The following is a 72,089-nucleotide window of genomic DNA, read 5'->3' on the forward strand; positions in this document are numbered from 1 at the left end:
GCTGGGAAGAGGTCTCCCCATGTTCTTTCTTTACTGCCCTCCTGCGGTTTAATCCTCCCTGTCTTCCTGATGCAGAGTTCTATGGTTTGCAAAGGAAAAGCTGCCAGGTTTGGAAGGGAAATAATCCTTTCCCTTTGCAAAGAAAGGGGACAGTGAGTTCAAAAACAAGACTAGCCGGATGCCAAACCCCATGTTCCTGGGGCAACTGGTACCCAGGAGATGCCTGTGTGTGGCACCGGCAGAACTGGGCCAACCTCAGCATCCCAAGGATGTCCCGTCTTAAAGGGAAAGGGACAGCAGGGCACAGATCCTTTAGCTCAGAGGAGACCAAGGCAATCTGTGAACTGTTTACAACCCATTTTCAAAATCCATCCAGGAGCCAGGGAGGCTGGAGAGGAAGGGTGGAGGGCAGGGGAATGGGCGGTAGGGAGGTGTCATGAGAAGTAGCAGTAAAAATAACTGATGAATTACCGGTGCCTTTTTCCTCCCAGATAAAGTCAGACTGAAGACTGCCTAAGTCCCAGCAGTGCTGAGTCATTCAAGAAGGGGAAGCCCTGATGGGAAGTCCACGTTTCTCACTAGTGGGTCATCGGTCATTTAACCCAACATGAAAGAGACATGGTGGTAGCTGGACCCCGAGATTGTGATCTCAGCCCTGCCTGTTACTTTTAGAAATGGACTTTTTGATGCTGGGAGGGACTGGGGGCAGGAGGAAAAGGGATGACAGAGGATGAGATGGCTGGATGGCGTCACCGACTCGACGGACATGAGTTTGGGTAAACTCCGGGAGTTGGTGATGGACAGGGAGGCCTGGTGTGCTGCGATTCATGGGGTCGCAAAGAGTCGGACACAACTGAGTGACTGAACTGAACTGAAGGATGCAAATTTCTGTCAGTTGAATTGGGAATAGTGATGAGTGATAAAAAGGCCTAATTATGTTTGCCTTTATTTCCTTAAATTTTGTTCAGTAAATATACAATCTCCAGGGTAGGGGTAGGGGATGTAGCAGTTGTCTTCCTTAAGTTTAACAGTTTAGATCAGTTCAGTTCAGTCACTCAGCCGTGTCCAACTCTTTGTGACCCTATGAACTGCAGCACTCCAGGCCTCCCTGTCCATCACCAACTCCTGGAGTCCACCCAAACCCATGTCCATTGTGTTGGTGATGCCATCCAACCATCTCATCCTCTGTCGTCCCCTTCTCCTCCTGCCCTCAATCTTTCCCAGCATCAGGGTCTTTTCAAATGAGTCAGCTCTCCACATTAGGTGGGCAAAGTACTGGAGTTTCAGCTTCAACACCAGTCCCTCCAATGAACACCCAGGAATGATCTTTAGGATGGACTGGTTGGATCTCCTTGCAGTGCAAGGGACTCTCAAGAGTCTCTTCAATACCACAGTTTAGATAAATAGACCTTATTTGGATCTGGTTAATGACTTGATGAAAAAGAATAGTCTGTTTGGGATTGCAATTAAAATTAGCCTCTTGCCATTCACCTGACAGCAGCTGACTCTAATTCCAATGATAATCGATCTCCAAAGACGTTAAAGATCCAACAGCAGACACAGATTCCCAGACAGTGAAACACTCAAATTTTTAATGACACCTCACCATTCCCACACAATCTTTGATGATATGATTTCCAGAAATTTTATTATTTTTTCTGGTCTTTTCCTGCACAATTAACCCCAGAGATGAGCCACTTACATTCCATCGAGGCTACATCAACCCTCAACAAATTTCCATTTTTGTCCTCAATGTATTAAATTTGTGAAACTTATCATAGCACTAATCTGCAAGGTTTTTTGCTTTTTTACTAATTAATTTATTTTTAATTGAAGGATAATCGCTTTACAGAATTTTGTTGCTTTCTGTCAAACCTCAACATGAATCAGCCATAGGTATACATATGTACCCTCCTTCTTGAACCACCCTGCCATTTTTTGTTTCATTTTTTTTTTACTCATTTTTGTAAAATATTAAGGAGTAAGCATGAGATTAAATACTCAGAAAAGTGCACAAACTCTGCAGGGAGGAAAAACCTAACAACCCTTGAAATTGAGCTGTGGCCTGGCAGGTAGTCCCCTGTGAGAGTGGCTCACAGTTTTCATTGGTTTGCTGAGATATGCAACTCCAATGTGCAATTCCTAAATCAGACTAAGATTATCAATGCATAATTTTTGGAAGAATATGTCCTACAATGCCCAAATATGGAAAAGACAAGCAAAATATGCAAAGATGAAAGAAATGACTTCTGGATGGTTAAAATGACAAATAGAAACCTTCAGGTTTCCAGGCATGTGCTAAGCAGGCGGGGTGGGGCGCATATGGCTGAGCAGGTGCAGAATCTCTTCTTTTCTCCTGTCTGTTCTGTGAGTCAGGGAACAGCTCAAGCTCCAGCCAAAGACGGGAGTTGGCGCTTCCCCTCCTGACTCTCCGATTCTCTTGCACTTCAAAGCCAAACCAGGGGCTGAAAACCAAAGACAGGACAGGATCCAAGGAATAACTGTGGTAAATCCAACCTGAGTCCATTCTTAAAGTTCTTCAGCTCTTAGAAAAACCTGAAAACCAGGAACATTTTCTCTGGCTTCACAGCAGAAAAAAATGAAATTGGTAATGAAGCAGAAACGCCATGTCAATTGCTTAACGTTCACTCACATTTAACATTTCACACCCCATTTACAGTCCCGTTCTCTCTCCACCAAGTGAAAAAGGCAGTGGTGTCCTCTGAGGCTTAGCAGGCAGGCTGGCTCTCCTTGAAGTGCTCCTCTGTCTGTGTGCGTCCCTCTTTCCACTTCTTCCTCTCCAGAGTGGAGAGGTCTTCATGCCCAAGGAAACCATCTGTGGCTCAGTGACACTCCCACCCCCACCTGACCACCAAGAAATCACAGGAGTCCTTCCATCATGAATGAAAGAGCAGCCATCCTCCTGCAGAGCACTGCTTGGCTTTCAGCTATCTTTGCACACTCTGCAGAGTCTACTTTTGAGCTGGGAGCTACAATTTCCTTTCTGATCAATGAAACTGAACCCTGCGGCACTGCTTTCACACTTCCGGGGTTCTGAACAGATTCGACAAATAACACCAACATTTATTCAGTGACTTCTGCGCTCCAGGCTGTTTTAGGTTGAATTATGTCCCCCAGATTCATAGGGTGACGTTTCAACCCCCAGAACCTCAGGGGCTTCCCTGATGGCTCAGTGGGTAAAGAATCTGCCTGCAATTCAGGAGACACAGGTTAGATCCCTGGGTGAGGAAGATCCCCTGGAGTAGGAAATGGCAACCTACTCCAATATTCTTGCCTGGAAAATCCCAGATACAGATGAACCTGGCAGGCTACAGTCCTTGGGATTGCAAAGAGTCGGACATGACTGAGCAACTAAGCACGCATACATGCACGCACCTCAGAATGTGACAGCACTTGGAGATGAGGTCTTGCAAGTGGTGAGTTAAAGTGGGGCTAGTAGGGTGGCCCCCAGTCCAATCTGATTGGTGTTCTTATAAGAAGAGGAAATTTAGACAAACAGAGACACTAGGAGTGCATGTACACAGAGGAAAGACTGCTTGAAGAGGCATCAGGAAGGTGGCCGTCTGCAAGCCAAGGAGAGAGACCTTTTCTCAGGGGAAACCAACTCTGCCAGCACCTTGATCTTGGTCTTCCAGCCTCCACAACTGAAAAAATAAACTTCTGTTGTTTGACCACCTAGTCTAATTCACAGGCAGTATTCTGACTAAGTTACATAAATGAATTCAATTCATTCTTACAACAAGCTCTGTGTGTACAGAGCAGGAGGAGTGCTATTGATGTCCTTTTGCAGATGAGGAAACTAGAGCCCAGACCAGTTGAAAAAATAAATGTTAAAAAAGATTAGGTGACAAGTGATTGAGCTAGAATTTAAATGTCATATATAATTTAAATGACTACATTCTACCATCCCTTTACCCTCAGAGGAGCCCTTCTTTATGCATTGATATGTTTCTCTTATGGTCTTAAAAGAACAAAGAATTTCTTTTTACTCAACTGGAAGTATGGATTATGGTGTCTGAAAATAAATAAATGAACTTCTCTATTTCCTCACTTGATTTTTAAATTCCTTGAAGGTGAGTTTATCAGTTAAGATTTCTCATACTGTAAGAAAACCCAACTCAAAGTGGCCCAAGTTAAGGGAAAAATTGGGGTACTCCCTGACTGCTTCAAATTCTCCCTCAAGGAGATAAAATGGCTGCTCAATTCCAGACCTCACATCTTCACACTAAGCCACTTAGGGATGTGACCATAACTTTTGGCTTTATTTCCTAAAATCCTCAGTAAAGATCCCTTTCTGATGTTTCCACTTTCAGTTTTCATTCATGGCTGAAACACTGAAGCCAAAGACATGAAATAGAGTAATTGGTTTAAGGTAATTAGGTTTCCACCCAAATAACAGAGCTGAGGTTCTTAGGAGAGAGATAGCGGAGATTTCCCAAAGTCTTGTTAAATTTTCTAGGGGGTGGGAAAAGGAAGGTTTGGGGAGTTTTTATTTTGTGGGTACGGGTTTCTGTTTGGGATGATGAAAAATTCTGGAAATAGAAAGGGTGATGGTTGTACAACATTGTGGATGTATTTATGCCACTGTATTCTACACTTGTGCGTTTGTCATGCTCAGTCATGTCCGACTCTTTGTGACCCTATGGACTGTAACCAGCCAAGCACCTCTGTCCATGGGCTTCTCCAGTCAAGAATACTGGAGTGGGTTGCCATTTCCTTCTCCAGGGATCAAACCTACGTTTTCTACATCTCCTTACATTGGCAGAGGGCTTCTTTACTGTCGAGCCACTCGGGAAGCCCATTGTACACTTCAAAATGGTTAAATGGCAAATTTTATGTTATATATATATATTTCCACAAAAAGTAGTTTTAAAAAAAAAGTAACTTTTTTAATGCATTTCACTTCCACGCCAGCTGAGGCCAGTTTGCATTTCATCCCCAAAGTGCCCTTTTGCCAATTGAAAACAGCCCTTGGGAGCCCTCTCTAACCACTGAGCCAGTGTCAAGGCCAACGGGCATGAAAAGGTACCTGCCAAGGGTCAAGAGCAGAATTATGTTCAGATTATACTGAATGCTGACTTGTGATCGGGCTCAGGAAACACAGTACTGTTCATGGGAGCTAAGAACCCTTACCTTCAACTGCCAGAGATTTCATGCAGGGACATAACTAAGGTCAGATCACTTACTGGTGGTTTGAATGGGGGAAAAATACTGTAGTGGGCTTTTTAAGTAGCATATTTTTGTGTGAGGGGAACACGTTTTACCAGGGGGAAGATGACAGATAAAACAGGAAATGAGCTGTAGAGTCTGTCTTTTCTCCTTTGACTCTGTGTAGTTAGGTCCATACCCAGAAGTCTCAGCAAAACTTCCAGAGTGCACAGCGCTTACCCTCTGAGATCTCCAACACAAATGAGCACATGTGATAAAAGCCACTAGGCAGCATCCTTTCTCCAGCAAGCAAAAAAGCAGGTGTGTGCATGCTAAGTCGCTCCAGTCACGTCCGACTCTTTTCGGCCCCATAGATTGTAGCCCACCAGGCTCCTCTGTCCATGCGCTTCTCCAGACAAGAACACTGGAGTCAACTGCCATGCCCTCCTCCAGGGACTCTTAGGCATTGCCTCTTACGTCTGTCTGCATTGGTCCTTTACCACTAGCTGCAACCTGGAAAGCCCTGAAAAACAGGTTGTTTCCTGCCATCTAGCTGCAAGGCAGGTTCACAGTAATTTGATGTTCTGAGTAGCTGTTGTTTCAAAAACAATGAATTTCTATCCATTGCGGCCAGCATCAACCTCAGAATGATTTTATCCCTGCCTGCCTTTGTGCAGCTAAGTTGAGAAATGTGGGCTGTGACAAACTGGAGCAGAGAAGGGACAAGTTTGCATGTCACTGGGTTGGAAGAGCTCTTTGATTGTCAGGGAGGCTCGACAATGCTGTCAGGAACCGGCAGACAACAGCACCGGGATGCACCAGATGTCTGCTCTGGGTCGCTGACAGCGAACAATTTCAAGTCAGCCCAGGATCAAAGAGTTGGGACTATCTCAAGAAAGAGTGTTAAAAACACAAAGGAGCCTGCGTTCTGATCAGAGGAAGTGGCTGAGGAGAGAAAGGCACAGAAAGGGAGGAAACCTTGAGTTTATAAAATGTTAATGAGCCTCAGAATCGTAAAATTCTGCCTGAAAGGAAAAGAAAGTGTGAAGCTCAAATCAAAGTTTCAGAGCTGAGAAGGCTGAAAGCGATGTGTTGGCCACAACTGAAGAACAAAAAGCGGTACAGAGAGAACTGCATGGTCTGCGATTCAGATTACATTTCTGTTTCCAAGGCTGATCATTGGTTTGAATAAGCAGATCTGAGACAAAGCATCAACACCTGCGGTTTAACTGAGCATTTCTCCTTGCTGTAAACTGCAAGATTTTTTTTTTTCCGTTCGATAAAGATTTACCATTTCCAAATCACAGTGAAAGGAACTTGAATAATTCACCAATTTTGTTTTCTACTATGTGCCTTAAAGATACCTCACTAGTAAAACTGGTATCTGGCACAACAGAATGACATAGGCAGACTGTAATATTGTAGTGACAGTAATGAGGTTGACTGTTACACTTATTTAAACTCTGAGTATTAAATGTTGCATCCTAATTATTTATATAGAACATTGGTCCAATAACAAAAATAGAGAACAGCAGCTGAAAGTGTAGCTCATTCGATGTTTAGAGATAAAAGGGTTAACCATTCTTTCCATTATTTTCTGCAGATAAGTCTTTTTTTGTCATATTTAAATGCGATGGCAACTGAATTCTGGCCTTTTTCCAAGCTACTGTATGAAAAGGATGCTGGAGGCCATTGCAATACGGCACACTGCAACATAAGGACTCTTCCGTTCACCAGTTCTGGCACACTTCCAAAATATACCCAACAACCCAGTTTTATTTCTGTCCAGGAGGCTGGATGCCAAGGATTGGATATAAACACAGGTACATATAAGCAGCAAGATTACAGTCAACAGACTGAAAATTGAAAATGGCAGACATTGTGAGGCGGGCCAAGCCCCAGCCATATCACCCTTCTGGGCCCAGCACTGAACTGCAAGATTTTTGAAAGACAAATATTCTTTTAAGAAGGACTAAGCACAAGCTGGAATCAAGATTGCCGGGAGAAGTATCAGTAACCTCAGACATGCAGATGACACCACCCTTATAGCAGAAAGTGAAGAACTAAAGAGCCTCTTGATGAAAGTGAAAGAGGACAGTGAACAAGTTGGCTTAAAATTCAACATTCAGAAAACTAAGATCATGGCATCTGATCCCATCACTTCATGGCAAATAGATGGGGAAACAGTGGAAACAGTGGCTGACTTTATTTTTGGGGGCTCCAAAATCACTGCAGATGGTGACTGCAGCCATGAAATTAAAAGACGCTTACTCCTTGAAAGAAAAGCTATGACCAAACTAGTCAGAGTGTTAAAAAGCAGAGACATTACTTTGCCAACAAAGGTCCCGTCTAGTCAAAGTTATGGTTTTTCCAGTAGTCATGTATGGATGTGAGAGTTGGACTATAAGGAAATCTGAGCACCGAAGAATTGATGCTTTTGAACTGTGGTGTTGGAGAAGACTCTTGAGAGTCCCTTCGACTGCAAGGAGATCAAACCAGTCCATCCTAAAGGAAATCAGTCCTGAACATTCATTGGAAGGACTGATGCTGAACTGAAACTCCAATACTTTGGCCACCTGATACAAAGAACTGATTCGTTAGAAAAGACCCTGATGCTGGGAAAGATTGAAGGCAGGAGGAAAAGGGGATGACAGAGGATGAGATGGTTGGATGGCATCACTGACTCAATGAAAGTGAGTTTGAGTAGGCTCCAGGAGTTGGTGATGGACAGGGAGGCCTGGCGTGCTGCAGTCTATGGGGTTGCAAAGAGTCAGACACGACTGAGCAACTGAACTGAACTGAAGCTAATTAGTAGCAACAGTCAAGACAAAGAAGCAAATAAAAATATTGGAAATGAGACTTTAAGTAGAAATGTTAATAATAAATTTGCTGCATTGGAAATCAAGTTTTAGGAAAAGTGTGCCACATGAAATATATTTAATAGTAGGGAGTAAATGAATGATTTTCCTCTGGGGAAGACTGTGGCAATCTAAGTGTCTTGAATCTGATCTCCCCATTTCTGCTTTGAGGTGTGTTTTTTTTTTTTTTTCCTTTTCCCTATTGTCTCTAAAAACAGCCCCTGTGAATGGGTCTGAAACTCCATTCAGAGAGAACTACCAAAGAAGGGGAATACGTAATAGATAGAGCCAGCTGGAAAATTTGAATTTTTTAACTTAAACAAACCTTCTCAGAATAAGGGGACTTCCATGGCAGTCCAGTGATTAAGACTCCATGCCTCCTCTGCAAGGTGCAAAGGTTCGATCCCTGGTCAGGGAACTAAGATCCTACATGCTGCACACCATGGCCAAAAAATTAAAATAAAATGGACCTTCTCAGAATAAGTAAACAAATACCCTGCCCGTTTTCCCCGCTCTAATCTTGCCCTAGGTACACACTCTAGAAGAAAAAGCTTCACACAAACTTGATAGAGACCATGTTTTATTTTCTATTTGAGTATCTTTTCAGTTACCTAGTATAAGAGCGGACTTCCCAGATGGCCCAGTGGTAAAGAACTGCCTGCCAGTGCAGGAGACCTAAGGGATGCAGGTTTGATCCCTGAGTCGGGACAGTCCCCTGGAGGAGGGCATGGCAACCCACTCCAGTATTCTTGCCTGGAAAATCCCATGGACAAAGGAGCCTGGCAGACTATAGTCCATGGGGTCGCAGGGAGTCAGATATTACTGAAGGGACTTAGCATGCACACACGCAATGTAAGAGAAGTCACCACAGGCACCCAGGTAAACATTTCCTTTTGGCTCCATCATACCAATAATCCAGTCTTAAAAAGTGAATTTTCCACAGTAAAGGACATTTTCCGACACTGCTCATACCCAAACCCAAATTTAGATATTTATATCTGGTTACAATTCACTGGTCCAATATTTTGTCTAAAAAGAAAAAAGCTTTTCTGGAATTTATCAGCTTCTCAATAAGTTATTTTAAAAAATTGAAGTATAATTACAATGTTGTGTTAGTTTCTGCATATATATATATATACATACACACACATATATGCCCTCTCTCTTGAACCTCTCTCCTATCCCCTCATCAATAAGTTTTTAACTGAAAAAGAAATCTCCCCAATCTCCAACTGCAGTATGATAATATAAATCTGTTTAAATTATATCCTCTGTGTATTTGACAAGCATATAAAAGAGTTTTGCCCAGTGGCCTGAAATAGTTCCCTAGATTTTTATGACTTCCTGGGGAACATTTAACATTGCAAAGCATATTAGAAAGGAGTCTAAGACTTTTAATTATATGATCACCTTGCCTGCACAGGAAGTCATTTTCTTCTAAATATCGTACTTTAACTGTTCTGATATCTGAATTCATGGCAAATCTTCCAGCATTTGTTTTTCTCTGACCCCAGGCAATTAACCACAGTAGAGGAAAACTTTACCAAAATTGTGCAATTTTCTATGAAAACACAAGAGGGCAGGTTTTGCTTTATTGTGAGCCTAATTCCACTCTGTTATTAATCAGGCTGGTTGCTGTGCTCATTACAAATTCAGGAACATTCAATAACATACAAAGTGAATGAGCAATCAGAATGTCTACCATGGCAGTGAAATCTCTAGTATTTTAATAAAGAAGGACAAGCTTAATCCTCTCTATGTGGCATTATTTAAAACACAGAGAACACAGTTATGTTTGGGAGACACTGTAATAATTTAAGCTTTGTTATGAATCACCAAAGGAGCAGAGAATGGCTTGAAGAAGAAATGATCAAATTTAGTCATATTACATCCAAGAACTATGGCTTGAATTAATGTGGCTAATAACACAAGTAGGTTAATATGTGTGTGTGTGAGTGTGTGCACGCACGCACTCACACACACCAACACATGCACGCACTAACCCAGCCTTGTCTGACTCTTTGCAACCCCATGGGCTGTAACCCATCAGGCTCCTCTATCCTTGGAATTTTCCAAGCAAGAATATTGGAGTGTGGTGCCATTTCCTACTCCAGAGGATCTTCTCGACCTAGGGGTCGAACCCGTGTCTTCTGTGTCTCCTGCACTGACAGATGGATTCTTTACCACTAGCGCCACCTGGGAAGTTGCCAAATAGTTAATGGTGTCTGCCTAATAAAAATAGTGTTAGTGATAAGATACCAAGTATTCAATCCTTGAATGGGAAGCTTGTGTTTTTGTTTGTTTTGTTTAGTTTTCAAAGATTTTATTCTACTGCTCACAATTCTCTTGTTTTTTTTTTTTTTTTCTCAAGATTTCATTAAACTACCTGCCAAAGCATAATTAAATTCACAGGAGTTATTTTCATCTTGAACTGCCATTATGAGTAAAGTATTATGTCATCTTTGAGAGGGTCTTTAACTTCACCAATGGGTCCACCCATGTAAGAAAGCCACTGATTTTGCCTGACTAAGTATTTTGCCCACTAACTCCTTCTGCAGAAACAAGGCTTTTAAGAAATCAGATGATGGAATAATGATATGATGAGGTCTACACTTCTCACCCTTGTCTGTATAAATGGTAGAATTAAGGCCTACCAGTTTGGAGAAGGAAATGGCAACCCACTCCAGTGTTCTTGCCTGGAGAATCCCAGGGATGGGGGAGCCTGGTGGGCTGCCATCTATGGGATCGCACAGGATCAGACACGACTGAAGCGACTTAGCAGCAGCAGCAGCAGCTGTAGTGGGGAGGGCTTCCCTGGAGGCTCAGATGGTAAAGAATCTTCCAGCAATGCAGGAGACCCAAGTTTGATCCCTGGGTCAGGAAGATCCCTTGGGAAGGAAATGGCTACCCACTCCAGTATTCTTGCCTAGAGAATTCCGTGGACAGAGGAGCCTGGTGGGCTAAAGTCCATGGGGTCGAAAAAGATTTGGACACAACTATGCAACTAAACAACAACAACAAATGGTGGAGAAAAAGCACACCCAAGAAGAAAATGTAGCTGAAGAGTGTCCCCCTGTACTAGGCTGTATGGAGTGAAATTCTATCTGGCAGATGTACAACTCACAATCTGAAAGATAGGCTGCTATTCATTTCACGACAGGGATACATGACCCTATTATCTTATGTTTTATCCAGTACCTGTTCAAACACAGGCCAGGGGCCCTAAATGAAAAGTTTTACTTTGAGACTAGTTTATTCATTCAAAAAATATTTACAGAGTACTCAGGATGAGCATGGGTTTCCCTGGTGGCTCAGTAAAGAATTTGCCTGCAATTCAGGAGACCTGGGTTTGATCCCTGGGTTGGGAAGATCCCCCTGGAGGAGGGCATGGCTACCTACTCCAGAATACTTGCCTGGAGAAGTCCATGGACAGAGGAGCCTAGCAGGTCACAGTCAGTGGGGTCGCAAAGAGTAGGACATGACTGAATCGACTTAGCACAGATGCACACACACATTTCCTAAGTACTTAAAGTGCTTTGATACAATAGCATTGGAGCTGTATGGAGAGCTATACGAGCAGACCTCTAGAAGCTTCGGGTCTTCTAATAGAAGTGAACACCATGTCACTGTGACCTCATTGGCTCTACTTTCCTTCTTTTGGGCATCTCCAACAAGTTGACTGAGCTAATAGCCTCTCGAGAAGGAGCCTGCCTCCCTGGGCCAATGACTGCAAGTGGCCTTCCTACTCACCTCCCTCTCCAATATCACTCTTCAGACTATAGGGACATCAGAGGTAACTCTTTACCTGGGGAAAAGGGTAGTAGCTCATTTTCCTGCTTGTAAAATAGAGAGCTAGGAAGTAGGAGCTCAATAGAAACTCAATAGAAAGTAGAAACATCAGTTTATTTAAAGACTTCTTTTCTTTGTTTCTAAACTGAAGTATAATTGATGTATAATATCATATAAGTTACAAGTGTACAATATAGTGACTCAGAATTATACTGGATGATTATACTCATTTATAGATATTATAAAATACTGGCTATATTCCTTGTGCTGTACAATACAGCTTGGTAGCTTATTTTATACCTGATAGTTTGTACCTCTTAATCCCCACCCCCAGACTACCCCTCCCTCCTTCCCTCTCCCACTGGTAACTAGTTTGTTCTTGATATGTGTGAGTCTGTTTCTTTTTGTTACTTTCACTATAAATGAATATGTATATTTCCACATGTAAGTGAAATCATACAGTATTTGTCTTTCTCTGCCTGATTTATTTCACTTAGCATAATACCCTCCAAGTTTAAGGACTTATTTTCCAAAGTGAAGTAGTTACTCATGTATTTTATGCATATACATAAAATCTTATGTATATATTGAGTGCCAAAAAGATGTGAGTTGATGTTCACAAATTAAAAAACAATAGCCACCAAGAGACAACAATCATCTGCAAAACATTTATTTTTATTTTCCTTTATAATAGCTTTCTACTTCTTCTTAATGTGAGACTGGAATTTTTCACTAGGATTATTATAATTAATAATGTTAAATCCTAAGCAAATCACAAATTTATGTCAATGAATTTTAGAATTAGAAGAGAATTTAACTCACAAACGAAAGATGTTATTGGATTTCACTTTTGAATGTTAGCTTCAAAAAAGCATTTCTTTTAAAATCATAATTCATATACATACAAGTTTTCTTATACTGCAGAGAGAAGCATATAAACCAATCTATTCATTTTCTTCAAGGTTGAATTTTTCCCCCCATCATTGAGATGTATTGCCATAAAATGCTTAATGATATTTTCTAAGTTCATTTGCATAGTATTCACTGCAAGTAAATAGCAACTTTTTACTCTACAGGTTTATTCTACCTTTAGATTTGCTGAAAGGCAGTCATCATTGATTTATTGTAATGTTAGAAAATGCTAGAAAATTTTACTCTTGTAATATGAACTACAAAATTAGGAAATTATTTCTCTTAGGAAGGCATCATAAAACATAATATTTATGAGAAGTTGCACACACAGTACTTAAAAGGAGCTAAGTATAAGTGGTTAGTCTTTATTTCTACTGCAGACAGATCTTGCTTTTAAACAAATCTTTTGAGAATACGATATATGAAAATTCTGATATACTGGAAAGATAAGCTAGAGGTGGTTATGTGCTTTATAGAATTATTCATAATAGTTCATCCATAAAAAGTAATTTCCCCTGGTGCTTTTAATGTATAATTGATTTATACACAACTTTTCAGGAACGTACCAACCATGCACATTTATATCTTCATCTTAACATATTTCTCTTTTGGTTTACAAATTGGATGTAAAAATTAGTCCTCCAACAACTCTGAGGTCAGAGCATAAACTTTCCAGAGTGGGCCATGTTAATAACTCATTGATGAGTTTTCCATGAACTCTGTTAAAGGGAGGCATTGAGATCTATGCATGCGGCACTGGTTAGAGGTCCAGGCAAGGTTTCACCCCGTTCAGGAGCCTGGGCTGTTTTAATTCTCACCTGCTGAGCCTACTCTCAGATGTACTTTATGAGACCCATTCAAATTCACTTAGTTCAGATTGAGCTTTGTCCTTTTCTCTCGCTTCTGAAGTCTTATTCCAGGGGATAACACAGGGTCTTGGTGAACCTTGCACCTTCTAGCGCTCCCATGTAGAGAAGGCTACAGAGACCTCTTAATCCCATTCACACACATCCATTCCAGCAGAGAGGAGCTGAAATGAGTGGACAGAAGGGCCACTCCTATGGCTTCACTCCTACTGCATGGGTACCAGATATAAACAGATGAAATTGCCTTAAAAATCTCAAAAGCCATTAACATCTCAGAGGTGGGAATCATCTTGGTGAGTCTAAACATCTTTGTAAAGATTGCCTCATTCTTATCTCTCATAATCTGATGATTACTTAGTAAATCATAACCATTTAATTCTAAATTATTACATTTTGTATGGATGGTTCACTTTTAAATGCTAAGACTTAACCAATAGGCATTTGTAAGTAACCATTAGTACAGTGCAGCATTAATGAATTTAAATTCAACTCTTTAAAATAAGTCAAATGCTTGAAAAATTTTTCATCAGAGGTTACCCAGCAAAGGAACTGGTTCAGGGTTGTGGCTTAGCTGGTAAAGAATCTGCCTGCAATGCGGGAGACCTGGGTTTGATCCCTGGGTTGGGAAGATCCCCTGGAGAAGGGAAAGGCTACCCACTCTATTCTGGCCTGGAGGATTCCATGGACTATATAGTCCATGCTGCTGCTGCTGCTGCTGCTAAGTCGCTGCAGTCATGTCCAACTCTGTGCGACCCCATAGACGGCAGCTTCACCAGGCTCCCCCATCCCTGGGATTCTCCAGGCAAGAACACTGGACTGGGTTGCCATTTCCTTCTCCAATGCATGAAAGTAAAAGGTGAAATCGAAGTCACTCAGTCGTGTCCGACTCTCAGACCCCATGGACTGCAGTCTATCAGGCTCCTCCATCCATTGATTTTCCAGGCAAGAGTACTGGAGTGGGGTGCCATTGCCTTCTCCGTAGGGTCGCATAAAGTCAGACAGGACTGAGGGACTTTCACTTTCAGCCAAATGATCAGGGCAATGGAATGCTAATCAAATTGTCTCCTGTTCAGGCTTAGAAGCTCACCAACCTTCTCCAGTCAGACTTTCCCAGAAAGAGTGATGCTGTACTCGTTAATAAGTTCAAAAGAGTATATTAATCAACTAGATTAATTTAAACTAATTTAATCCTCGTCTGTTCACTTACCACTATAGGATCAATGTTTATTCAGCTATTGATTCTTGTGAGAGCTCTGCTGTTAAGAACTGCAGACCCTTTATAAACTCTGTAACATCTAATTTATAAAAGAGAACCAAACTGATCATTCATTCATCCATTCTTATTCCCATATGGAAAATAAGGCCCATTTTCATCTTCAAGGCCATTTTAAAGACTGGAAAGAAAAAGAAAAAAGAAGCCTCGGGAAGATGATCAAGAATCCACCTAAAAGCATAGATGGTTACGCCTAAAAGAGACCTTGGAGACTCAAGCAGCACCTGCCACCTTCCTGCCCTCCTTTACAAAGGAAGAAACATGAGTTAAGAAAGATGTAACCATGACCTGGTCCAGTTCTCAAATTACACTGACCTGCATATTTCAGTGAGTCCACTGTATTGATTTTGGGGGGGATCAGAACACGAGGAGGCTTAATCAATCAGTATGGGGATTATTATCAGATACCACCAGCTGTCATCAGCTGTACCTTTGTTTGATGGTAGAGATACCCTCAAGCACTTTAGCTTGTTTGTTAAACAAACAAGCAAACCAGAAACTAGAGTTTCTACACATCTTCCATACTTGGGATCATCACCATAGCAGGAGGGGCTATGCCAAAGCTCTTCAACGAAAGGAAGAACAGTGAGGGTTCATTTGCAGGTTGTCAGTCAGAACTATGCCTTGGTCAGCCTCTTCTCTAGAGCAAGGTGTGAGCATCTAGGCTTCTTCGGTGTATCTTTTGTTGCTTAGCTGTGTCTCCACTAAGGGTGTATACCCTTTTCGAAGTCGTCTATATTGAAGGAAAAGAAGCAATGCAAAAAGGACAACCAAAACCACGAGCATCCCCGTAACCACTGAGAGCACTGTGGTCCAATCTGGAGTTTCTTCAACTGAAATTAAAGCAGAAGAAAAGAGTCTTACAATTGGGGTTTTCATCAGCTGAACACTCTTAGAAAAGGGAAGAATAAACCAATTTGTCTTTTACATGTGCTTTTGTTGATATGGCAAAACTACACTGACTGGAATAAAATTTTTCTCCTTCCTTATGAACTATTTATCATATCCATAACTTTTTTTGTGTGTGGAAGTGGAAAATGACATTCCATTGTTTGAATATAGCTTATTGTATTTTAAAAATTCCTTACGATAAATACTTATACAGAATAAACCCTCCAAGGAAGTATATAACTACTTTTGTGAGTTAGAAACTCATTTGTAAAAGCGCATGCTAAAATGGTATCTGGAGAACTGCAAAATATACAACAGCCAGGTCTAGAAATTCTGCTGTTGTCTCTACCTTTTTTCATGGAGTAATCAGTGAGTAAGACGGATGAGACTGGAGATTATAACAGGGTCATTCAAGAGCAAGAGTAGAAGAAATTTGGACCCATTTAAATAGTTGTGAATAAAATCAGGATCATTACATGATAAATGCAATCCTCTATTTAAATATATTTTATAAGCACTTTTCCAAAAAATTAATGGATTTCACTTCTAATGTATTTATGCCTATTTGTCGTTTCCTTAAAAATTATCCTTGGGCAGTTGTTCTTAAAATCAGTTTTTCTGAAGTGGGTTCTTGTTCTGTACTCTACACTTCTCTCAATGTAAGACTGTCCTTCTAGTCCTTTCTCTCCAGTCTCACAGAGGACCCTGACTCATCCTGATGGGGTTTCTCCAAAAGGATTTTAATTTGTCTTTTCCTGCAACAATTGCCATCCTCATCTTCTTAAAATACAGGTTTTTATTCCGTCATTTCTTTGTTCAGGAGCCAAAAATGATTGTCTTTTGTTATTGTCCAAACTCTTCTGCCTAGCTTTTTTAAAAAATTACTTTTTTTTTTAATTGTGGGAAAACATATATGACACATATTTTATCACCTTAACCCTTTTTAAGTTCTGTGACATTAAATACATTCACATTGTAGACATTCCTCACCACTATTCATCCATAGAACTTTTTTCCCTGCAAAACTGAAATAATAATTCTCTAGTCCTCCATCCCTTCCCACTCTCTAGCAACAAGCAACCACTCTTTCTGTGTCTATGAATCTGACTACTATAGGCGCCCCATACAGTGGAATCATATAGGTTTTATCCTTTTGTGATTGGTTTATTTAACTTAGCATGTCTTCAAGATTCACCCATGTTACAGCATGTGTCAGGACTTCCTTCCTTTTTAAGGCTGAATAATATTCCATTGTGTGTATGGACCATATTTTATCTGTTGTTATTTTGCTTATCTATCAGTGGGTACTTGGGTTGCTCCCATCTTTTAAAAAATTATTTATTTTTAATTGGAGGATAACTGCTTTACAATAGTGTGTTGATTTCTGCCACACATCAATATGAATAAGCCATAGCACACATATGTCCCCTCCCTCTTGTATCTCCCTCTTATTGCTTCCACCTTTTGCCTTTTGTGAATAATGCTGCTATGAATAGAGGTGTACAAATATCTGCTGGAATACTTGCTTACAATTCTCTGGGGTCTATGCCCAGAAGCGGAATTGTTAGATCGCATGGTAAATCTGTGTTTAATTTTTTGAGGAGCTACCGTATTGTTTTTCACAGAGCCTATGCTAACATTCCCACCAGCAATGCATGAGGATTCCATTTTCTCCACATTCCCATCAACACTTGTTATTTTCTGCTTTCTTGGTAGCAGCCATCCTAATGGGTATAAAGTGGGATCTTATTGTGGTTTCTGCCCAACTTTTACAGTCCCTGATAACCAGGCATTCTCTCAGATCCAGCCTTAATTCACAGTTAATTACTCAAGCCTTTCACTGCAGCCAGGTTTTCTTCTCATGGTCCTCTATATGGACTACATGTGTCTGTCATAGTCCTGTTCCCTGCCTGTCTTCAATCTAAAATGCCCCTTTCTTTCCCCCAACCTACCTAAAACCACCATCTCTTTTTTAAAAAACCTTTTTTCTTTTTTTGACCACACGGCACAGCATGTGGGATCTTAGTTCCCCGTCCAGAGATTGAACCTGAGTCCCCTGCATTAGAAGACGTGGACTCAACCACTGGACTCCCAGGGAAGTCCCTCCATCTCTTTAATCCAGTTCAGGACCCAGCTCCTTTCCCAAATCCCTCTCTCCCTTCTTCAATCTTGGGTAATAGTTATGTCGCCTCAGAGAGGACGTAAATTTTTGTCAAACCAATAAAAGAATGTGATTTGTATCTTCTAATGAGTTAATGCATTCTGGGCATATTTAGACTCTCAGGTTATATCTGTTAATTGACTGATGTCAGAGGCCATGGAAGCACGGTCAGAAGCACATGCCAAACTTTCTGATTATTATTATGTTCAATCCCAGAGAAATGAGAAAAGTTTCAAAGAGACATTCTCACCTCAGCAGCCCAAAGAAGAGAAACTTCAAATCAGTAAAGAGAACAAGGTGCAGTAGATGCAGAACTGGAAGGGAAAACAGAGGACAGAGTCCAGGGTCTGAAAGGTTTTGAAAGTTGAGAGAGAAGGGGGCAGGGAGGGAGTAAGACACCAGGGGAGAGAGATGTGACCTCAGAAATGGTCGATTACTTTGCAGGCTGAGATTTAGAGAAGACAAAATAGACATTAATGGGAAAAGGCCATCAGCACATAGGCTGTGTGTTTTTCAGCTTCTTGACAAATTAAGAGATTTTTTTTTTTTTTTTTTTTTACTGTTTTACCTTTCCTTTATCAACCTGTCCGAAGGTTGAATGGCACATGGAGCTCTATTGGGGCCTGGGCAAATTAAAAAAAAAAAAAAAAGGATGCCCCTACATTTATCAAAATATCTTTCTGTATTTTGAACCAAGTGGAAAAGCTAATAAAAAATCTACAACTTAAAAACATGACTTCAGGACTTCCCTGGTGGTACAGTGATTAGGAATCCACCTGCTAATGCAGGGGACATGGGTTCGATACCTGGTCCGGGAAGACTCCACTTGCCTGTGCAACTACGCCCATGCACCACGATTACTGAGCCCGTACTCTGGACGCAACATGCCGTATCTCCAGAGTGCTACAGCTACCGAAGCTCACGTACGGAGAGACTGTGCTCCACAAGAGAAGCCACTGCAGTGAGAAGCCTGAACACCGCATCCAAGAGTGGTCATCGCTCACTGCAACTAGAGAAAGGCCTTCGCAAAGCAACAGAGACCCAGCACAGCCAAAAATACATAAGTAAAATTATTTTTTTTAAAGAATAAAAACATGATTTAAAAAATTCATTTAAAAAAGTGTACTCATGAAGTCCCACACAGCCCAATCTACTGGCAGGTCATTGTCATCTTTACAAACCCACCAGGCAGGGGTGGTATGGGTTAACTGGGAAAAAAAATAAATGGCCTACTTACAAACTAACACAGAGATATAAAACAAACAACAGCCTGGCTTTAAAATTTTGATACTGTATTCAACATGGATTTTTTTTTTTTGGCATTAATCTGGGTTTTTGATAATATTGCATTATATAATTACTTAGCTCAATTACTGAATTTTTGGCTTCCCTTTGAACTTTGTGCCTGAGGCAAGTGCTGCATTTGCCTCACCTTAAACCCAGCCTTGCCTTTAAGTAAAGATCTCTAAGAGGTCCTGCTAGTCGCCATCCATCTGTGGCTACTGCATTTTTGATTTTATTGGTTAGGCATTTCAAACTATGGCTGGTTTTCAACTGTCAGATCAGGTGCAGTTGTAGATCCTCGCCCTGAAATAAGTTCTCTTAACAACTTTCAATTTTCTAAAACAAGAGTCATCCAACAGTCCTTTTTCTGATGTTTAATTTGTAGTTTAAAGGCTCATTTTGTAACTATACATACTCTAAAAAATTGCCAATAAACTTAACTAGATCTGAGCACTTCAATTTAAGGTCTTGATTTAGAAGAAAAAGAAAGGAAAAAAGAAAAGAAAGCCTCTTTAGAAGATTAATGAATCAGGCATTCAGAAGTTGCATTAGTTACCTGGCAGATCAATGGCATAACTGTAGCCAAGTTGGTCTGCGGTTAAAAAGAGTTCCTCATTAGTCACCGGAGGGAAGAAAGGAACCATGTTATACATCCGATTGTGACCAATGGGTGCCAGCTCCCGAGGCCAGGCATCCACAGGGGGATTGAATCTTTTCATCCACTCGTCAAAAATGGCATCAGTGAAGGAATGAAGGATCTGCAAGACAGTTGAACGCAGTGTTAACACCGATGGATGTGTGTTCAGTCACTAAGTCGTGTCTGACTCTTTTGTGACCCCATCGCCTGTAGCCTGCCAGGCTCCTCTGTCCATGGGATTTCCCAGGCAAGAATACTGGAGTGGGTTGCCATTTCCTTCTCCAGGGGATCTTCCTGACCCAGGAATAGAACCAGTGTCTCCTGCCATAGCAGACGTATTTTTCACCACTGAGTCACTGGGGAAGCCCTGCCAATATTGATGGGGCTGTTCTAATCGGGCCAATCTAATTGGAACTTTCTCTAAAATGAAATGAAGTTGGTTTTTCTCGACATCAGGAACTTCTTGGTGACATACCCACTGGCAAGATCCCCTGGAGAAGGGAATGGCAACCCACTCCAGTATTCTTGCCTGGAAAATTCCATGGACAGAGGAGCCTGGCAGACTATAGTCCATGGGGGCAGAGTTGGACATGACTCAGGACTAACACTTTGCTTTTCACTTTCAAGGCTGTATGATATATCACTCCATAAACCCCTTTGTTAAGTGAACAAAGTAAGGTTCATGTTGCAGATGCAGCACTGGTTTAAGAATATTTGAGGCCTTCAACAAATTCATGTTAATTATTACATTCAGAAAAAAAGGCAAGTATGATCAGATATATAGTGCAGCCAATATTCAGATGCTTTGCTTTTAACAAGGAAGAAAGGAGACATTGTGTTTCCCAATAGTATAAAACAAATGGATAATTAAAAGAAAGAAAGAAAACATCCAAAACGGGTCTTCAAATTTCTCCCACCCTTCTAGGTGCTCACTGTATAAGCCTCTCATTTGAATTCTCAGTGTTAGGCCAGCAAAAAAAAGTCTAAAAACGTTGTGCATAGTGCTGTTTTATTTTCTCAAGAAAGCTGTCAAAGTCCTTTTCAAAGACAGCAATTATTACGTGTTTTAAAATATTAACAGCAAAATTTCACATTTATGGTCCTGATTTTGCAATAGGACACAAACATGAGCGTTCAGCCCAGGCCGTTAGAGGTCCTCTTTCACTCCTAGTGGTTCAGGGAGCCCAGGGACTCCGTCTGATTTTCCTTCCCTCTTTGTCTGCAGGGTCTGTCAGTCACTCCAGGGCTTGTCACATGGGGGAAAGGAGATACTTACTTCAGTAAACACAGGTTAAATGAATTCATTTATCCGTCCACCAGTATGGCACTGGTGAAGTTATACTACCACCTATTTGTTTATCAATTTTCCATAATGAGACTCTTAACCCCTAAAAGTCAGAGATAAGGTCTTTTCACCTTTGGAATTTTAGGCTTAGTCTATAACTTGGACAGAGTCGATGTTTAATAAGTTTCTGTTGGCTGATGGCAGTGCCATGCAAAGTACTTTTATATTTTGTACAACTCATCCAAGGGCTTCCCTAGTGACTCAGGTGGCAACAAATCCATCTGCAACGCAGGAGACCCGGGTTCAATCCCTGGGTCGGGAAGATCCCCTGGAGCAGGGCTTGGCAACCCACTCCAGTATTCTTGCCATAAAGAAGTCTGATCATTGAAGAACTGATGCTTTCTAACGGTGCTGCTGGAGAAGTCTTTTTAGAGTCTCTTGGACAACAAGAGATCAAACCAATCAATCTTAAGGAAACCAACTCTGAATATTCACTGAAACGACTGATGCTGAAGCTGAAGCTCCAATCCTTCGGCCACCTGGTGTGAAGAGCCGACTCATTGGAAAAGACCCTGAAGCTGGAAAAGATTGAGGGCAGGAGGAGAAGAGGGTGACAGAGGGTGAGATGGTTGGATGGCACCATCGACTCAATGCACACGAGTTTAAGCAAACTCCAGGAGAGAGTGAAGGAGAGGGAAGCCTGGCGTGCTAGAGTCCATGGGCTCGCACAGAGTCAGGCACAACTGAGCCATTAACAATTTCACTTTCTGGTTTGTACTACTGCTGCTTATTTAGTAGATAATAGTTTCAGATTTTACCCGAGGTTCCTTGTAGCTTTCTATCTGAATTGTCTCACGTGTCTACATTCACGATAGTGAAAAGAATCAAGTGATTTACTGAAAGGATTTTTTTCCCGAATGGATTTTTAAAGTTCATGGCAAGTATGAAATGAAAATATCTCCTGCCATATTAATAAACAAGACATGTCACAACCATCAGCGATTTCTGGCCTCCGAATGGGCATGAGGGCTCCTGAATCTGCTGCCACACACCACCCCCGTGGTGATTGCTGAGGAGCTGGGAGAATCCAGGAAGCAATAGAACAAGGAAACAAGATTGACCCCAGATAGTTGAGGCGCATATGAAAGGAATGAATTCAGTGAGCCCAGAGGCTTACACCGTCCCATGCACAGAATGCTACATTCCTTAATTTGATACCTGATCTTTGATGTTAAGACTGCCTGTTCCCTTTGTTGCAAACTTGTATATAGCAGGACTTTCCCTCCGGCCTTCTTGGAGCAGTTTTCTCAGAGCCACTGAGATGCTGTCTCCTGGACTCGGAGTCCTAAACATTCCCGCCAAATAAAATAACTCTACTTTTAGGTTGTGACTGTATTTTTTGGTCAATACAAGATACATGTTAAAAACCAAAACATCAAATTGTAAGACCTGGGCTTTCACAGAGAGAAAATATTTTCTGAGTTCTGAAATCTTGTCTTTGAGTCACAGAATTTAAGCCCCGAGGGAATAAAAGGCATCAAGCTTATTGAATGAGCAACAGCTTTGAAGGAACACATGATAATTCGAGAGATCATGTCTCTCACAAGTAGAGTTCAGGAGAAGTTCCTCTTTGAGAAGGAGCATTAACTCTGGAAAAGGAGCTGAGCATTAGCTGTTGGTGTAGGTCTCTGAAAACAATATCACGTGCAGTAAAATCCTGGGAGCTCCAGATAAGGTTAGAAGTTTCCCAGAGAGAGCTCCATGCTCCAGGTCTGGCCTCAGGAGCCTGCCTCAAGTGTGGAGCCTGAGCAATAGATGCGCAGTGTCTAAGAGTAGCAAGCACTATTGATTGCTTACCAAATAGCCTTTCTCCTCTTCTTTCTCGGTAACTTCTTTGGTGTTTGTGGTGAAGCAATGTGCCAAGTTATCCATAAGATTTAGCTGGAAATCACTGGCTAGGACTTCTAGAAAATCTTGTTAAAGATGGTTGTCTCAGCTTAAAAGGGGCCCCTTTTCCCTCTCCATCCCTCCTCGCTTCCTGGAACATGGGTGTGATGGCTGAAGCTGCAGCAGCTATCTTAGCAGCCCGCAAGCAACGCTAAGAAGCCACGCACCAAGGATGGTTAAGCAGAAAGACAGAGGGAGTTGATGATGACTATGGAGATACTATACCAAGGCTGAGCCACCTGCCACCGGAGTTCTTTTACACAAAGAGAAAAATAAACCTCTTTATTTGTTGCTTAGACTTCTGTAATTTTGGTTTTCTATTTTAAGCAGTTGAACCAAGTGCTAACTGATACACAGAAAAAGGCGTGTATCAGAATGTACTTTCTAAGAAAGGCCGCGCAATATCTCTTAAACTTTTAGAAACCATCTGAGTTGAAGTCAGAGATCAAACTGTGATTAAAAAAAAAAAGAGAGAGAGAGATAAGAGAATCTCAGGGCAGAGAAAGATGTAGAGTCAATGCTGTAAGAGGCAAATAACTGGGTGAAAACACCAGAATTCACCAGGTGTGGAAGGGTAAACAATTAGGGAGGGGATGAGACTCTAAATAAATCCATAATTTGGAAGGCAAGAACAGGGGAAGAGTAATAAGGAGAAGATTATAGGTCTCAGATGAGCCATTAAACATTATCCAATAAAAGCTCTAATAGGAACTACATACAGATGAACCAATTTATAGAATGTAGTTTAAAAAAAAAAAAAAAAAAAGGCCAGCATATGCCAAGGAGAGGCAAAATAGGCAAGAGACAAAATTCTGTGAGCAACAATGTATCCAGAGGCTAGAAAGAGAAGCAGGGCAACAGGGAGCCTAGGTATTTTTGATAAAGTTGTGAACATTGTTCCTAAATGAAATAACCTGAATTGCTTTTGATAAACCAGTGGTATTTTTGTTGAAAAGTGTTATTCACTCAGTCATCTCCGACTCTTGTGACCCAAAGAGCTACAGACCGCCAGGGTCCTCTGTCTGTGGGATTTCCCAGCCATTCCCTTTTCTAGGGGATCTTTCCAACCCAGGGATCGAACCCAGGTCTTCTACACTGCAGGTGGATTCTTTACCATCTGAGCCAACAGGGAAGCCCCATCTTTGTTGAACACAGGTTGAAAATAAGCTACTATCTCTGTAAACATAATTCGAGGGCATAAATAAAAGCAAAAGCAAAGTAAAAGTAAACTGCCGTTGCCTTCTATCTGCTATAGAGATTTATACTTATATTTTAGCATTAATAATTGAGTGCCTCAGAAATGAGGTTACAAATTTTGGTACACAAACTTAGGCTATCTTATTCCAACAAAGTAAACATAGGTATAGGAAGGAAAAAATAATGCTAAATTTCAACTTGCAAAGCAGTATTGAATAAAATGTGATTACATGGGCTTTCAAGGTAAAAATTTTTAATGCAACCTTGCAGAAGAAAGCAATTGATCAACAAATACTGTGCTTAGAGGCATAAAGAAACTTAATAAAGTACAGGGAAAACATGCATATCTTTCTCAAGATCACTGGAGGATAAAGTTACTAACAACCTTCTCTCTTGTCATTGTTGTCATTTAGTCGCTAAGTTGTGTCCAACTCTTTTGTGACTCCATAGATTGTACCCTATCAGCCTCCTCTGTCTACTGGAGAGGGTTGCCATTTCTCCAGGAGATCTTGCCAACTCAGGGATCAAACTTGTGTTTCCTGTATTGGCAGGCAGATTATTTACCACTGAGCCACCTAGGAAGCCAAACTTCACTTAGGGGACTGAAAATTCAGATTGCTGCCACGTGCAATCTCTGACACAAGAAGAGTATTTGTGCCTACAGCAAGATTGCTATGGAATACTTATTTATTCTTGGCTTCTTCTATCAAGGATTTGAAGCATGGTATAGCCAAGATGTTGGTTTTATATACCTAAAGAAGCCATACGTAAGAGGCTTGAAATAGTTACATAACACTCAATTTCTACTTAGCTGACTACTAAGCTCTCCCACCGGAGAAGGTAATGGCACCCCACTCCAGTACTCTTGCCTGGAAAATCCCATGGGCGGAGGAGCCTGGTAGGCTGCAGTCCATGGGGTCGCTAAGAGTCGGACACGACTGAGTAACTTCCCTTTCACTTTTCACTTTCATGCATTGGAGAAGGAAATGGCAACCCACTCCAGTGTTCTTGCCTGGAGAATCCCAGGGATGGGGGAGCCTGATGAGCTGCCGTCTATGGGGTCGCACAGAGTCGGACACGACTGAAATGACTTAGCTTAGCTTAAGCTCTCCCACAGGGAGGTGAGTACTCCATAGGCAGCACATTTAGTGAGAGACAAGAAACCACCAGAGAAAATGGGCATTTGAATAACAATAGAGTCTCCTGGACAGTGCTAAGCCCAGATGGTGTTTCTCATTTTACTATAATTTTCTTTCCCTCTCCTTTTCTACCTGCTCTCTCATTGCATCCTGAGCAGACAGAATGGAAGGTATTTTTTCAGGCAGTTTGGAAGAGTTACCTAAGGAAAGCACCCTTTCTGCATAGCTTTGTATGATAGCATTGTATACAAAATACACATATGTATACATATAATTATATCATATACATTGTATACAAGATATAATAATATGCATATAAAAGAAATAGCAAGATCATTAGGAATTCAGCTGCGATATCCCTGAGAAAGAAAGCTTGTAGTTTAAGCATTAAATTTTGAACAGATGCAAACAGAGGACTACAGGAGAGTTCTGCTGTTAATATGTCAGCTTTAAAAGATGTGACCAGTTTGGCATATATCATAGGCAAACAATACGGATTGAAAAGAGACCAGGGTGATGTTAGAAGAGATTCTAAATAGGAACTGAGATACTCCCAGGCCATTCGAGGCTAAGGAGCCTCCAAAGCTCTAAGAGAGGAACTCAATCAATGCTAGAACCATCTTAGATATGTATATATATTATGGTTTGCCATTATATTACTTAATTCGTCAATGTGCTGAGTTGCTGAGTCATGTCCAACTCTTTGCAACCCCATGGACTATAGCCCACCAGCCTCCTCCATCCATGGGATTCTCCAGGCAAGAATATTGGAGTGGGTTGCCATTTCCTTCTTCATAATTCATCAATAATGAAGTGTATACAGTTCATCTCTTAGGTTTAATTCTTCTGCATAGACTATGTGTTTATCCTTATAAAATTTAGACTTGAAAAGAACCCTTTCAGCTCCATTTAACCATTTAGCATGTGCAAGTTAAAGATCAAAACATCCTTACAAACTATTATTTATAAAATAAGCTACAAGGATATACTGTAAAACACAGGGACTATAGCTAATGTTTTTAAATAACTCTAAGTGTAGTATAATCCTTAAAAATTGTGAATCAGGGCTTCCCTGATGGTACAGTGGTTACAACTCTGAGCTTCCAATGCAGGGGACACAGGTTTGATCCCTGGTCAGGGAACTAAGATCCTACAAGCCACATGGTGCAGCCCCCCAAAAATAAATAAATAATAATTAAAATAAAGTAAAATGATATTAAAAAGAAACCCACTTCTGTATAATTTTTAAAATTTTAATTAGGAATCACTAAATTGTATACTTGTAACATACAATATTGTACATCAAGTATACTTCAATAAAGAAAATAAATAAGAGTATATCATGATAGAATGTGTGATATACACTTCAGTCAAGAGTATTTCTTGTACTTAATTAAATATTATTATAGCTTTTCAATTGTTAAGAAAAATAAAATCACCCCCTGCCCAGAACTGAGCCTATGGAAACCCTGACATCCTGGAAGATCCTGCCCCAAGGAGGTGGCCAGCCACCCTTGCTGGTACCTCAGCTCTTGCAAAACTCACCAAGATGGTAGGAATTAGCAGCTGTCTATTTCAGGTATTTAAAAACACATAGACTCAATAAAATAAATGTGACATTTTAAAAACATGAATCCTTATTCATGATAAAATCAATGCCCTATCTTTCCAAAAGTCAAGCAAAATCATTTAGACCCACCTCTTCACCAGTTAGTGTTAATTCCCTGGTGGCTCAGAGGGTAAAGCATCTGCCTGCAACGCAGGTAGACCTGCGTTCCATCCCTGGGTCGGGAAGGTCCTCTGAAGAAGGAAATGGTGCCCCACTCCAGTACCTTTGCCAAGAAAATCCCATGGGCGGAGGAGCCCGGTAGGCTACAGTCCATGGGGTCGCAAAGAGTCGGACAGAACTGGGCGACTTCACTTTCACTTTCTTTCCCATCAACATGATCTAACAGGACAAAATGTCCTCAGTGGTCATGAAAGCAATTGTGAAGGGATCAGAGGAAGAACTGTCTAAACAGACAAAAGGCAAAATTGCAGCTGGAATACTCAATGTGGGGAAATTTTTGAGTAGAAAACTTTTCTTATAATCTCTGCTCAGCCACTTATATAGGGTGTTGTACTCCCCTTAGCCTCTCTGAGCTTTATTGTCCCCATATTTACCACACACAGTTTTGTAAAGTTAAAAAATTATGTTTATATGGCGTCTAGTGACACAGTAATAAGTGCTCAATAATCTGATATTCTCCTCACAAGAGTTTACTGCACATCAACCGAGTACTAACCACTAACTAACCTACATACCTAACCACTGATGCAGAGGTTGGATGTGGTATTAGTTATAATGTGAGCTTCCCTTAAGCTAGTGAACCCTAGAAAACACAGTAAAATTTTAAGATTCTTTTTATGTGGACCATTTTTTAAATCTTCATTGAGTTTGTTACAATATTCTGTTTTATGTTCTGGATTTTTGGGCCTGAGGCATATGAGATCTTAGCTCCCGAACAGGGATGGAACCCATACCCCCTGCATTGGAAGGCTAAGTCTTAACCACTGGACTGCCAGGGAAGTCCCCTAAGAACACATTTTTACATGAACAGAGTATTAGGTTTCCAAGAAAAATAAAATATTTAAAGAGGATGTTTTATTTGTTGCTAACTTTGGGGGCTTCCCTCATAGGTCAGTTGGTAAAGAATCCGCCTGCAATGCAGGAGACCCCAGTTCGATTCCTGGGTCAGGAAAAGCCCCTGGAGAAGGGATGGGCTACCCACTCCAGTATTCTTGGGCTTCCCTTGTGGCTCAGCTGGTAAATAAACCACCTGCAATGTGGGAAATCTGGGTGTGATCCCTGGGTTGGGAAGATCCCTTGGAGAGGGGAAAGGCTACCCACTCCAGTATTCTGGCCTGGAGAATTCCATGGACTGTACAGTCCGTGGGTTCGCAAAGAGTTAGACACGGCTGAGCCACTTTCACTTTACTACATAGAGAACAAAGCATTTCACTATTTCTCTTGAAAGTGAAAGTGAAAGTCGCTCAGTTGTGTCCGGCTCTTTGCAACCCCATGGACTGCAGCCTGCCAGGCTCCTCTGTCCATGGAATTCTCCAGGCCAGAATACTGGAGTGGGTAGCTGTTCCCTTCTCCGGGCGATCTTCCCAACTCAGGGATAGAACCCAGGTCTCCTGTACCACAGGTGGATTCTTTACCACCTGAGCCAGCAGGGAAGTCCTAATTCTCTTAAGAACTTTTCATTTTTTTTCTCTTCCCAGAACTCATTATCCTACGTGAACAGACAGACCACAGAAAAGAAAATGCAAAAGGTTCCTTAAATATGTGAAAAGATGCTGAACTTCATTTAGAAGAAAAGAAATGAAAATGAAACTCACTGAAGTATTTTCACCTACCAATTGGCAAAATTGGAAAAGGTGATAATATACCAGGCTAATGAGAGAGAGTGGAGGAGCTGTCCCTCTGCTACGTAGCTGGGTAGAGGAAAAAAATCATTCAACCTTCCACAGGGCAATTTGGCAATATCTACCAAATTTCAAATGCATTTATTTCACTTTTCAGCCAGTAATTCTCTCGCTTATCCTGTATGTTCATTTATTGCTGAATTGTTCATAAACCAAAAGATGAGAAACCACCTAAACATCCATCAGTAGGAGACCAATTTGGCAGTGAGTTCATGCTAGAGATGGAGAAGGAAATGGCAAGCCACTCCAGTATTCTTGCCTGGAGAATCCCATGGACGGAGGAGCCTGGTAGGCTACAGTCCACTGGGTCGCAGAGAGTCGGACACGACTGAGCGACTTCACTTTCACTTTCACTTCATGCTAGAGAATACCATACGTGTGTGCTCAGTCATGCCCATGTTATTTGTGAACCTATGGACTGTAGTTTGCCAGGCTCCACTGTCCATGGAATTTTCTTGACAAGAACACTAGAATGGGTTGCCTTTTCCTCCTCCAGGGGATCTTCCCAACCTAAGAATGGAACCCGTGTCTCCTGCATTACAGGCAAATTCTTTATCACTGAGCCACTTGGAAAGCCCACAGAACAGCATGCAGCCTTTTAAAAGAAAAGTGTTTAAAATAAGTAAAACAAATAAAGAGTAAAAGTCACAGAAGTGTCTATAGTATACTTTCATTTGGATAATGAAATATATAAAGAAATATATAATGTGCTTGTATATTTATAAATTATATCTGGAAGAATAAAGAAAAATGAGAATGGATAGCTGGGAGCTGATATTGATAAAGGGATTTCATTTTATGCCTTTTTCATTTGAACCTGTTATGTGCATTATATGTTATAAAGTTTTTAAATTAAAAAATTTAGGAAACTACATAACATTCAGAAAATATGTGCATTATATTGGCTACGGTCAAACATATAAGAATATGAAAGGAAATAAGCAAGAATATTAAAATGGAATTATAGGCACTTTAAAATATTTTTGCCAATATATCTGCAATTATAAATAATTAAAAATCATTAAATGGTTAAAAATTTTTAAATTGACATAAAACAACATTATTTTCAATACTCAAGGTATTTGTCTAATTACAACTTTTCCTTTTAAAAAAGATAAATAAAGTAGATCCATTTTTAAGTGCTCTTGAGGGGAGAAAAGCAAGGCCCTATATACTTTTTTTAAAAAATTTCAACTAACTCATAATAATTCAGAAATATTTATACTTGCTATTGTGACCTATTAATTTTATTGAAGTTTAGGAAAATAGAGTCAGACAAGATTTTACAGGCTTAACTTGGTGTAGTCCATTAGATCTTCATTTTTAGAAGCTCATTTTTGGGAATTCCCTCGTGGTCCAGTGGGTAGGACTCTGAAATTCCACTGCAGGGGGCACGAGTTGGATCTCTGGCTGGGGAACTAAGATCCCGCAAGATGCATGGCACAGCCAAAATACAACAAAAAAAACTCATTTTCTCTTTTCTTGCTTTATATTCTTAAATTTCTCTCTTATCCAAATGATTGTCATTATTAAGAAATATAAATAAATAGTAAGGATTTACTGTATAGCGTAGGGAACTATTTTCAACATCTTGTAACAATCTAATAACCGATAATAAAAAGAATCTTAAAAAGAATATATATATATACATATACACACATTTGTATTAGTTTCAGGTGTAAAGTGATTCAGTTACATATATAATATACACAAAGTGAAAATGAAAGTCTCTCAGTCGTGTCTGATTCTTTGCGACCCCGTGGACTATACAGTCCATGGAATTTTCCAGGCAAGAATACTGAAATGGGCAGCCTTTCCCTTCTCCAGGGGATCTTCCCAGCCCAGAGATTGAACCCAGGTCTCCGCATTGCAGGCCGATTATTTACCAGCTGAGCCACAAGGAAGCCCATAATATATACAATAATATATGTAAATAAATCAACTATAGCTCAATAAAAAAAGAAATAAATATAAATGATAATAAGGCTGCTGGTATGTCTTATTCCATTTAGAATTTTAATGTAAAAGGTAAAGAACAGACACATGAGCTACTCAGTGATTATTAACTGTGCAACCTATTAATCTCCCCACCAAGAATTAAAACTTGCCGAATGTACCTTTACTAAGAGGTACATTAGTAATCCAAATACATCGTTAAGAATATTTTCTTTAGGAATTGGGCACAAAGTCATTAATCCTCTAACATAGTTTCTTTCATGGCAGTTAACTATTTAACTTTGCAGTCTATTGGTTTCCCTCCTTTTTTTCTTTTCTAGGTTACACCCAAATTTGATATTGAAAACAGAACTATTTAGCATTCCTGTGACCTAATCTTACTTTCCATGATAAATGTGTGCATTTCCTTCAATTACCTTAAAATTAGAATTTCAGAGATTGGTTCAGAGTATTTCCTGCGTTTTAACATGACACCTTCTTATACTCATTTCGATCGAATACAAATGTGTGTTTCTCTTGCTTGAAGAGATTTCACAAAAAACAAATTTAATAAATGTCATATGCAATATGTTTGCATAAATTTGAAATTTCAGAAGCCATAACTCTGTAACCTTAAGTGCTTTCACCTGGGTCTCAATATTGTTGAAGCTGAATTGGCTTCAACATGAAACTCTTTGTCAATAGCCTAAAGTAATAGTGAGTTCTGGAACTGGTGCCAAAACATTACTCCTTCTGTGCCTTCAAAGAAAGGCTGTGGCTTTTTGTCTATTTATATGCACATAACTTATACCAAGGAAAACAAATTTTTAAATATTAAAGGTATTAAAAGTAATGAAGACAAGGATGATAAAACATCTTGTGTCTTTCAACTAATGTAAGTCACGGAATCCCACGTCCACAAAATCATAATGTGGGCTTCCAGCTAGAGCAGGAAGAGAAAGATGACTGAAGAGATATCTGTACTACACAGAAGACATTGATCCCTTCCAGCGGGGGTTGACAAACTAAAGCTTGCTGGGTAAACAGGGCTCACTATTCTTGTAAATAAAGTTTTATTAGAACACCACACTTGTAGGCAGATAGGAGATGGATGGTCTGAAAGAAAAGAACCAAATATAGCTTTTTGACATAAAAAAGACCATTTTAAGTCTAAACCATTTTGCCATCTAGGCCTGGCCACAGTGTTTGCCCTTGAACAAGCCTTATGAAGATTTTAAATGAACAAAAAAACAAATTGACTGTTACCAGACAAGAGAAGTAACTATAGCAAAGGTAACACATCAGTTGTAAAGACTCTCCGTTCTGTTTTAATATTAAAGATTAGCCTCAAGCACTTTCCTGAGCTGTTCTGAAGAATCTAAACCCTCAACCACTAGATGAGTGGAGCCTAGGAGATGATGATGTTAACCTTTTCTCACTTGAAACTTAAGCTGGGACTAAAGCTAAGTCCAACTAAAGCTTGGACTCTGTCAACCTTCGCTCCAATTCTGTGCTGAATCCCGGGTGGTTCAGCTGGTAAAGAATCTGCCTGCAATGCGGGAGACCTGGGTTTGATCCCTAGGTTGGTTGGGAAGATCCCCTGGAGAAGGTAAAGGCTACCCACTCCAGTATTCTGGCCTGTATAGTCCATGGGGTCGCAAAGAGTCAGACTCGACTGAGCGACTTTCACTTCAGTTCACTTTATGCTGAATTCTCCTATGCACAAGTCCCTTCATGAATATTCATGTACCCTTAGCTTAAAACGTTCCCAATTTTGCTATTCCTCCAGGAGACGCTGCTTTGGGAAAGACCCCAAATGTTCTCCTTACTTGCTGTAAGTAATAAATCCTTCCTTCTCCCAATTGATCTTTGGCTTGGCTGTGTTTTCTGGCTAAACATCCACCAAGAGATGATCCCAGTTTTGGGTAACACACTCACTTGTTCATGTATTGTCTATGGCTCCTTTCCTGCTACAGCGGCAAAGGCTGCACACCTACAACAGAGACCATCTTGTCTGCAAAGCCTAAAACATGTGCTATCTGGTCATTGACAGAAAAATGTCATAAAGCCCTGCAGATTTAGTAGGGTTTCCTCAAAATACTGCTGCTGAGTCATGTCCCACCCTCTGAGACCCCACTGAGGTGGGACTGTGACCCATCAGGCTCCTCTGTCCATGGAATTCTCCAGGCAAGAATACTGGAATTGGTTGCCATTTCCTCCCCTAGGGGATCTTTCCGATCCAGGGATCAAATCCATGTCTCCTGCGTTACAGATGGATTCTTTACTGACTGAGCCACCAGAGAAGCCCACTTAGTGGGTTTCCTCAAAATAAGGAGATAAGATTTGGCAATCCTTGAAACTTAGGACCGAAAATCAAATTACTAGCCATCACCACTGTTACCTTTGGTAGGAGTGAAAGGTTTGGGTTTAATCTTCAATTTGTCAGAGGACTGCTATTCACATAATATTTTGGAGTACTGTGTAAAGAGTACTGTAATATTCTTCCTTATTAATAAGGGTTGTTATGTACAAATTAAAAATGTATGTTTTAATAAAAATTTAGAGATGTATACTATTGATAAATAGCTAGATAGCAAAGAAGGTAGACATGGAAATATTTGGCATTGCTGATGGCTGAAATGATAGCCTGAAAGTGATGTGAGATATCAAATTAGAACCAATGAACAAGGCAGGCATCTTACAGAAGAGCACAGATGACAATGGAGGATTTACAGATAACCCCTCACCTTATTAGAAGTGGGGACCAGTAGTCCACATTTCTGATCCTCTGATGGCAAGAACAGCAGCTCATTTTCAGTCAGTCCTTTGCGAAGTGAAGGGGGCCAGGACCAAACACTAAACAGAATTTTGGACCTCAGGTAGGTGGGCATCATCCCAGGGTCATGGCATATGCACAGTCCTTCTAGTCCACCACTTACCTTCAACACTGCTCATTCTACCAATGAAAAATCCTTCCTCTTCATGCTCATGTTAAGTTATGATATAATTTATAATCTTATTAGGGTTTCCCAGGTGGCACTTGTGGTAAAGAACCAACCTGTCAATGCAGGAGATGTAAGAGATGCGGGTTTGATCTCTGGATTGGGAAAATCCCCTGGAGGAGGGCCTGGCAAACCAGTCCAGTAATCTTGCCTGGAGAATCCCATGGACAGAGGAACCCAGCAGGCTATAGTCCACTAGGTTGCAAAGAGTTGGACACGACTAAAGCGGCTTAGCACGCATGCACGAATAATCTTATTATGCTAATTTACGAATCCACCTCTGAACTGTAAACTCCCATACAGTTCAGTTCAGTTCAGTTGCTCAGTCATGTCCGACTCTTTGTGACCCCATGAATCGCAGCACGTCAGGCCTCCGTGTCCATCACCAACTCCCGGAGTTCACCCAGACTCACGTCCATTGAGTCAGTGATGCCATCCAGGCATCTCATCCTCTGTCGCCCCCTTCTCCTCCTGCCCCCAATCCCTCCCAGCATCAGAGTCTTTTCCAATGAGTCAACTCTTCCCATGAGGTGGCCAAAGTACTGGAGTTTCAGCTTTAGCATCATTCCTTCCAAAGAAATCCCAGGGCTGATCTCCTTCAGAATGGACTGGTTGGATCTCCTTGCAGTCCAAGGGACACCCAAGACTCTTCTCCAACACCACAGTTCAAAAGCATCAATTCTTTGGCGCTCAGCCTTCTTCATAGTCCAACTCTCACATCCATACATGACCACAGGAAAAACCATAGCCTTGACTAGTCGAACCTTTGTTGGCAAAGTAATGTTTCTGCATTTGAATATGCTATCTAGGTTGGTCATAACTTTCCTTCCAAGGAGTAAGCGTCTTTTAATTTCATGGCCGCAGTCACCATCTGCAGTGATTTTGGAGCCCCCCCAAAAATAAAGTCTGACACTGTTTCCACTGCTTCGCCATCTATTTCCCATGAAGTGATGGGACCGGATGCCATGATCTTCGTTTTCTGAATGTTGAGCTTTAAGCCAACTTTTTCACTCTCCACTTTCACTTTCATCAAGAGGCTTTTGAGTTCCTCTTCACTTTCTGCCATAAGGGTGGTGTCATCTGCATATCTGAGGTTATTGATATTTCTCCCGGCAATCTTGATTCCAACTTGTGTTTCTTCCAGTCCAGGGTTTCTCATGATGTACTCTGCATATAAGTTAAATAAACAGGGTGACAATATACAGCCTTGACGTACTCCTTTTCCTATTTGGAACCTGTCTGTTGTTCCATGTCCAGTTCTAACTGTTGCTTCCTGACCTGCATATAGATTTCTCAAGAGGCAGATCAGGTGGTCTGGTATTCCCATCTCTTTCAGACTTTTCCACAGTTTATTGTGATCCACACAATCAAAGGCTTTGGCATAGTCAATAAAGCAGAAATAGATGTTTTTCTGGAACTCTCTTGCTTTTTCTATGATCCAGCAAATGTTGGCAATTTGATCTCTGGTTCCTCTGCCTTTTCTAAAACCAGCTTGAACATCAGGAAGTTCACACTTCAAATCTTGCTGAAGCCTGGCTTGGAGAATTTTGAGCATTACTTTACTAGCGTGTGAGATGAGTGCAACTGTGCGGTAGTTTGAGCATTCTTTGGCATTGCCTTTCTTTGGGATTGGAATGAAAACTGACCTTTTCCAGTCCTGTGGCCACTGCTGAGTTTTCCAGATTTGCTGGCATATTGAGTGCAGCACTTTCACAGCATCATCTTTCAGGATTTGAAATAGCTCACCTGGAATTCCATCACCTCCACTAGCTTTGTTTGTAGTGATGCTTTCTAAGGCCCACTTGACTTCACATTCCAGGATGTCTGGCTCTAGGTCAGTGATCACACCATCGTGATTATCTGGCTCGTGAAGATCTTTTTTGTACAGTTCTTCTGTGTATTCTTGCCATCTCTTCTTCATATCTTCTGCTTCTGTTAGGTCCCTACCATTTCTGTCCTTTATCGAGCCCATCTTTGCATGAAATGTTCCCTTGGTATCTCTAGTTTTCTTGAAGAGATCTCTAGTCTTTCCCATTCTGTTGTTTTCCTCTATTTCTTTGCATTGATCGCTGAGGAAGGCTTTCTTATCTCTTCTTGCTATTCTTTGGAAATCTGCATTCAGATGCTTATATCTTTCCTTTTCTCCTTTGCTTTTTGCTTCTCTTCTTTTCACGGCTATTTGTAAGGCCTCCCCAGACAGCCATTTTGCTTTTTTGCATTTCTTTTCCATGGGGATGGTCTTGATCCCTGTCTCATATACAATGTCACGAACCTCATTCCATAGTTCATCAGGTACTCTATCTATCAGATCTAGGCCCTTAAATCTATTTCTCACTTCCACTGTATGATCATAAGGAATTTTATTTAGGTCATACCTGAATGGTCTAGTGGTTTTCCCTACTTTCCTCAATTTAAGTCTGAATTTGGCTATAAGGAGTTCATGATCTGAGCCACAGTCAGCTCCTGGTCTTGTTTTTGCTGACTGTATAGAGCTTCTCCATCTTTGGCTGCGAAGAATATAATCAATCTGATTTCGGTGTTGACCATCTGGTGATGTCCATGTATAGAGTCTTCTCTTGTGTTGTTGGAAGAGGGTGTTTGTTATGACCAGTGCATTTCCTTGGCAAAAGTCTATTAGTCTTTGCCCTACTTCATTCCGTATTCCAAGGCCAAATTTGCCTGTTACTCCAGGTGTTTCTTAACTTCCTACTTTTGCATTCCAGTCCCCTATAATGAAAAGGACATCTTTTTTGGGTGTTAGTTCTAAAAGGTCTTGTAGGTCTTCATAGAACCGTTCAACTTCAGCTTCTTCAGCGTTACTGGTTGGGGCATAGACTTGGATTACTGTGACATTGAATGGTTTGCCTTGGAAACGAACAGAGATCATTCTGTTGTTTTTGAGATTGCATCCAAGTGCTACATTTCCAACTCTTTTGTTGACCATGATGGCTACTCCATTTCTTCTGCGGGATTCCTGCCCGCAGTAGTAGATATAATGGACATCTGAGTTAAATTCACCCATTCCAGTCCATTTTAGTTTGCTGATTCCTAGAATGTCGACATTCACTCTTGCCATCTCTTGTTTGACGACTTCCAATTTGCCTTGATTCATGGACCTGACATTCCAGGTTCCTATGCAATAGTGCACTTTACAGCATTGGACCTTGCTTCTATCACCAGTCACATCCACAGCTGGGTATTCTTTTTGCTTTGGCTCCACCCCTTCATTCTTTCTGGAGTTATTTCTCCACTAATCTCCAGTAGCATATTGGGCACCTACTGACCTGGGGAGTTTCTCTTTCAGTATCCTATCATTTTGCCTTTTCATACTGTTCATGGGGTTCTCAAGGCAAGAATACTGAAGTGGTTTGCCATTCCCTCTCCAGTGGACCACATTCTGTCAGATCTCTCCACCATGACCCGCCCATCATGGGTTGCCCCACAGGCATGGCTTAGTTTCATTGAGTTAGACAAGGCTGTGGCCCTAGTGTGATTAGACTGACTAGTTTTCTGTGAGTATGGTTTCAGTGTGTCTGCCCTCTGATGCCCTCTTGCAACACCTACCGTCTTACTTGGGTTTCTCTTACCTTGGGCATGGGGTATCTCTTCATGGCTGCTCCAGCAAAGGGCAGCTGCTGATCCTTACCTTGGACGAGGGGTATCTCCTCACCGCCACCCTTCCTGACCTTCAACGTGGGATAGCTCCTCTAGGCCCTCCTGCGCCAGTGCAGCCACGGCTCCTTGGACGTGGGGTTGGTCCTCCCGGCCACCGCCCCTGGCCTCTGGCATGGGGGTGTGGGGTAGCTCCTCCCGCCTGCCGCCCCTGGCCTCCGGCTTGGGGGCATGGGGTAGTTCCTCCCGGCCGCAGCCCCTGACCTCAGACACAGGGTAGCTCCTCTCAGCCGTTTCTGCGCCGTCGCAGTCTGGCACTCTCGGCCGCTGCCTCTGACCTCAGACGTGGGGTAATTCCTCTTGGCCGCCGCCCTTCGGTCATGGGGTCCTCCCGGCTCCTGCCCCTGACCTCGGATGTGGGGTAGCTCCTCTCGGCCGCTTGCGCTTAGTGCGCCGGTCACAGCTGCCCACACTCCCATCCAGGGTCATCCCAAAGCTAACCAACCATCTCTAAAGCATGGCTGAGGGGACTTCAAACACTTTCTAACCACCCGTATGGTATAGACTAAAATTAATTGACATATGCATACATCCTATTGTTCACACAGAGAATAAAACACACACCAAACCTTAATCTTGTTGAAAAGCAAATAAATCCAATACATTATCTAGAATATTTTTCATCCGGTCTGAGTCTTTGAACATACCACAAAAACAGGATCATTGGCAGCAGAATGTGGCAAAGCGCTTGTCCCATTCAGGAAGGAATGAACCAGATTATGAAAATTCATCACTTGAGAGTCCAGGGTCCCATCTGCTTTGCCAAACCCTTCCAGGGCATTCCTGAGAGAAATCAGTATTTCAGCAACTAGAGTCATGAACTGACAAAGAAAGCTCTCTTTTTGTTTCCAGCCTAGGTAATAGTCTTTTAATTTCAGATTGTGTAGGGAAATGGGACCAATGCAGGAGACATTGAGAAATGGGTTTGATTTCGGGTCAGGAAGATCCCCCAGAGAAGGAAATTGCAACCCACTCCAATATTACTTGCCTGGAAAATTCCATGGACAGAGGAGCCTGGCAGGCTACAGTCCATGGGGTCACAAAGAGTTGGACACAATTGAGCAACACAAGGGGCTCAGAGTTGAACAGTTACTGTAAGGTTTAGTCATGAAAACCATGAATCTATCTGCATTCCTTTCTGGATCTTCAAAGATGCTTGTTAAAATCGTATTTATAGGGACTTTCCTGATGGTCCAGTGGCTAAGACTTCATGCTCCCAATGCAGGGGGGCCTGGGTTCGATTCCTGATCATGGAGCTAGATCCCACATGCCAAAACTAAGACCCAGTGCAACCAAATAAACAATAAACAAATTTTTAAAAAATCTTACTTACAGCCACACATAGTGGTTTAGTCCCTAAGTCGGGTCCAACTTTTGCGACCCCATAGTCTGTAACCTGCCAGGCTCCTCTGTCCATGGGATTCTCAAGGCAAGAATACTGGAGTGCGTTGCCATTTCTGTCTCCAGGGTATCTTCCCAACCCAGGAATCAAACCCTGGTCTCCTGCCTTGAAGGCAGATTCTTTACCAACTGAGCTATAAGGGAAGCCCATAGCCATTTCTCATAATTCTTACATAATTATTTATTTATTTTTACATAATTATTTCTCATAATTCTTACAATCTTTTTAGAGGGAGAAAATTATTAGTTGGCCTTTAAATTTCAAGTATCCTAATGTTGCTGTGCTGAAATCTGAGTAGCATTTAGTCTGTGTGCATGTGCTCATTCATTCAATCGTGTCCAACTCTTTGTGACTCCATGGACTATAGTCTACAAGCTCCTCTGTCTATGGGGATTCCCCAGGCAAGAATACTGGAGTGGGTTGCCGTTTCCTTCTCCAGGGGATCTCCCCAACTCAGGGACCAAACCCAAATCTCTTGTCTATTAGACTGGCAGGCGGATTCTTTACTCCTGTAAGATCTCAGAACCAAACGTTAAGGTCTATGGCTGATATTTCATTAATGCAGAAAAAAATAAGAAAGAACACAAGAAAATATATTTTAAATACTCTATGTAATTGGTGAGGTACCGTGGTTCTGAAGACTGTACTTATATGTGTATAGAAATTAGAAATGCAAAAAGGTGGTTTTGAATAGCTGAGTTAGAAGATATAAAAACTAAGCTCTTAATTATAGTGAGGGACAGGGAAGCCTGGCGTGCTGCAGTTCATGGGGTTGAAAAGAGTCAGACACAACTAAGCAACTAAATAACAATTAATGATAGGTAACACTATGCCTTGCTATCCTCTTACAAAGCGCTTCCCTATTACTGAGCTTTGATGTCTCCCAACATCTAGCTTTCTTTCCCATTCATTACAACTACGAGCATGGAAATCTAAAAAGGACAGTAAAATATAGACATCAGAGCACCAACCTGAAACTGAGGGTAGAGTTCTGGAAGAAAGGAGGACTGTCAAACTTCTTGAGAGACAGGCAATTTTGTATGTCTTTTAAAGTTGGCAATTTTTCACTGTTTCTTCCCATTTGATTTCTTTTCAACAAACCTTCATAGGTTCCATTACACAAGGTGACTCGGCGGTTGTAGTCATTCAAGCTAAAATGTGTAAGGAGGTTAGAAATACCTGTTAGTTCATGGATAGTATCATAACTTTGAGCCCAACAAACCAATCAAGGTCATAGTTGTGGTAAAACTTTACTATAGTCACCTTACAAGGGTCAAACATGTGTGGTAAAAGAACTGCTTCCAAAAGCAATTATGGATGAAGGAGTTTTGAAAACATAGATGCATGAAATATGAATCAACACATAAATAACGAGGAAAATTACCATTCCATTGGAAAGACAGTAAGACGGCTTACTAGGCAAGACGGTGGCTCCTATCGTACATGCATTTGAATCTGGAGTAACTGAAGAGAGACCAGGGTAGACTGTTTTAACACTGAGCTAAGCCAGTTTGATCTGATAAATTCAAGCACCCAGCACACATGCGCTTCCCTGGTGGCTCAGCTGGTAAAGAATCTGCCTGCAATGTGGGAGACCTGGGTTCAGTCCCTGGGTTGGGAAGATCCCCTGGCGAAGGGAAAGGCTACCCACTCCAGTATTCTGGCCTGGAGAATTCCATGGTCTGTAGAGTCCTTGGGGTTGCAAAGAGTCAGACATGACTGAGAGACTTTGACTAAGCCAGTTTGGCAGAAGTGAAGCTAGGAAAGCATTCCAGGCAAACTGAAGACAAATGGAGGTGGTCAGAGTCAAAACAGATGATACTATATGGAGGAGAGGAATCAGGAGAAATGCCGTGTTAGAAAATGTTCTAAGGTTGGGATGGTTACTTGGCAAACATGGAGGCTGAGAAGGTGGGTCCCAACCTTTCTGGCACCAGGGACCGATTTCGGGGAAGACAATGTTTCCACAGACTGGGGTGGGGGATGGTTTCAGAATGATTCAAGCGCATTATATTTTTGTGCACTTTATTTCTATTATTATTACATCAACTCCACCTCAGACCATCAGGCATTAGATCCCAGAGGCTGGGGACCCCTGCCCGTAATATTAAATCCCACGTGCCTGCTGTGGCCTGGAATTCCACCATCAGAGCAGTATTTCATTCGGTAGAGATTAATTTTTAAAGACGTTTCTGTGTGGATTTTAATGGATGAGGGGATCTTACTGAGTGTGTGAGAATAGAATCAGCACACACAGGAAGATGAAATAGGCTGGTGCCTAAAAACTAGGCAGAAACAGCCTCTAAAAGCTGCCTTTCCCAGAGCATTCCAGTGAGATGGCCTGTGAAATTAAGGGTGTCAGGGTCAGGTAAGTTTAAGCCCCTCTTGAAAAATAAGAATACGGTTACTTAAAGGCTCTGAGACATTCTAAAACTTCTAAAGACTTTTTCAGTTCAGAATTCTCTAAATTTATCTGATCAGAAAAATCTCTTTTCACATACCACCAACTAATAGCCCACGACACTATGAGAAATGGAGCCTTCTGGAATGACTCAGAGTCACATACACAGCACTTACTACATCCCCATGGGCACTGTCTGGAAGGCTGTAGGAAAAGCTCAGGTTGGAGAAGATGGGGTCCCTGTGAGCTGGACCCCCGAAAACACACGCATGCCCAGCCTGGGGTGTGGACACAATGCTCTGTGCCATGGAGCAGTCCAAAAACACAGGACAAGGGCGTGAGCACAGCAGGGTTCAACACACGAGGGTTGTGGAGGAAACAAACAAATACAGAGAGACAGAAGAGCTGCTTGGGGAATCTGTTCCTGAGATGTGTGCTCAGAGACACATTCAAGGAATCACTGAGGACAGAATTCTTCATGAGCTACAGGCTGCTTGTGTGTATTTGAGTATTGTATTTTTTTAATAACCAACATTTGTTGGTATAACTTATGGTAGAAAAAAGTTCCTACACCAGCTGCACATGATCCAGTTTTAGTACTTTAGAGATCTGTCTCCCCACCCCGTTTTCTGTTCTCCTCAATTCCCCAGAACCCTGTGGTCCAGCCATACCAGACAGCTTCTAGAGGCTTTTCTAGCTTCATACATAATGTTCCCCCCACCGAGGACACACCACCCTCCCCCACCTGTGGTTGAGAGGTTTGTGCCTGCTGGAAGTCTCAGGATAATTATCTCTACCTCCTAAAGACTTTCCCTGATGTTCTTCTTGGCTTTGCACACACACCTATTAAAATAACTTCTCACGTTTTACTGTAATTTGTTTACCAGCCATCTACCTTTGTAAGTATAAAACGATATTCCAAAGGAAGGCTGTATTTTATCCATCCATGTATTCCCAGCACTATTAAACTGCTTAGAATGTGATCGGAGCTTAAGACATGGCTGAATACAGGAACTACTTCTCATTTTAAAACAGTGGATCTCAAAGTGATGGCCAAGCATACTCAGTGTTGTAAGTGTGATTTCCATACCTCTATTTTTTTTTTTTACTAAAGGACTCAGGATTTTAAAAAATCCTACCTTCTGCAGGAAAATAACCTTCAGAAACATGCAAACAGAATTCAACACGCATTAGAAACCGAATTGTGAAGTGACTGTCCATCTCTCAGACATGAGGAGATATGGTCTCTTGGATTTCCACAGCAGGTACCCGTGTCATTACCTATCACAGACAATCTCCCAGCTGGAGAATCGGGAGTTCTGACTAATCAGAGTCGGATCGTCTTGCCTTGCTGCCCCGAGCAGCTGGTCCGTGCACACGTCACACTCGTTCCTGCCGGTGGCAAAGTTCCAGTAGGGCAAAGCGAAGGACTCATTGCCAGTAAGGCGCTAAAAGCAAAGGGCATGACCAGACATTCAATTCATGTCATCAGAAACAACAAGAAAATGAAGGAAGCAAAGACTTAGACGGGTCTTGCCCAAATACAAAGCAAAACTAAAAGAAACTTTTGACCAACCTGGAGATCCCTTTCCAGCCATAACAAGTGGTACCGGTGCCAGGTAACAAAGGCAGGTCCTTGGTGTGAGAAATCTATAGCCTTGTATGGGCGCCCTGGTCCTAAAACAATTGGGAAACATGTTAGAGGTCACAGAATATAATTTTTTAACGTGAACCTTACCTGGGATGTGCTGGAGAGCCAGTAAGTCCATGATGTTTTAGTCGGAGAACAACTGGATTTTTTTAAATTAATTAATTTTTATTACAGCAATAGTTGATTTATAATGTTTCAGGGAAAGCAAAGTGATTCAGTTTGCTGAACACGTGTGTGTGTGTGTGTGTGTGTGCACATGCGCACACACATGCACATGTTCAGTCATCGACTCTTTGGGACCCCATGGACTGCAGCCCTCCAGGCTCCTCTGTCCATGAGATTCTCCAGGCAAGCAGACTGGAGTGGGTTACCATTTCCTTCTCCAGAGGATCTTCCTGACTCAGGGAATGCACCTGCGTCTCTTACACTGGCAGATTCTTTACCACTGCACCACCTGGGAAGCACATATATATTTTTTCTTATTTCTCATTGTGGTTTATTATAAGATATTGAATATAGTTCCCTGGGCTATACAATAGGATCTTATTGTTTATCTATTAATATTTTATATATAGCAGTGTGTGTCTGTTAATTCCAAATTCCTATTTTATCTCCCCATCCACCTTTCCTCTTCAACCATAAGGGAAAACAGCTGTTTTTGTCATTTATTCCTCTGAAAACAACAACCACAACAAAACAATCTCAGAGGCAAATAGCACTTTCAGGATAAATTCTCCTTCATCTTTCAAAAGTCTGATGGTCAGCAGAGATTTGGAGAAACTCAGGTCATCTTAAGAGCTCCTGTTATAAATTTAATTTAGAAGCAGTGCTTCAGGAAGATAAAATAAGAGTATCCCAAAGAACAGATCATTAAGATCTAAATGAAATATATTTTTAAAGACTTTTTCTAACCTATTCCTTACAAATGCCTGCATTTATAGGGAGGGATTAATGAATAACAAAGCAACTTCAACTACACTTAGTCTGAATTCAGCATTTGGAACCAAAAGGAACTTTCACGGGTTTTGCCTCAGCCATCAATCAGTTACAACTATTAGCTGACAAGCATGGTTGCCGAGACCAGAAGAGAGGAAAAATACATTCAAACCAATTTGGCTGGCCTCTGGAACTGCCAATTTTAGTGAAAAGCTCTGGGCGATTTAATGACCTCCTTACTGCCTTTCCAATCCTTCTTCTCTGTCTCATAACAGCTTTTGATGGTTATGTAGAAACTTGAGCTAACTTTAGTTCTTTTTCAAAGTCCCCATAATAACTTCAGAGAGATGAACAGACATGAATATAAATTTAATTCCTAGATGCGACCAGAAACTATAGTTTTCTTTTCCTCTTGAGAGACTACCCTCTCATAAAGCAGAAATTCTTCAGAGTGATGACAAGAAAACTATAAAGGTTTATAGCCAGAAGAGCCTCCGTATTTATCGATACAGAAAGACAGATGCTTACCTGTGAGGCAAGTTTTAAAAAGACCCACACTGAGGGGGGAAACTGCTGTCGCTGCTGTTGGCTAGGCAGCCCTTTGTAAATGTTTTAATGCAGAACAAAGTTTAAAGTTCTCAAAACAAAATGAGGAGGGGAAATGAGCAGTAAACACAAGGGCTGTGCTGTGCTCAGTCGCATCTGACTCTGTGACACTATGGACTGTAAGCCGCCAGGCTCCTCTGTCCATGGGATTCTCCAGGCAAGAATACTGGAGTGGGTTGCCATCCTCTCCCCAGGGGATCTTCCCAATCCAGGGATGGAACCCAAGTCCCCTACATTGCAGGCGGATTCTTTACTGCTGAGCCACAGGGAAGCCCAAACACAAGGACAGATTCCAAATGAGAATCTTACTATTCAAAGCAAGTTGTCCTCACTCACCCTAACCCCAACGAGGAGCCTCAAAAGTGAGGATAATTGCAAATGGAGCATGATTTCAGAACGCCTGAGTCTCCTGAGGCTCCTGCACTGGCAGGCAGATTCTTTACCACCGAACCACCTAGGACGCCCCTAGGATACCTTAAGGTAAAGCGGGGAAAGCTCACCTAATAATGTATCTCTGACGGAATAATAATGGAGCCACACAAAGAAATCATAAATGCTGCAGTTGGCGATCTGTGGTTGGGTCCCATTGGGCCCCAGGAGGCCCAGCCAGTGTTGCGTGGTGATCACGTAGTCGGGGTGCAGAGTGTACTTTGCGAGGTCTAAGGCGTCCAAGAATTGCTCCCTCTCTTGAGGGGTCAAGGAATGGACATCTCGCCGGACAACCAATGGTTTCTTCTGATCGCATTTGGGTCCGGTCCAGCCAAACCTGCAGTTTCCACAGTTATAGCCGGCGAAGTTTCCTAGTGCATTTGAGAAATTAAGGGAAAGATGGAAGAAGAAGTCAGCTTACATAGCTTGGAAGGAATTTCTGGAGTAGAACGGAAGAGAAGGTCAGTTGCCTTTCCTTGCACTCTGCTTGAAATGTTTGTCTCTCCAAGGGGACTGAACACCAGAGAGTTTCTAGAAATATTCCCAGCAAAGAAACAGGACATGAAACAAATTCCGTGGTGTTACGAGCTGAATTGAATCCCCACCAAATTCATATGCTGAAGTCCTAACTCCTAGCATTTTGGTGGCTATTTTTGGAGATAGGGTCTTTTTAAAAATAAGTTAGAATGAAGGCACTGTGGTGGGGCAGGGAGGGGGTTGTGGTTGATCCAACATGACTGGTGTCCTCATAAGAAAAGGAAATTTGGACTCAGAGAGGGGTGTCAGGACACAACAAGCCAAGAGAGACCTCAAGACACACACCCTGCTAACACCTTGATCTGGGATGTCAGGCCTCCAGAACTGTGAGAGAATGAGTTTCTGTGTGAGCCACCCAGTCTGTGGTCCTTTGTTATGGAAGCCCTGGGAGACTAAGACAAGTGCTGCCATCCGTTCCACTCATGGATCATGTCAGGTATCCCTTCCTGGGGCGGAGCTGCAGCCCCAAATGTCATCACTGCTGGGTCCCTCTGCCCTGAAGCACATGCAGAAGGTTATTGATCTACAGAAGGAAGAGAATATACACCAACCTAACGGGGGAATGAAAATAAATAAACTGATTTCCAGGAATTTAGGTGAAATCCAACATTTAAAAAGCTGGTTTATGTTACAAAGGAGACAGAGTTAAGACAAAATCAATGGAGGCTGGCAGGTCATAAAGGTGAATTAGTGGCCCTAGTGTCAGAAAGTGCAAATCACTGCAGGGTTGCCCGTCTCTGCACAAACTCCTCTTCCATTTTATCATCTCAGGGACCGAGTACTAGTCATACCAAGCTCCGGGCCTTTTTCTGTTTAGCCTTTTTCAATTTCTAAAATTGAAATTATTTTAGGTTGACTTTTCCCTGTTTAGCCTTGATTATTTTATTGTATTTGGGCTTCCGTGGTGGCTCAGACAGGAAAGAATCTGCCTGCAATGCCGGAGACCACAGTTCAATCCCTGGGTCGGGAAGATCCCCTGGAGAAGGGAATGGCTACCCACTCCAGTATTCTTGCCTGGAGAATCCCCATGGACAGAGGAGCCTGGTGGGCTACAGTCCATGAGGCCACAAAGAGTCAGACATGACTAAGTGACTACACTTTGACTTTCACTTTCATTGCATTTGGTATGACCAGCACCTCATTCCTTAGGTAGTGATAAGTTAGAGAATAAACACTTAAATACTGTTTGTGTGTTGAAACAAAAGAGGGCAATAACTTATCTCCTAGGGGTTGTAGGAAACATTTAATATATCAGCTCCCTGTCTTCTCCTCCTCTTCCTCCCAGATCTTTTTACTTGCTCTTCCTTCTGTTTTGAACACTTTTCCCTCACAGTCTTCCTACCTTCCTCTTCACCTGGTTTGCCTAGTCCTCCTTTAAGCTGCACCATAGGGCTCTCTACAAGGTCATTCCTGATCCCACACTTAGGGTCAGATGACCCCCAAGCTGTGTTCCCAGGACACCTCCTATTTCTTTTTTCATTGAATTAATGGTGGCAATTGTAGACATCTACTGGCTCAGCTACAGGCACCTAGAAGGCAATTATCCTGCTGCCTAGGCCTGTGCTGGGCCTTGGATGAATGAATCTTCATTTAATAAATGAAAGGAGCAAAAAGCCAAATCATCACAAAGGATGCTTTAAATATCTTACAATTTTATTTGCCATTTATACATCAATAAAGTTGAAATTTAACATTTTTAAGTTAAAAAAGGGATATAAAAAGCATGTAACAGAAGGATTCAATAATTCTCAATTTTCTTCCTTTCTCTCCCTGTCCTTGTGAATCAGAAGGAAAAGCAGGCCCTGCAAGTAATTTTGATAATCAGCAAGTACCAAAATAGATGTAAGTAAAACATACCATGACCCTAAACAGAGGGTTAGGGACTTCCCTGGTGGCCCAGAACCCTCCTTGCTATGCAGGGGACACAGGTCCAATCCCTATTTGGGGAACTAGGATCCCACATGCTGAGGAGCAACTAAGCCCGTGTAGCGTAACTAGAGAGTCCGTGCTGCCACAAAGAAAGATCCCACATGACACAGCGAAGAGTCACAACGAAGACCCAACACAGCCAAATAAATAAATAAAAATATAAAAAAGAGGGTTATTTGGATCCCTAAAGGAAAACAAAATTTTCCAACAGCATGAGAACAAAATGAGCATGAGTCCTGTATAAAGAAAATACAGTCTGCTATTTTTCGATGATTAAAAGAAATGTCCTTAAAAATATCATAAGTAGGAAGAATTTGAGAGGGGGCAGTCCTATGCTGTTTGTAATATACAAAATATTTTACCTACCCTTGTGTGTGCGTGCGTGCTAAGTCGCTTCCGTTATGTTCGACTCTTTGCGACTCTATGGACTGTAGCCCACCAGGCTCCTCTGTCCATGGGATTCTTCAGGCAAGAATACTGGAGTGGGTTGCCATGCCCTCCTCCAGGGGATCTTCCCAACCCAGGTATAGAACCCACAGTTCTTATGTCTCCTGCATTGGCAGGCAGGTCCTTTAACACTGGCACCCCTTACCTACCCTTGCTGCTGCTGCTGCTAAGTTGCTTCAGTTATGTCTGACTCTGTGCGACCCCATAGACAGCAGCTCACTAGGCTCCCCCATCCCTGGGATTCTCCAGGCAAGAACACTGGAGTGGGTTGCCATTTCCTTCTCCAATGCATGAAAGTGAAAAGTTAAAGTGAAGTTGCTCAGTCGAGTCCGACTCCTAGCGACCCCATGGACTGCAGCCTACCAGCCTCCTCCATCCATGGGATTTGCCAGGCAAGAGTACTGGAGTGGGTTGCCATTGCCTTCTACTTAGCTTTACTTGCATTTTCCTGTTTCAACACCAAATGAAAAAATAAGTTTAAAATAATAGTTAAAAGGGAAAATTCTATTAGTCCCAAGACTGAAAATCAAGTTTTTGAACAGTTTACATTAAACATTAAAATTATGTTGATCACTCAGGTGAAGCTGTTAAATATAAATTATTTAATCAATACTTATTCAATGGCTACTACAGTATCAGATGTTATGCAAGGTACTTCAGTCTTCATGGAGCTTGGAGTCTATCTATTTTCCCTTGGGGTGCCTACTATAATTGAATCATATCTATTTTTAAAACATCTTGATTGAAATACATCCCTCCACTTCCACAGTTTCTTTTTTTTTTTTTTTTTTTTGCAGCGCTCTGCCCAGGGCTGACTTACCCCTCTCCAAGCTGGTAGAGAAACAAAATTCCACCCCACAGTTTCTAATGGAACAGAGTGCACTTCCCAGGTGGTGCCAGGGGTAAAAACTTGCCTGCCAATGCAAGAGACATAAGAGATGCAGGTTTCATCCCTGGGTTGGGAAGATCCCCTGGAGGAGGGCATGGCAACCCACTCCAGTATTCTTGCCTGGAGAATCCCCATGGACAGAGGAGCCTGGAAGACTATCATCCATGGGGTCGCAAAGAGTTGGACACGACTGAAGTGACTCAGCAGCAGCATAGGAGCAGAGTATTTTTTGAGAAGTGATTGAACAAAATGCATGTGAAGAATACTAAATACCCAAACTTCCAGTTGTTTCCCCAAGGCCAGATGATCAGAGGTGAACATGTAGTTACAACTCCACAACAGGAGAGCAATTGCTTCCTTCTGCTGCTGCTGCTGCTGCTAAGTCGCTTCAGTCGTGTCCGACTCTGTGCGACCCAATAGACGGCAGCCCTCCAGGCTCCTCCATCCATGGGATTTTCCAGGCAAGAGTACTGGAGTGGGGTGCCATTGCCTTCTCCTGCTTCCTTCTAAATGCTAAGAAATAGCATGCACAAATTTTGAAATAATAAATTCAATACACTTTTAGATTTGGAATGAAATTTGTCTTTGAATTTTGGTGTCTCATTATTCAAACTGAGTAATTCATGACCTAGGCCATGAGTTTTAAGATCTCTACATTTTCTCTACTAATATTCTTTTTGGTTGCTAGAAACAAAATTACCAATAACCATCTCCCTCGTTCATTGACTCAAAAAAAGTTTTTAGCACTTATTACCTAAAGAAATGTCAAAATTAAACATGCCCTTCTCTGCACACCCACATATTTATGTACATCCATATAACTGCCACACTTAATTACTATGGACTTGACCTCTCAAAACCTGTCCTATTGGAATAAAGGGTTCTTACAGAAAGCAGTCATGGTAACATAGAGCAGTACTGGTACATAGTACGTTCTATATGAAGCGTTACCATTACTGGATCAAATCTCATAGTCTTTAAGTATTTGTTTTCATACCTGTCTTACTCAACTAGCACATTTGGACATATCAAAAATCGTGTTGGGGTTTTCCCCTTAGTATCTGAAGGACCTAACATAATTGGTGCTAAATAAACATTGGTTAGGTGGTTGATGAAGGAGTCATGAATGACTGAATAAAAGGCATTAAGTGCTAGAGGATATAAATATAAATCAGGCTCGGTGCCTTCATCTAGTGGTATGAGGAACATGAGTGCGATGAAATATCAACACCAGCCTAACTATGGGAAAAGTGAAAACAAGAATTAACTGAGCACCATGGATGACAGAAGATGAAATGACTCATTCTGACTCAGAAGATCAGAGATGGTTCACAACTGTGTTGAACAAAGCCATCTCCTCTCACAAAGCCAAAGTTGCCCACGAAAAGCAGTGCAGAAATGCTAATAAGAAAGCGTTGGTGTGGATTTGAGCTCACCTATTACCTAGAAATGTATTTGACTTTTTAAAAATCCCTTTCCCAGCATGTCTCAGAGACAACATGCCCCACAGCTCTGCAGTCAGCTCTCTTTCATATTTGTGCTTCTAAACCTGGTCTAAAGAATTCGTTAAAATATCGAAGACAACTGAAAAATGCAGTAACATAAAACCTTACCACACAAAATGTTTATTTCTTTAACTTAAATTTCCTAGCAGTCCCTTACATTAATTTAATGAGTTGAGTTTCTCCATTAATCCACCAATAGCAACAGTTTTTTTTTTTTTTTTAAAGGAGACCCTTTAGGAAGGATTGCATTATCTCACTGGGGAATGGAGAGAGAAAAAGTAAAAGGTCCCTAGATATCAGTCTATCTGTTATTTAGTATGTCCTTGAGCAAAAATGAAATTTAAAAAGACAAAGTCTTATACCTACTTAGGACCAGGATAAAAATGGAAAGAGAATGAGAGCAACGAAACAGTGCACGTTCCCACATGAACCACATCAGCTCAACCTCCAAAGGCTATTAGACTAAATAAGTTTAAAGACCACCGATTAGTGAATTTACAAGGAGCTCTAAATAGCCTATTCCTTTTAATTAGAGATTCTATTATATTAATAACAATACTTTACACTCACATGAGGCCTTTCATCTACAGAGCTCAAAAGGATTTTACAAGTGTGGTTTCATCATTATCCCCATTTTAGAGATTGGAAGATGGAGGCACTTAGGTGTACGACAAGAAGTTCTCAGACAATTGTTCATAAACCGTGTGGTGCACGCTTTTCAAAAGTCCAAAGACACAGCTGCAACTGGTCTTTTCTCGGGAATGCCAATTGGCAGGTGAGATTTGGAAGGTGAATCGCTGATGCCAAGATCTCCTGAAATTAAGCTCTTCTTGAAAATTAAGTTCAATAATTTTTCAGTTTGAAATTATCCCCACAGAGAATACAAAAGTTCTCTCTAGAGAATTTGAGTACATAATTTAGGGGTTTTTTTCCCATCAGAGCTTGCATTTATTTATTTTTATTGAGCTAAAATCCTTTACCAACTTCAAGATCGTGGAGACTATGGGTGGTTTATTTTTATTTTTATTTTATTGTGCTAAGAATACTTTACATGAGATCTACCCTCTTAACACACGTTTAATTGTTTAAAACATTACTGTTGACTCTAGGTACAGTGTTGTACAGAACTCTAGATCTTATTCGTCTTGATTAACTGAAACTTTATGGCCTCTGATTGCTAAATCTTTATTTCCCCTCCCTCCCAGCTCCTGGTAACTACCATTCTGTTCTTTGATTATATGAATTTGATTATTTCAGATTCCTCACGTACATAGAATTATCCAGTATTTGTCTTTCTGTGGCTGACTTATCTTCTTAGCACAATGTCCTCAAGGTTCATTCATGTTGTTGCATACTGCCGAATTTCCTTCTTTTCTAGGGCTGAATAGCATTAAATTGCAAATACATACCATCTGACTAGGATGCAAAGAAATTGGAACCCTTGCACACTACTGATGGAAACGTAAAATGATGCAGCTGCTGTGGAAAATAGTATGAAGGTTCTTCAAAAGATTAAAAACAAAACTACTATACAATCCAGCAATCCAATTTCTAAGTATTTATCCAAAAGAACATAAATCAGGATCTCACAAAGATATTGAGATTCCCATGTTCATTTCAGCATTATTCCCAATGACCAAGATGAAGAAACAATCTCAATGTCCATTAAAGATGAATGGTGTGTTTATCTTTCCACGGAATTAACAAAATTCCAAGGTCATCAACAGTCTTGTTGCTAATCTACATTTCATTAATAAATTTGAGATGACACTAGAAGAATCTACTTGCCAAAGAATTTTGAGGTTATGGCGGTGGGGGGGTGGTACTTTGGGCACTGAAGATCAAGTTTAACTTCTGAAGACTGCCTCCTAAATCATGAAGAAATTAGCCTGAGAAAGCAAGCAATTCACTCTTTAGGGAGAATAAACTTAAAAATATGTGTCTTGCTTTGGGGCATATGACACATCACAGTGATTATTGGATATACGAAATACCTGTCCAGCCCAATCACTAAGGACTTAGTCTCTTGTCCTGAGGCTCAAAGAAAAAGACAATCTAGCCAACCTAAGTGGAGTCAATTGAAAGCTGGGATGAAAAGAGCTATGGTCCTGAATGAGTCTGCTGCTGCTGCCGCCGCTGCTAAGTCACTTCAGTCGAGTCCGACTCTGTGCAACCCCATAGACGGCAGACATCTAGACAGATCAGATCCTGGAGGAGGGAGACAAGGGGTTCTAAGAGACAGTCCTGGTCTTGACAATGGCTGGAGATGGAGACCATACACCCTGCTTCCTTTGATTGGTCTACAGATACGCGATGTCCTTCTGTACTTACAGGTCAGGCCCTGTTTCTGGCCCATTGCCTTCTTAGGTATGTTTACCTAAGAAGCTCAGGTGGCGCAGTGGTAAAGAATCCGCCTGTCAATGCAGGAGACACAGGAGACACGGGTTCAATCCCTGGGTCAAGAAGATCCCCTAAAGTAGGAAATGGCAACCCACTCCAGTATTCTTGCCTGGAAAATTCCATGGACAGAGGAGCCTGGTGGCTCCTACAGTCCATGGGGTAGCAAAGAGTTGGACACAAATGAGCAATTGAACACACATATCCTCCTGAGAACATTTTGAAAGTAGGTCACTGTGACCCTAAGTTACTGCCAGTTCTAGAGGGAATATTTGTAAGTACTCCCTCAGGACAGGGAGACTGCAATTATCTCTTCTATTCTACCATCCCTGATTCCTACCATCTCACTTAAATTAAAAAAACTTCCTTGTCAGATCAGAAAGATAGAATAGATAGTGACGTGGGTGCATGTGCTCAGTTGCTCAGTTCTAACCGACCCTTTGGGACCCCATGGACTGTAGCCTACCAGGCTCCTCTGTCTATGGTTTTCCCAGGCAAGAATACTGGAGTGGGTTGCCATTTCCTTCCCCAGGGGATCTTCCTGACCCAGGAATTAAACCTGGGCCTCCTGCATTGGCAGGTGGATTCTTCACCACTGTACCACCTGGGAAGCCCAGGTATGGGTAGCAATAAGGAGAGTTAGCAGTTATACCTGAGTTCCTAATGTCTTCTGCTGCCTGGATTCCATGAAATGGAGATTCCCAAAGTTTCTAATTTGTGGCACTCTATCATTGACTGACCTGGAAATAAGCTTTCTAGAAGAATTTTTGAGTCACCAACAAAGAAGTCACTGTGTAGTGTGGTTTCCAATCCCACAAGTAATATGAAACCTGCTGCATCTCATTAGATTGAAAAACCATGAGAATCTATGAGATAATGTCTACAGAAGCAAGTGGTCAATTAGATCAGAAAAAAATGAATAGTATACATTCAACATGCTATTACAGACATTGTCACAATTAATACCCCAAGACAAAACTAACAAATCCTTTGAATTACAGAATTAACAATATGACTACAAAATAATGATTATAAAGCCAGAATTTTTCCTTTTCCATTATGTTTTATTATACAATATTGAATATAGTTCCCTGTGCTATACAAAGGGCCTTGCTTATCCATTCTATATAAAATAGCTTCAGAATTTTCAGTTAGAAATCTGATCTCATTCTTACATCAACATCACAGCCTTTTGTTTACCTTTTTATGTCCTTACATAGCTCTATTATCTATATTCTCCTATGTTCTAGCATCATAAAATATCAATAAAAACATAATTAGAAAAGAAAACCTCTTAGGCAGCTGGACACTGTGGAACAGTTTCCAAGGGCTTTGCTAAAGTTACTGCTTATGTTTTTGTGTGTGTGTTTCACATGCCCTGCCAGCCTTTGAGTGTTTATCACTGCTGTGCATGTTTGCTGAACACTGGAGGGGAGCCTCACTAAAAAGGATTTGAGAAGGCTCAGAAGAGCGGGAGGAGTAAGAAGTGCACAGAGATTTCAAAAAAAACAGGTAATAAGAGAGACCAAGGTCTGAAAGAGGGATACCGCATAAATTCTGAAATGCTCACATCACACCCAGACAGGAGTGAAAAAGGCCATTGTTATCTAAAAACCACCCTCCCTTCTTCAGCTCTGTCCGTCCATCTCCCCAAGGATGGCAAAGTTACAAGCCAGTCATAACCTTCACGAGCAAGATATATCCTGCTTAAGACCTGTTCAGATCGTCAGAAATGCTGAGACTCGAACTTCAAAACACCTACCCCGCGACGTCTGTCTTACCGATGCCAAGAATCACCCACCCTCCCTCTTCAACAAGTGCAAACCCATCTCAGAAGGAGAGGACACTGAATCCATCTTGAAAGGACTTGCTCTGAGTTTCAAAGCTGACTCTGGGACTCTTTAGCTTCCCTCGCCAAAAGACAAGCCCATGGTGTGCTGGCACGCGTTCATAGAACCAGAGTGGCCCACAGAATATTTATTTAGTTCTCATAACTAGATCTACTAAAAGGTGTGCAGAATATATCCAGACATCAGCCTTACTCAATGCCAATGGACCAACTTGGTTTGCCTTTCAAAGCCTAGGCCGAGCATCTCTGCCTTGGAATGGGTTCCTCCCTCAGCCCCACCCAGCTGGGCGCATGCGCACATCCGCCTGCCTGCTCACCTGTGCACCTGCAGGTCCGGTCGAAGAACTTCCGGGGCCATCGCTCTCGGTCGTCCTGGTTGCGCAGGACGTAGGGACCGCTCCAGGGCCTGGTGTCGGTCTGCACCTCCGCGCACTGGCCCCGGCCCTCCCGGGAGCCGCAGACGTTGGCGGGGTCGGCGCCCAGCGGCGGGCAGCATTCCTTGGCCTGCAGGCTGCCCACCGTCATGCAGACCCTGGGGAACTGCGCCCGGGCCCCCGACGGGAGCGCACAACCCAGACAGCCGAGCAGAAGCCCCCACCCAAGGGGGCTCATGGCTTTAGAACCGGGAGAACTCTCTCTCTCGCCTTCCACTCCTTGCTTCTCTCCAGCTTTCTCCTGGTCTTCCTTCCACTCTTGGGCTCTTGAGCATTCACCCGCTTTTTTATTTGGGGGAAATTTACGTTTTAGGGGGTATATTTTGGATCTGCCTTCTATTGCTCTCCTCTTGAAAAAAAGACCCACAAAAATTACAGAACCCACATGTGTGCTCGTGTGTACATGCACACACACAGACGACTTTATGTGATGCAAACGGCTAAAACAAATTTCATTGCATCAGAAGCTCCTCTAACAGCCAGATTAATGAGAGGAGCGCTTCTCTCCGCCTTCCCCGGTTAAAACAGGCTTTGTCTAATTGAGTTAATTGACGGAGCGCTCCAGTCATACTACTTATTATACTGGTATTTCTGAACCCCCTCCTTCCCTCCTTAGTCCATGACTTTAATTGCCTTGAACTCAGTTCAAAAGCCAAATGCCGTTCTGCCTTTATTCTGTCTGGCTTGCCAAATCACGGGGCCTGGTGGGGTTTGTGTAAGGGCTGGGAGAAGCCGTCATTAGCGGGATTAGTATTAGACAAATCCCCATCGTTAGCACATGACCCAGAGTGCACAATGAAGTAGATAAAATTTCTGGCTTTGTTTCAAGAGGCAAAACCATCTTCATTATCTGGGCTCATGTGTTCTGGCCAAGCTTGTGACCTCAGACTTCCTAGGGAGTCAATAGATGCAGTGAGCTTGTCATCAAAAGCCCTTCAGAGATCAACCCCACTGCTAACAGCCGTTCACTCCTGACTTCTCCCTGACGTGCTTCCAAAGACCACTACAGGCTGTCACACAACTTTACAAATAAAGAAACACTTATTGAGGGCTGACGTACAAGGAATTGCTTTGTTTCACAATTCACAATGAGGGATCCTCTTCTCTGCAAATAATAAGTCCTATTCTATTCAGGGCTTCCAAGGTGGTGCTGGTAGTAAAGAACCGCTCAGTAATGCAAGAGACTTGAGAAGTGGGCTCGATCCCTGGATTGGGAAGATCCCCTGCAGAAGGAATTGGCAACCCACTTCAGTATTCTTGCCTAGAGAACCCCGTGGACAGAAGAGACTAGTGGGCTACAGTCCATGGGGTCACAAAGGGTTGGACTTAGCACCCATTCTATTCAGCACATCTCCGCAGCAGGTTTTTCTTCTTAAATACATAAAGTACCAGGTCACACATGCTTCTTGGAAGGAAAGCTATGACAAACCTAGACAGCATACTAAAAAGCAGAGACATTACTTTGCCAACAAAAGTCCATATAGTCAAAGCTTTGGTTTTTCCAGCAGTAGTGTTCAGAGGATGTGAGATAGACTATATATAAGGAAGGCTGGATGCCAAAGAATTGATGCTTTCCAATTGAGATGCTAGAGAAGACTTCTGAGCATCCCTTGGACTGAAAATAGATATAAAACCAGTCAATCCTAAAGGAAATCAACCCTGAATATTCACTGGAAGTTCAGTTCAGTCTCTCAGTCATGTATGACTCTTTGCAACCCCTAGGACTGCAGCACACCAGGTTTTCTTATTCATTACCAACTCCCAGAGCCTGCTCAAACTCATGTCCATTGAGTTGGTGATGCCATCTAATCATCTTGTCCTCTGTTATCCCCTTCTCCTCCTGCCCTCAATCTTTCCCAGCATCAGGGTCTTTGCCCATGAGTCAGTTCTTCATATCAAGTGGCCAAAGTATAGGAGCTTCAGCTTCAGCATCACTCCTTCCAATGAATATTCAATGTTGATTTTCTTTAGGATTGACTGGTTTGATATCCTTGCAGTCCAAGGGACTCTCAAAAGTCTTCTCCAACACCACAGTTCAAAAGCATTAGTTCTTTGGTGCTCAGCTTTCTTTATGGTCCAATTCTCACATCCCTACATGACTACTGGAAAAGCCATAGCTGTGACTAGATGGACCTTTGTGAGCAAAGTAATGTCTCTGCTTTTTAATACTCTGTCTAGGTTTGTCACAGCTTTTCTTCCAAGGAGCAAGTGTCTTTTAATTTCATGGCTGCAGTCACCATCTGCAGTGATTTTGGAGTCACCAAAAATAAAGTCTGTCACTGTTTCCACTGTTTCCCCATCTATTCGCTATGAAGTGATGGGACCAGATGCCATGATCTTCGTTTTCTGAATGTTGAGTTTTAAGCCAGCTTTTTCTCTCACCTCTTTCACTTTCATCAGGAGGCTCTTTAGTTGTTCTTCACTTTCTACCATAAGGGTGGTATCATCTGCCTGTCTGAGGTTATTGATATTTCTCCCGGCAATTTTTATTTCAGCTTGTGCTTCATCCAGCCAGGCATTTTGCATGATGTACTCTGCATATAAGTTAAGTAAGCAGGGTGACAACATACAGCCTTGATGTACTCGTTTCCCAATTTGGAACTTTGATGTATTCCTTTCCCAGTTCATTGGAAGGCCTGATGCTAAAGCTGAAACTCCGATACTTTGGCCACCTGATGCAAAGAGCCAACACATTGGAAAAGACCCTGATGTTGGGAAAGATTGAAGGCAAAAGGAGAAGGGAACGGTAGAGGATTAGATGGTTAGAGAGCACCAGCAATTCAATGGACATGAATTTGAGCAAACTCCAAGAAACAGTGGAGGACAGAGGAGCCTGGCATGCTACAGTTCACGAGGTCACAAAGAGTTGGACACGACTTAGTGACTGAACAACAACAACAAACCATGCCACCAGGAATTCAAAGTTGTAATTATCTAATTGTCAAGAGGCAGTGGACAATTTGGAGTGAGGACCCACACAGGACATCTTTTGATTTATGTTAAAGTTAAGCATTGTCCAACTTCAGTCTAGAGGGCAATGCCTCCCCAGTCCTTCTGGGAAACATCCAGATGAGCAACAGTGGTTCACCTGTCAGAGCATCCATATTTTCTCATGGTGGAAACAGAATTCTCTTGGTGTCATAAGGTCAGTGCAGATAGCTGATGCATAACTGCTTCAGGCAGTACCTAAGAATGCTTTCTATTTCAGCATAAAGATATAGAATGGTATGCTCCAAAGCAAATTCCTAAGTTAAAAATTTCTTTATACCGCTGTTCCAGCCCCATGTACTTCTGTGTTACCCTCATGACATTAAATTACTGTGACTAATTAAATGGCAGCACTTAACTCTGACTCTACACCGTTGCCAGCCTACAGCCCAAGCCTTTTGAAGTGGAATCTCTGTGGATGTGACCCAGATTTCAGCCTTTTTTCTAAGCTCTCTAAGCCATTCTAATGGGCAGTCCGAGGTGAGAATCACTGGGTCAGGATAAAGCATGGATCCAGAGGAAATGTTGGCATCAAGTCAACCGAAATAATCCACATGTATTCATTTCCTTAGGCTTCCCAGGTACAGCTAGTGGTAAAGAACCCACATGGCCAAGGCAGAGACACAAGAGACGAGGGTTCAGTCCCTGGGTTGGGAAGATCCCCTGGAGGAGGGCATGGCAACCCACTGCAGTACTCTTGCTTGAAGAATCCCATGGACAGGGGAGTCCAGTGGGCTACAGTCCATAAGGTCTCAACGAGTGTGACGTGGCTAAAGAGACTTAACACTTTCCTCAGGCTGCCTTAACAAATTTCTGCTAACTGGGCGGTTTGTATTCTCTCACTATTCTGAAGGCCAGAAGTCCAAGCTCAGTGTGTCATCGGTAGGGCTGGGCCCCATCTGAAGGTTCTAGGGGAGAACCTTCTCGGCTCTTCTAGCTTCCAGTGGCTGCAGCCATTTCTCAGCTTCCTCTCTTTGAGCCCACATCATTCCAATCTCTGCCACAGTGTGTGGCTGCCTCCTCTCTGTGCTTTAACATTGCTACCCCAGGAGGAAGCCCTAGGCAGGTCAGAATAGAGTTAAGAAATCCCCATCTTGATATAGGAGTCTGGCTAAAGTAATAATTTGGGGTCCCTCCTCCCCTTACACTAACGGAATTATCTTTTAGTATCAAGCCATCAGCCTCCATTAAGGCATGTCATGGAGAAATATCTTGTGAAATTTGTTAGACATTTTTATGTCATCTAATGTACATCACAATGCCATTTTTATGAGGAATCAGGGGAGAGATTTCTCTCAGAGTTCAGTACCCATTAAAGCTGTGCTCCCCCGTAGCATCTAGATCTTATGAATCTTAGGATAGCGTTTCTTTCTTGACCTTGGCCATTTATGACATTTGGAGCCAAATTCACAGCCCCATGTCCAGCAACTGATTCACACACTGTTTTGCTTGATATTTGCCTTACATATGTTCCTAGATGGGCTTCCCAGGTGGCGCTAGCGGTAAAGAATTTGCCTGCCAACGTAGTAGAAACAGGTTCAGTCCCTGGCTCAGGAAGATTCCCTGGAGGAGGAAACAGCAACCCACTCCAGGATTCTTGCCTGGAGAATCCATGGACAGGGGAGCCTGGCTGCTTACTGTCCATAGGGTCACAAAGAATCAGACATGACTGAGCATCTAAGCACATGTTCCTATATATGGGAATTCTTAGTTTATCCTTTTGCGAATTTATGTATTTATGTATCTCAAATTCTTTGAAAAAGGAGGCAGAGAGATATATACATGCGCACATATATTTCTGCATAAGTACAGCAGTAATAAACTCCTAGCCAAATTGTTTGTAAGCAAGCTGGGGCCTAGAGAAGAATTCAAAAAGAATTTCTGAGAAGCTGGTGTATGTAATCAGAAATCTAAAGACATAAGCCTAGAGGATCTCAGATCATGAGTATAGCTATAATTAAACACTGGCTTGTCTATGAAAGGGAAAGTCTTTGCTAAAAACCCAAAAGCAGAATCCAGGAGGAAATACCATTTGTTGTCAGTGTGTGTGTGTGGATGTGGGTGTGTGTGTGCACGTGCGTGCTCCATCATGTCTGACTCTTTGAGACCCCCTGTACTATATCCAACCAGGCTTCTCTGTTCATGAAATTTTCCAGGCAAGAATACTGGAGTGTGTTGCCATTTCCTCCTCCAATGGATCTTCTCAACCCAGGGGATCGAGCCTGTGTCTCTTGCATCTCCTCCTTTAGCATGTGGGTTCTTTACCACTGAGCCACCAGGGAAGCCCACCATTGTCAATGGAAACCATAAGATCAAAGATTATTATTCTAAGGAATGTTCTGAAAGCCAGTGAAGAGAGGCACCTGTGTATTACAGAGCAGAATAATCTGGAGTAGAAAAGTGCCTTATCAGAAAACAATATATCTTACCCTGTCCTTTTACCTTTGAGGAAAGATTCTGAATGAAAAGAGATGTTCTGTATAGTTTGATTTTGCATCTCAGCATCTTGTACCATCTTGCTTTCAAGAAGGATTCAGTATGCAATTCTTTGGAGAATCTGTGAGGAGACCATGCCGGGTGGATGTGGAAAACTTTAGAGGCAGGATGCCAGCCGTGCCTACCCTACATTCAAAGGAGGAAGCGATGGCTCAGAGCCTGGAAGCAATCCAGTGGGGTGGTAAACATTTTAAAGCCCTTGCTAAAAGTAATACAAAGAAATCAATCATCTGCATCTTGCTTCTGGTTTTCAGCAAATTCCTGCTCTTTTCTCTACACCTCTGAATGTGGAAACCCTCCTGGTTTCTAGCCCTGCTGGACTCCTCTGTCCAATGCTTTTTGATCTATTCTCTGCAGTCACATCATAGGGAAAAGAGATTATTCTTTTTCCTTGTGTCCAAATTATTTCCTAAATGCTGGGCATGTGTCCTGATAAGGGTTTTGCTTTCTCCATCTAAGAGCTTTTCTGTTCTTTTTGCTGTGAATTGTTCTTCAGAGGAATCAAGGGTTAGGAACGGGTTGTGTGGTTTCTCATATTTCAATTGGATGCATTTTTTTCCATCTTGCATGCATTTTTTGATAGTCTATTCTTAAGGCTTGTTTATACATCAAACAGCCATTTTAAGTTCAGATTTTTCATCACTGAGCTTTATATCCAACTCCATTCCTTGTTATGCACACCTGAGCCTTCTAATTCTTATTTTTATCATTTTGGCTTTTATCCTTCATCTTGATCATGAGTATTCAATTTGAAATTTTTATACATACCCCTCTAATTTAATGACTGACCTGGATAAACAATATAATTACTCCTAGGTCAAAATACAGATCTGTGGAAGAGGGGAATTCACTCCCCCCTCCGCCTACTTCTGATCAAGCCTAGCAAATATCACCTATACATTTACAAAGAGATTACATGGCCTGAAAATGTAATTTTTAGACTATTTTAGTCCACCAGAGTTTATAAATTGTGCAATTAAGAAAGTTTGGGGGCTTCCCTGGTGGCTCAGTGGTAAAGAATCCACCTGCCAGTGCAGGAGACACAGGTTTGATCCCTGATCCAGGAAGATCCCATGTGGGACAGAGTGACAGCCCGTGTGCCACAATTTCTGAGCCTGCGCTCCAGAGCCTGCAAGCCACAACTACTGAAGCCCGTGTACCTAGAGCCTGTGCTCCACAACAAGAGAAGCCACCGCAATGAGAAGCCCGTGAACTGCAATTCGAGAGTAGCCTCTGCTTGCCACAACTAGAGAAAAGACCTCCCAGCAACAAAGACCCGGCACAGCCAAAAATAAAAAATAAATAAATATTTTAAAAAATTAATAAGTACAAAAGAAAATTTCGAACCTAGAAAGATCGCCAAAATACAACGTCAGGAGAAAAACAAGATACATAACTGAATTCACTATGCTAACACAGATCCACCAGAGTTTATAAATGTGCAATTTATAAACTTAAGGAAGTTTGGGGTCTAGCTGCTGCTGCTGCTAAGTCGCTTCAATCGTGTCCGACTCTGTGCGACACCATAGACAGAAGCCCACCAGGCTCCTCCATCGCTGGGATTCTCCAGGCAAGAACACTGGAGTGGGTTGCCATTTCCTTCTCCAATGCGTGAAAGTGAAAAGTGAAAGTGAAGCCGCTCAGTCCTGTCCGACTCTTAGCGACCCCATGGACTGCAGCCTACCAGGCTCCTCTGTCCATGGGATTTTCCAGGCAAGAGTACTGGAGTAGGGTGCCATTGCCTTCTCCATTGGGGTCTAGAAAGATCACCAAAATATAATGTCAAGAGAAAAACATAAGATACATTACAGTGAATTCCCTGTGCTAACATAGTGAAGGAGTGTGTGCACACATGTGCACACCTGCCTGTCTGGATGTGTAAACATATAGAATATTTACAGGAAACTGGTGGAGTGGCTGCTCTGGGAAGGGGGCCTAAAGATCTGGGGAACCAGAGAAAAAAGAAGATCTATTTTATTCTATATTTTTGCACATCTTGAACAATGAGCCAAGAACATATTTATTTTTATTCATAAACTTAAAAATTTAAGTTAAAAATTCAGAATGATGGGTACTTATGAGACTGACATTATATACAGGAACTTCCTATAAGTACTAAAAAGAATATGATTTTGGCACAACTCAAATTTGTTTTCTTGATCTTGGTCCTGCTACTTACTAGTTGAATAGCCTTGAACAATGTGGTATCTTTTTCATACACGAATACACACTTCTAATCCAACAATCTAATTAGAAGTACTTTTCAAAATAGTTTTCTTTCTGGAAACCAAATCAGTACTTCTAACTTCAGTATATGGAAAATATTTTTAACCTTTATGTAACATTACTACCCAGAAATGGAGGTTAACTGTTCTTATCTGGATTCTGCTGAATTAATTAAATGATGATGTGGTATTTTCAGGTACGCTATTCTCTCTTAGCCTTAGAACTTAGGAATCTCCATCCTTAATTATAACAGAATTGTGGACAAAAAGTTAAATAAACCCCAGAGACTATGGGTAAACCAGATTTGAGGCAACTCATTAATTTCAAGAGCTGACAACGATGAATTCTATCATTAAAAATAAGAAACATAAAAAAAAAGTAAATCTTCTTCAAAAAAAATACTTAACCTGAATCTGATGCTTTACACCAAGCTCATTATTTTATCACCGCTGTCAAAAAGCATCTAACCATGATACCTGACACTGTCTTTGGAAATGATTCCTTCTCGTTTAATCTCATCTAAATTAATTCAGTTACTTTTAATAGGCCAAGTGTGTGTGCACACACACACACAGCCCCAAAGAATAACTCTAAGCTTCCAATTCATTTTATAAGCTATAAAAAAGAAATATGTTCTTACAAATCATGGCAGACAGCTACCTACTAAATGTAAATTTTGCTGGTGTGAATTCTTCGTTTCTAAAAAGTGTTCTGGCATAAGATGAACAGACTGAAAACTATGCAAAACAAGATCATTTCTTGGAGATTTTGGTTTACTTCAATTATAAGAGGTGCTTCTGATAGCATAATATTTTTATACTAACAAATATAAACTGAAATTTATGAACACCAACTGTCTATTTATGCCACAGAAATGAATTTCATCTTGAGTAGGATGAGTTGAAGCCGAAGTCAGAACTCAGCAGAGATGCAGAAATGATAGAGGAGTGAACGATTTTCTCGGTGGAAATGTGTTTGTCCTCACCGAAGACGTGAAGAAATACAAAGCTGTAAGTGTACACGCAGTTATAGTGACACGGGGCCTGGGAACTAGGGAGGGTGAAGCATTAGGGAGTAAAACACACTTTAAAAATATATATCTACATTAAAAAAAAATACACCACCCTCTATGCCTTCAATGTCCACTGTGGAAATTTGAGCTCATAGAATTTGTCTGAGTTGCTCAACATCACTCAAATGGTATATTAGCTTGCTATTGTTATCATAAGAAACTGTTAAAAGATAAACTAAAGCATAATACTTTTTTTCCTTTTTTGGCCACGCCATGTGTGAGATCTTATTCTCCAACCAGGGATCGAAACTGCACCTCCTGCATTGAAAGCGCTGAGTCTTAACCACTGGACAGGCAGGGAAGTCCCAGCATATTACACTTTTAAGAGTTTATTTAAGCAAAAATCAATTTGAATTGAGTAGCCCCAAACCAGAAGTGATTAGGAGTACTCCACGAACAGGAGCTGGGAGCAAGGTTTTTATAGAGAGGCTGTGGAAGCAAAGCAAGGAAATTATTTGATTGGTTAGAGCTTAAGTGGTTTTGTTTGCGGGGGAAAGCCTAGTTGGCTGTTTTGTTGTTCCTTAACCTCCAGGCTTTTACAGGAATTCACCCTGGCATGGGTTCTGATTCACTTATACAGACGACCAAAGCATTAGACCACTTCAGACCAATGGCCTCCTTGTTTGGTTACTTTCACCTGAAGTGCCACAAACTGAGAGGTCAAAATGTATTGTCTCACAGTTCTTGAAGTGATGATCAGGGTGTCAGCACGGCCATGCTCCCTCTGAAAGCAAGAAGGAAGGACATTTTGCAGACTCTCTCCCAGTTTCAGCATGTTCCTTGACTTGTGGCAACCTAACTCCAGTCCTAACCTAACTCTACTTACTTACTTCCATGTCTGTGTGCCTCTGTGTCCAAATGTCCCTTTCTATAAGGTCACAGGTATATTGGACCAGGGGTCCACCCTATTCCAGCATGACCTCTTCTTTCCAGTGAAGTGTTAGTCATTCAGTCATGTCCGACTCTGCGACCCCGTGGACTGTAACCCACCAGTCTCCTCTGTCCATGGTATTCTCCAGCAAGAATACTGGAGTGGGTAGCCCTTTCCTTCTCCAGGAAATCTTCCTGACCCAGGGATTTAACCTAGATCTCCTGCATTGCAGGAGGACTCTTACCATCTGAACTACCACAGAAGTCCATGAGCTTATCTTACATTTGATTAAATTTGCAACAATCCTATTTCCAAATAGGCTTACATTCAGAAGTACTAGGATTAGCACTTCAACACATATGTTTTGTTGGGAAACACAGAAGGAAGACACTTCAACTCAAAACAGGTGGTAAATGGTGAAACTGGACATCAAATCTCATAAATTCAATCTCTTTTCACAAGCAGGTCACCCTCAACACATCCTCAAACTTTTGGTTTTAGGAGGACCATCGGTGTGGGTCATGTGGTTGGGGGAGAGACACTGAGGAGGTGTTGAGGAGACACGCCATAGGATTTAGCTGCTTTCTACAGACATGAACAATTCTGTCTCCTCTCATGGGGATTTCCAATTGGGTCAAGGCAGCCTACTTCTGCAAAGCTTTGCATTTTCAGGCAGTACCAGGAGCTCCTGTTATTCTACAATTAGTCCTACACATGGCCTCTTTGAGCCACATTATCTCATAAATTATTCATCTGATGAGAAATTCAAAAATTATTTGGATCCGTCATTTGAGAAAACCATGCCTGCCCACGGGCTTCCCAGGTAGCGCTAGTGGTCAAAAAAATCTGCCTGCCAGTGTAGGCAATGCAAGAGACTTGGGTTTGATCCCTAGGTCAGGAAGATCCCCTGGAGGAGAAAATGGCAACCCATGCCAGTATTCTTGCCTGGAAAATTCCATGGCAGAGGAGCCCTATGGGCTACAGTTTGTGGGGTCCCAAAGAGTCAGACAAGACTGAGTCAGTCAGACACAATGCTTACCCAGAGTAAAAAATAACTTGCCCAAGACCACAGAGCTAGTTAGCAACAGAGTTTCAGTCTTGTGACTTATGGTTAAAGTGCTTTTTTCTGACACTAGGCAACCAGGGTGAGTAAAATATGAGATATCTTTTTCCTGATATGGATACTTTTTTCCCTCTCATCTTTGTCTCAAGTGTCTTATATTTAAAAGTCACTCTTTACAAAAAAACAAAAAACCTGCTTGTTTGTTCATTTATTTATTATTTATTTATTTATTTATTTGGCTGCCCTGGGTCTTACTTGAGGCAAGTGGGATCTAGTTCCCTGACCAGGGACCAAACCTAGGACCCTGCACTGAAAGCATGAAGTCTTAGCCCCTGGACTATCAGGGAATTCTCATCTTTCTGCCAACTCAACAGTTAGGGATGGACAGATAAAAAGTGCCTGATAATATTTATTAAATAAGTCTATGATGAGAACAGGGAAGCACTGTGCCTTTAAGGATAAATCAGCTGAATACCCAGGTGGTCTCTTGACTTACCGACCTCTCCATCTCTAAGGAAAGATCCAAGAAGCTCCTTTTCTTCCTTCTGAGTTGGGAGGTGGGTTGGGCTCCTCCTGGGAAAACTCGCCATCTCTTCCCCTCTCAGATTTTTCCCTTGATTTTAAGTCCGTAGATCAAATATGGCTGTTTGTCTTGTTGTAGAAGAAATAGAAGCTTCTCTGTATATGGCTCCATGGCTGGAGGTTACATTCACTTCCAGATGCCCCTGTCGAGGCCTCTGTGAGACTGTGCAGTGCTCAGCAGTCTCCTTTGGGAATAATCCTTCCATCAGTCTTCCTCCCACCACTACAAATATCCTTAATGATCATAGGCTAAGTTTTGTGTTCACTGAGTTCCCAAAACCTGATGACTAGAAGCTGGTCCTTCACGTTTGTATACTACCTTCAGTCAAGAAAATAATCTGAATTTAAGGTGATTGCCAAGTAACCCTTAAAAGAATGAATATTTTTAAGATATAAAGAAAAATCTACCTTAAGGGAGGTCTTTATTACAATGTGAGAGAAAAAGTCAATGTTGCAGAATTCCACCAAGACAGGTAGGGGTACCTGCTATATGGGCTTCGTTAGTGGCCCAGTGGTAAAGAATCTGCCCACCAATGCAGAAGATGCAGGTTCAATTCCTGGGTCCAGAAGAGCCCCTGGAGAAGAAAATGGCAACCCACTCCAGTATTCTTGCCTAGGAAATCACATGGATAGAGGAGCCTGGCAGGCTGCCATTCCATGAGGTCACAAAAAAGTCAGACACAACTTAGCAACTAAACAACAACAAACCTGCTACATACAAAGTTGTGAGGCTTCTTCATTTTCCTAGGTATTAATATCTCTAGAATGTACAATATTGTACTATAGTTTTGCAGGATGTTACCACTGGGGGAAATTGTGTAAAGGGCACACGGAACCTCTCTGCTATTTCTTGCTACTGCATATGAATCTAAAAAAAATAATAATCAAATCAAATCAAATCATTGCAAAGAGGGAGGGGATATATGTATACCTGTGCCTGATTCATGTTGCTGCATGGCAGAAATCAATACAACATTGTAAAGCAATTATCCTCCAATAAAATACAAATTTTTAAATTTTAAATGAATAAAATCATTGCAAAGTAAGAAGTTAACTGTCAAAAATCTCTAGAATAATGGAATCAGAAAACACGTTGGTAGAAGCGTAGTTGCTACTGCATTGAAGTACTTAATGACCCTTCCAGTTCACTGATGGAGTCACCAATACAATCATGCTGAATGACATTTGTCATTAGAATGGATTCCATACTCTTGGTTACCAAGAGCAGTACGCTTCTCCTTTACTATCAAAACCGGCTTCCTGGTTGAATTCTTAACTACTACCACCACCCAGACCTGCCCCTCACCTTGAATGACTTCTTCAAATCAGTAAACTAACCTGAATAACTGATGGGCTGAAGACGAATCTTTCCAAGGGAGGGGGACTGGTATTGTGTTCTTCTTTGTATCCAGCATCTAACATAGAGCCTAACAGGTAAGAACTGAATAGTAAGTGTTGCTGAAGGACTAAGTGAATGATTGAATAATGAATGATGAACAGTGACTATTGCCTTAGTGTTCTAGTTAGTTGCAGGTAGGAAGTTATTCCAAATAACTTGGCAATTTCTTGCAAATCAAAAGCTCCAGATGGGGGTTTAATATAAATTTTTTCACACTATTTCTGATAACAATATACACATTCACTCCAGAAAATTTGACAAACACAGAAAAGTACAGAGAAGAAAATTTAAATGACTCATGATTTCACCATCCAGAAATGATTCTGATTGTTCTTTTGCTGTTTATCATTCCAGATGAATGTAATTATTCATTCCTTCAACAGTCTTTTCTTAAACTGAAATTATAGAATACACATTTTTATAATCGACTTCTATCCTACATTTCATTATATGCTGAAAGCACCTTTCCGTAATTTGCCACTGTCAAAACAGAGAGCTGAAAGGAAAGCTGAAAAAGGAAAGCTGAAAGCTTCACTCCATCAAAACCACATCAGTTATACTAAAAACACAGCAGTCATAGAGAGCAATGGTTAGGGAAGGGGCGGGGGAAGGGCACTGTGCTTGGAATGTTCATGCATCTGATTGGAAAAACAATTCATGTGTGGACCAGAGACAGTGGAGACTCTTTTGCACTTCCAAAAAGCATAACATGCGAAGTGTCCAAGAAATAAATTCATCATGAAGGCCAAAATTTAAAGAAAAAAATGTATTACACATTGTCATCAGAATTTAAATCTTAGTGGGCTGAAAATTGCATGTCAGGATGCAAGATGCAAAAGTTTGAAGCGAAAATAGGAATATCACATGAGATATTTTATGTCATGAAATATCTCATAACACTAATATCGTAAGATTTCTGTTAAATGTTCATTGTTAGCTATTGTAATTAAAAATAATTATATTAATCACACCACAGTTGTAAAGGAGAGAGAATATGAAAGTATCTCAGAGGAGAGGGAAACATGGTTTAACTGTATAAACCTTTCCAGAGTAATAAGAAGTTTTATTTGATTTAATCACGTTTGATTCCACATTTCAATTATGAGAAATTTCTTTTAAATCTGGTTATACATAATTTGGGCTTCTCAGGTGGCGCCAGTGGTAAAGAACCTGCCTGCCAATGTAGGGGACGTAAGGTAAGAGAGGTGGATTCAGTCCATGGGTCAGGAAGATCCCCTGGAGGATGACATGGCAGCTCACTCAAGTGTTCTTGACTGGAGAATCCTATGGACAGAGGAGCCTGGTGGGCTGCAATCCATGGGATTGCAAAGAGTTGGACATGACTGAATCAACTTAGCATGCATACATAATTTACTATGGCACCTCCTCAAAATTCATGCAATGATTACTCTGCAAGTCGAAGAGAATCTATTGTAGAAAAGAAGTCAGACAACCAGCTCTTCTCAGATAGGAAAAGCATACAGCACGCTTCGGAGCACTGCCAACTGACGAGTCTCCATGCCTCTATCATCCCCTATTCACTCCGTCGTCAGCATTCACTCTATCTTCAATGACATGTTGCTGTTTCCCAACTCTATCTTTTGATCTTCTTCTGAACTCCCTTAAGTGCAATCCAGATGAATCAACTTGGAGCTTAAGAGGTGTGTTCTATACAAGTTGTCTTTGGAACAGATTCTGGCATGTCCTCAACATTCCCACCCATCTCAGAGATCTTACAATGGCAGGTACAGACCTTGTCGATCTTCTTCAAGTATGGACTGGTCGAAAGGTACAGGACTGGGATGTGCTAAGGCATAGAAGTGAAGGAGAGAAGATATTTATGTGTGTTATGTTTTGGACTTGGTATGCTGAGCATCCCTTTTACCTGCCAAAGCACTAAGATTAAATACTGTGTGAAATCCAAACAGAACCAAAGACCTACTGCTCCCTATGATTGCTAAGAGATTTCTAAAGGTCATCAATTCAGTGGAATGACCGACTGTACACCAGCTGAACCATCTCAGGATGGTTTCCCAACAATCCCAGATCACCATGATACCGAGAGTCCTGGGACAGCCAGCCAGACTTCAAAACCCCCATGCCAAATGCTGGCATGCTGTTTTGCCAAAACTCAGGTGAACCCTTTAGATTATAGTCAAGGTTGGATTCCCAAATTTTACAAATAAAAATTCCCAAGCTGCCTGGGAAGAATTCCAACTTGCATAGGTGTTAGAAGATCTGATTAAGAAAGAAGAAAAAAAACAAAGTTAGGCCAGCCCCCCGGAAAATCATCCTGCATGAGAAAGATCTCAAGAAAGGAACCAACTGGGCTTTCACATCGCCTGCATTTTTCTTTCGGTCACATGTTTCCTTCTGAATACCCTTCTAACAAAATGCTTCCTAAGTAATTTTCTCCTTTCTATACCCCTCTTCTCCCTTGGTGATGTGTGAAGAGAAATGGCAGATCCAAACATAACTAAAGATGAAGTTCATTACAGCCTGTCACAGGACATCAAAACAACCTCAATGCATAAGCCAGGGAAAGGCAAGAAATACCTATCTCCTTTCTTAAAGACCAACAGAACTTCATCCTATATCTTGGTCACACTTTATTTTTAGCTCTTCACTCATTCCGTCAGCTAACACATACATAGAGTCTGGTACGTGCCAGGTACCATGATGGGTCTGATGAGAGAGAAAAGCACGTGATGGTACAAAGGGAGACAGCAAGATCCTAAAGTCGAAGGACCTGGGGAGGGCTATGGGAGCCCAAGGGAAGAGGGAACAACCCTCCATGTTTTGCTATTTCCTCCCAACCCCCATCCATCTCTACCTCCGATTAGTGGCATTACGTTTTGCTTGAAACAGTCAGAAATGAACACTGAATCAGGAAAATTCAGGGGGAAATGCTTATTTACCCCATGGCAGGTAGACATCTTAGGCTAACTTTAGAATTAAGCCACCATGTACAAGGTTCTTCCCAGCACACTTTGTTTCAGTGCATTTCACAGGGATTGTGTTCTACAAAGGGAAGGTTTGTGGCAACCCTGCTTGTCAGATGATGGGTGACATTTTTTAGCGATAAAGTGTTTTTATTGAAACTGTTAGCTATATTCATTAGCTGTATAGTATATCCCTGTAGCTTATTTACTGTACACATAGTAGTTTGGTCCTCTTAAGCCCCTATTCCTGTCTTGCCCCTCGCCTCTTCCCTCTTCCCATTGGTAACCACTAGCTTGTCCTTATCTAAAAATTGTCCTAATCTAAAAATTAAAACAAATGAATATAACAATCAGAAGCAGATTGTTATATTCATTTGTTTTAATTTTTAGATTTCATATATAAGTGAAAACATACAGTGCTTTGTCATGAATATTGGGTGTATCATTTCAAATTAGTGTTGTTGTTTTCTTCAGATAGATATATATACACACACACACACACACACACATATATATATATATATCTCCAGGAATTACTGGATCATATGGTAGCTCTATGGGCTTCCCTGGTGGCTCAGATGGTAAAGAATCTATCTGCAATTCAGGAGATCCAGGTTTGATCCCTAGGTCTGGAAGATCCCCTAGAGAAGGGAATGGCTACTTATTCCAGTTCTTGCCTGGAAAATTCCAAGGACAGAGGAGCCTGGTAAGCTACAATCCATGGGGTCACAAAGACTCAGATATGACTGAGAGACTAGCACTTTAATTTTTCATAGTAACTCTATTTTCTGTTTTCTGAAGAAGCTTCATAACTGTTTTCCACAGTGGCTTTATCAATTTACATTCCCACCGATAGTGTACAAAGGTTCCCTTTTCTCCAAATCCTCAACATTTCTTATTTGTGGTCTTTTGACAATAGCCATTCTGACAGGTGTGAGGTGATACCTCGTTGCGGTTTTGATTTGCATTTTTCTGATGATTATCAATGTTCAGCATATTTTCAGGTGCCTGCTGGCCATCCGTATATCCTCTTTGGCAAAATATCTTTTCATGTCTTCTGCCCATTAAAAAAAAATTTTTTTTGTTTTCTTTTTCAATTTTTGTTGTTTTCTTGATACTGAGTTGTTTGAACTGTTTATAGATTTTGGATATTAACCCCTTACAGGTCATGTCATTTGCAAACATTTTCTCCCATTCTTTTCATTTTGTCAGTGGTTTCTTGTGCTGTGCAAAGACAATAAAATATTTTAATTAAGGTGTTACATGGTTTTTAGAGACATAATGCTATGTAGAAAAAATTTTCCATGTACTGGGAAACCAAAAAATTCGTGTGACTGGCTTTACTGCAGTATTCACTGTATTGCCATGGTCTGGAACCAAACTTGCAGTAGTATCTCTGAGCTATGCCTGTAGTTTGCCTTTCCACGCCCAGTCGGTGGAATGCATTGAGCTCTACCCTTAGGAAGTACAATGTGTTCTTCGGCAAAAGACTATGGACTTAGCTTTTGATGCACATTGCGTGGCATATTTCTAAGAAGATCAGATAATAC

At 41.6% G+C, this 72,089-nt stretch overlaps 1 protein-coding gene and 1 pseudogene across 1 annotated transcript; both read right to left on the reverse strand.

Moving 5' to 3' along the window:
- Positions 1-6,658: 6,658 nt before the first annotated feature.
- LOC132346725 (protein kish-A-like) lies at positions 6,659-7,294 on the reverse strand (annotated as a pseudogene).
- Positions 7,295-15,193: 7,899 nt separating this feature from the next.
- Positions 15,194-55,162, reverse strand: DCT (dopachrome tautomerase). The gene is given in 8 exon segments (NM_001012666.2): positions 15,194-15,700; positions 19,760-19,961; positions 38,136-38,271; positions 39,862-40,041; positions 42,573-42,739; positions 42,868-42,968; positions 44,985-45,284; positions 54,784-55,162. Coding segments are annotated over 8 exon segments (1,554 nt in total). The 5' UTR covers positions 55,079-55,162; the 3' UTR covers positions 15,194-15,527.
- Positions 55,163-72,089: the final 16,927 nt, after the last annotated feature.

The sequence above is a fragment of the Bos taurus genome, chromosome 12 (assembly GCF_002263795.3).
Source record: "Bos taurus isolate L1 Dominette 01449 registration number 42190680 breed Hereford chromosome 12, ARS-UCD2.0, whole genome shotgun sequence".
NCBI lineage: Eukaryota > Metazoa > Chordata > Mammalia > Artiodactyla > Bovidae > Bos > Bos taurus.